Source organism: Budorcas taxicolor, chromosome 14 (genome assembly GCF_023091745.1).
Source record: "Budorcas taxicolor isolate Tak-1 chromosome 14, Takin1.1, whole genome shotgun sequence".
Classification (NCBI taxonomy): Eukaryota; Metazoa; Chordata; class Mammalia; order Artiodactyla; family Bovidae; genus Budorcas; species Budorcas taxicolor.
The window spans coordinates 93,689,627-93,761,715 of record NC_068923.1 but is presented as its reverse complement, the minus strand read 5'-3'; the positions used below and the strand labels follow the sequence as shown (position 1 = coordinate 93,761,715).

Sequence of the window (72,089 nt, the reverse complement as noted above, 5' to 3'; positions counted from 1 at the left end):
CACATGTCACTTTGCTTGCTGGCCTCACACAGGTCTCTTATGCTCTGTTCATTTCTTTCCCCATTTTTTTTCTTTTCAGACTAGATAATCTTAATTGGTCTGTCTTCAAGTCCACTGATTCCTTCTCTCTGCCTGCTCGTTTGTTGCTGATTTCCTCTAGTGAATTTTCATTTCAGTTATTATATTGTGTTTTTCAACTTCAGAATTTCCATTTAGGTCTTTTTTCATGAAGTCTCTCTCTTCGTTGATATTTCCTATTGGTGAGAAATTATTCTCATGATTTCCTCCAGTGTTTTAGAAATGGTTTGTTTTAGCTGTTTGAAGATATTTTCAATAGCCAGTTTAAACTATCTGTCTAAAAGCCCAGCAGCTGGTTTGTTTGGGGACAGTGTCTACTGACTGCTTCCCCCTTGTGGTTGGAGCGCACTGTCTTATTTGTGTGTCATATTACTTTGCTGTTGTTGGAAACAGGGCATTCTGATATCATACATGTGACTATTATAATCCTTCCCGCAGTGTTTGTTGTTTCTTGAATGTGTTTGCTTGCTTACTTTTCTGAACTCATTTTTTTTGGTCTGTAGTCTCTGCTGTGTGTGTCCAGTGAAGTCTCTGTTCCACTAGTAGTCAGTTAATAATTGAACACAGATTTCCTTAAGTACTTGGAACTAAAATAGGTTGTATAAAACAAAATATCCTGCACAAAGTGGTGTGCAGCGCTCTCTGTGCCTTTTATGAAAGCAGAATCACAGTCCACGTGGTTTGCTAACATTCCAGCAAGATTCCTGTTTCCTTGAGTGAGACATTTGCACAGTCTGCACTGCATGGGAAATAAGGTTCATATTTACCTTATGCATTCCCCAGATTATTCATTTTTTCATATATTCTTGCACCAAAGATTACTTAATTATAGATATTGTGAGTTTAAGCAAGACACAGATCCTGCTCTTAGGTAGGTCACAGTCCAGCTCTGTGACCTTGGGAAAGTTTCTTAACTTCTCTGACGCTGAAATACCTTTTTGATATAATAGGAAGACTATATCCTTGACATCACTGGATTATCATGAGAATTAAATGGGAATATATATGTAAAACTGGTACAGTACCTGGTACAAAATTAATGCTTAATAATTACTTTCTTTCTCCTCTTGCCAATTCTCAAAGCAACAGAGGCAATTTAGGTATCACTTGTCACCATCTGCCATGTGCTAATTCTATGCCAACTGAGTGCAAAAGGTCTTATTCAGTATTTCGCTAGTTTGTAAAACATGACTTTGAATTAGATATTAATTAATTAATATATGTAGTCATTAATAAATCTGAAAGTGGCTCAAAAAGATGAAGCAACTTTCTGAGGTCATACAATTGCTAATTAGGATGAAGAATTTGAAATCAAGTTTCCTTGGTGGCTCAGATGGTAAAGAATCTTCCTGCAATGTAGGAGATGTGGGTTCCATCCGTGGGTCGGGAAGATCCCCTGGAGAAGGGATGGCAACCCACTCCAGCGTTCTTGCCTGGGAAACCTCATGGACAGAGGAGCCTGTCAGGCTGCAGTCCACGGGGCTGCAAAGACGTGGCTACAACTGAGAGACTAACGCTTTCACTTAGTTCAATACCTATATCCTTAACGTCTTCCCTGTATTTCTGCTGATACAAGTGCTTCCTCACAAGATGACAAGGGCATAATATCCTTAAAAAAAAAAAAAAAAGTTCCAGACAAGTAGAACCTAAGAAAAGACCGTTGCTTGTCTTTCCTTGGCTGTAGAGGGCAGCAGAGGTCCAGACTGAGAAAAAAGGTGCAGGCGTCCTCCTAGCATATCTCCCGGAAGGTTATTTTGTCCGCAGAGTGAGGCATGACTTAGCGACTGAACAACAAGAACAAGATTATTTTACTTCGGACAGTGCAAAACAACAAAATTACATAAGCCTAAAACTGTATCAGAAGCTCCTGGGAAACTGGGCCAGATTGGTGCATTTCTAATATTAATTATTTCCTGACAGTTTTTATTTTAATGAACATGTATGCTTTTTGCAGAGAAGGAACGCAAACTTTAGCTGAGAAGACTGAGGCAATAACAGCTCAAACACTGACTCCCCTGAGTCCCTACTGGAAAAGGTAGCCCTTCTGTAGTTCTTGGTCAAGATCGACAAGTTCAAGATCAGGTTTTCCAATGAAGGCTCAAAGGCATGTGAGTTGCTTTCGCCCTCACTTCTTTCCTGAAGATGCCCGTGGGCAGGATCTGGGGCACGGAGCCGTCTCCGCGGCTTCTGACGACTGCAGCGCCTGAAGTCCCTCAGCGCCGGTTACAACGTGCACGACAGGACGCGTGTGAGCGCACGCCCTCCAGGCCCAGGGTCAGCGCTCGGGACTTCTCTTAAAACATTCTGTTCCCAACGCCTTGAAAGATATTTAGTTAATACCATCAATAAGACTTGGATCAGCCTTGTTAATTTAAGCAGGAGAAATGGAATTGCGAAATGTTTGAGTTTCTGAAAACATTGATAAAGAAAACAAAGTCTAACATTAGAGGGTTTGGGTATTGCTTGAAGCAACTAAATTGACCACTCCTGACCTGATCCTACGTCATGAGTTTAGAAGATCATTTGCCTGCCCCCTCGAGGCAGCAGACTTCATTGTGAGGATGCCGGGGGCGAGACCTGTCAACAAATGAGCCTAAGCACCCAAGCCAGAACACAGAGCGAAGGATGACTGACAGATACTTGTTGAGTACCTGTGCTGAGTCCCGGGGATACAGAGGAAAGAAAGGCCTGTTTATCACAGGAGGGGGTGCAGTCCAGGGAACCACAAGCAGAGCGCTGAGGGGGGCCGCTCGTCTGGTCCCCGGGGTCCATCAGCTACTGGCTGCCAGACGCCTCCTGGCGAGGCTCCCTGGGAAGCTGACTCTGAGACAGAAAAGAAAACAGGAAGCTGAACAAGGCCGGCTTTGGCATCAGTGCCCCAGGGAGGGATTAGACAGAGAGCTGAGGGGCAGTGCGGTCTCACCGGAGGCCTTGCTGACTCCACGAGGGCACCAGGAAGCGGCGCCTGAGTGCGGGCGACCCCGTGGTGCTCACTCGGGGTGCGGCTGCCTGCCAGAGGGCGCGGGCCTGGGGTGAGGAGAGCCACAGGCAACGCGGCCAGGAGGCGAGCCCGTCAGTCCTCTGCTGGAGGGGATTCAGAAGTCCCCTTACCGCTTCCACCGCAATGACCTTCCATCATTGAACTTTGTTGATCTTTATTTTCTTCATGTGTCAGGTAAGTATTGAAGATATCTTTACATGGTCAAAATTAGGATTAAATATAACAATACAGGCAACAACATCCATGTTGTGCCCGGCACATGAGACACTGCAAAAATTCTCCATTGTCATCTTGCTCACAGCTTCTCTAGTGGATACAACCACCACTCTGGAGGGCACTAGGTTTTCAGAAACGGGTAAGCACAGTTCCGTGCCCTCAAGAAGTCTGATCAGGGGAGGCTGGCACACCCAAGTCAGTCCTGTATGATGTGTAAGGGTCCCAGTGTTGCTTGGCTGCCTTGGGCGGGCCTTCCGGACCAGCTGTTGCCTGGTTGAGTGCTGAAGGGTCTAGTCTGCGCTGCTGATGGGTAAAGTGAAAGAGAACGCTGGGCTCCAGGGGGTCCGGCACACCAGGAAGGGAAGGTGAGAGACGGCAGGTGGGGAAAGATGAGGCTCCTGGGAGCAAGTGCTGAAGGCCTCAGAAGTCCTAGGGGAGGGTTTGGGTTATGCGGAAGGTACTAGGAAGGCAAGGGAAGATTTTTAAGTGCTGATCAACTTGTGGTTTACAAAGTCCAGTCCAGTCCAGTCCAGTCCAGTTCAGTTCAGTCGCTCAGTCGTGTCCGACTCTTTGCGACCCCATGAATCGCAGCACGCCAGACCTAGTTCACTCAGACTCACGTCCATCGAGTCAGTGATGCCATCCAGCCTCTGTTGACCCCTTCTCCTCCTGCCCCCAATCCCTCCCAGCATCAGAGTCTTTTCCAATGAGTCAACTCTTCTCACGAGGTGGCCAAAGTACTGGAGTTTCAGCTTTAGCATCATTCCTTCCAAAGAAATCCCAGGGTTGATCTCCTTCAGAATAGACTGGTTGGATCTCCTTGCAGGCCAAGGGACTCTCAAGAGTCTTCTCCAACATCACAGTTCAAAAGCATCAATTCTTTGGCGCTCACAAAGTCCAGCCTGTCACAAAAACAGAGACACAACTGGAGAGGGCCAGAGTGACCAGAGGAGACCCACCCGGGGCTTCGTGAACTGAGCACAGGGCAGTGGGGTTTGGAAGCGGAGGGAGGTCAGGAGGGACTGAAGAGTCAGATACGCTCACCTTCCCATTCGAGGGGCTCGGCGGACGCGGGGACCCTTTCCTGGGGGAGAGGGTACCCAGAGGCAGGGGGACCCGGGGGTGGGGCGGAGACCGGTGCGGGCTGGGCCATCCACACCGCGGTTTGGGGCCTGTCGGTGACCTCAGGGCTGCCGAGGGCGATCTGCAGAAGGGTCAGAGCATGGAGCTCGTAACTGCAGCCATGGAGAGAAGGCGGCGGGCTGGGAGAGGACCGGCCACCAGACCGGCGGTGGGAATCCCAGCGGAGGAAGGAATGGGAGCAGGGAAAGTCCAGGAGGCTTTGTAGCTTCTACTGTATTTTGACAGTGTGGAAAAACGTCCTATTTCCATGCAGTCAGGAAGCAGCTTTCCGTCTTTTAATTATTTGAGCAAAGCCACTTCGTTCTGAATGTCAACTTCTCCTTCAAAAGGAAGAAATGGAGTAAAGAGGAAGAATTTCATAAAGTGACAAAAGTTGTCAAGCATACAATGTTTAGAATACTAGCTGAGTAAAAAAGGAGCTAAAGCCCAAGAAAAGTTTTGAAAATAGAATAAAGAGAACGTGAGAAAATGAAAAAGCTAATATAGGGAGTAGAATTATGAAAAACTTTTAGCAACAGACAACTTTCAAGCTTGTGTAGCTGGCATCCTAAGTGAAAAACAGGTAAAATAATACAGACGGATACTCTGAAGTCTGCTACAATGAAAACGTGGTTGATAATGACTTTTGAAATTTCAAATATAAAAGTAAGGCAAAAGTCAGTTTTCTGTTCCTACCTTGTGAAGGTAACAATTCACCAAAAATTCTGCAGTAAATGAAATACCTTCCTCTCTTGCTCTTGGAGGTCTGGATGGGATGGTAGCCCAGTTTTCTCAGATGAGACAGTCACTCAAGAGAAGCTTTCTGGACTTCGCCTCCTTTTGGTGAGACAGACCCTGGAACAGCAGCCCGGCCCAGACCGCGGACCTAAGTTCGAGGCCTCCATCGCGTAGCCATGATGCTACCCGGGGCCGCGGGAGCCCCTCCCGCCGGCGCCCCTCGCACCGGCGCCCCGCCCACCAGGCGCCCCGCCCACCGGCGCCCCGCCCACCGGCGCCCCGCCCACCAGGCGCCCCGCCCACCGGCGCCCCGCCCACCGGCGCCCCTCGCCCCGGCGCCCCGCCCACCAGGCCTCCCTCGCCCCGGCGCCCCGCCCACCGGCGCCCCGCCCACCAGGCGCCCCTCCCGCCGGCGCCCCGCCCACCAGGCGCCCCGCCCACCGGCGCCCCGCCCACCAGGCGCCCCTCGCACCGGCGCCCCGCCCACCAGGCGCCCCTCCCGCCGGCGCCCCTCGCACCGGCGTCCCGCCCACCAGGCGCTCCGCCCACCAGGCGCCCCGCCCACCAGGCGCCCCTCGCCCCGGCGCCCCGCCCACCAGGCGCCCCTCGCCCCGGCGCCCCGCCCACCAGGCGCCCCTCGCCCCGGCGCCCCGCCCACCAGGCGCCCCTCGCCCCGGCGCCCCGCCCACCAGGCGCCCCTCGCCCCGGCGCCCCGCCCACCAGGCGCCCCCTCCCGCCAGCGGCCCTCCCACCTCAGCCCCTCCCACCCCCGCCTCCACCCGCTGTCCCTCCCACCGCCCCCTCACCGGCGCCCCGCCCACCAGGCGGCCCTCCTAGCTCATCGCCAAGGCCAAGAGGAGCGGCTCGCTAAACTTGGCCAGAAGCTGCTCGTTTCCTGAAAAAATGCTGTTTGAATTTTAGTCATCGAAACTTTAGAACGGATACCTGCTTCTTTATAACCTAGGCAACAAGGCTGGCCGTATGGTTTAACCGAGCCTGAAAGTCGGCCGTCTTTGGGACCCTCTTTTCTTCGTCTCACGCTCCCTCTTGTGCACCAGCGAGGCGAGGCGGCCGGTGACCACCCCAAGTTTGCTGTGAGAGCGCTGGAGGCTCCTCCCCAGCACAGGGGTCTGCGACTGCGCTCCCTGGGGGTCGCCTGGGCTGACTGCTTCTCAAGGAACTGATAGGAGCCAACGTGCTTGCTCCGCCATGCGAGAAGCACCAGTAACTTCTCCAGCAGGCGGCTCCCAGGGGCGGGGCTTTCACGGCTCAGGGGCAGAGAGGAATCAGGACGGCATGATTGCAGCAGCAGTTGAGGGCTCAACATTTCAGTAAATTCAGGGCCGCAGCGCTGCTTAGCTGCGAGCTTCCAGCGTCGGATTGGGCAGCGATTCTCAAAGCCATCAGGAAGGAGGATAGAATGCATGCATCCAGGCTCAGGAGGGAAGCTATTGACCCTGCTTACGGATACTGAGCTCCCCAGGGGGCGCTAGTGGTGAAGAACCCGCCTCCCGAGGCAGGAGACGTTGAGACGCAGGTTCCATTCCTGAGTCCGCAAGATTCGCTGGAGGACGGCATGGCGCCCCACTCCAATGTTCTTGCCTGGAGGATCCCATGGACAGAGGAGCCTGGTGGGCTACAGTCCCTGGGGTCGCAAAGGGCCGGACAGGACTGGAACAGCTTAGCACGCACACACTCACACTTACTGGTATTAAAATGTGACGCGTGAAACCCAAGAAGAGGGAATATATGTATACATGTGGCTGATTGACTTTTCTGCACAGCAGAAACTAACACAACATTGTAAAGCAACTACACTCCAATTAAAAAGCATAAAATGTGCTGCATGAAATACAAGGAAGAGGGCATATATATACATACATATATAGTCTATCCCATATATATACGTATATGTGTGGCTGATTCGCTTTGCTGTGCAGCAGAAACTGAGACAACATTGTAAAGCAACTACACTCCAACTAAATAAGCAAGTACTTAAAATATGTTGCAAGACCTTTCTTCACCAACCTCTTCCATCGATGTAAGCCTAAAAGGTTGAACTGGAGTCTGGATTCAAGGACAAAATTGAGAACCTCTCTCCAGTGGCTGTGAAAAAGTTAACACACAGATAGTGGCTATGATCCAATATCCATGCCATCTTTATGGATATAACCAAACACAACAGCACCGGGCTGGGAACCAAAGAGACCTGTTTTCCACAGCCTTCTACTGCTTGATCAGTATTCAGGTAATCTTCCTGGTGTGAGGTTTTACCTGTAAGATGAGGGGTTTGGAGCAGAAGACTTACTTGATGGGCTCCATCAGGCATGAACGTTCTAGGATTCGGAGCTAATGAAGTAGCCTGTCTGCACACTTGCACCCCTCAACCGCTGTGGAAAAGCTTTTTGAATCACAGTAGCTTCTGGGGGAAAGGCAGATTTGTTACCTACGGGATTCGCGCTAAGGGTCAGTTTAAACCAGCCAATTCTCAAAGTACTTTTAGTTATACCACACCCTCTGAGTCCATATTAATCACAAGGCATGTCTGAGGGCTAAGAGGTTCAAATTCCTTATTTTTCACCTATTTTTAGTTTCCAAGATTAATCCATCCATTCATATGAAACACGTATCCGTAGAGCCTCTGGCGTGCGTATGCTTAGCGTCTGCATGGGGAATGACCTTAAACAAGTACAACCCAAAGCAGTAAGTGCCCTACTAGAGGCATGCACTCGGCGCTAGGGGCCCACCTTCCGGGTGTCCTGGTGGAGATTCGCCATGCAGAGCTGGAAGATAGCATGTCTGGAGTCGAGGGCTCTCAGAGGCGCCTGCGGAAGTGGCTGGGTCAGGAAGGGCCTTGTTCATTGCACACATGTCAAGCACAGGCCCTACACTGAGGTGGGCAAACAGACCACAAAATGCTGGGTAATTGAGAGCAAAGTCTAAAATGTTCCTATGATATTTCTGTAGACAGAATCCAATGCCAGCATAGATTGTGTTTTTGTTGCCATCATTTTTCCAGAAACGCTATAGACATGGGCAAGACTTTCATGATTAAATTGGTTAAATTTAAGGAAATTCTTAGAGCGTCCCAGGTGGGATGTGGTAAAGAACCCGCCTGCCAATGCAGGAGACATAAGAGATGTGGATTTTTCCCTGGGTCGGGAAGATCTCCTGGAGGAGGAAATGGCAATCCATTCCAGGATCTTTGCCTAGAGAATCCCATGGACAGAGGAGCCTGGCAGGCTATGGTCCATGGGGTCACAAAGAGTCAGACACGACTGACTCAGCATGTACACTGTACACAAGGAAATTCTTATTTACGTATCTCAAAATACAAATTTCTTAGATGATGTCACTTCTTAGCAGAAGCTTGTGAACAAAGAATGGAATAACATTACTCAAATAATATTTGCTTTCAAACATTTCAGAATTAAAAGCTCTCTATGCAGTTGAGTGAGGCACCAACCAAGGCGCAAGGCATATTGTCCATCTGGTCACGGTGGCCGTTCTGTGCCTGGAAAGTAAATTTAGGAAGTGACTTCTGTATCGGCTTCTTATGCCTTGACAGCACACCGAATCAACAGTATTCCTCTGACATATTTGAAAGGTGAGATTAAACCAAAAGAAAAATGCTTCCAAGAATGTTTGAAGGAATTTGATATCTGACAACAAATCAGCTTCTCTCATTTCCCTATTTCTTTGTGTCCTTAAGCAATATGCCTATTTGCTTTATGTATTTACATTTACATTTTAAATTTCAGTGTTTATAGAACAGTTTGTAAGCATCACTCATAAAATAAGACTTATTGGGCAGACTGCAGAAGCAGGAAGTTGAGGTTTCCGTAGGTTTTGGCTTTATTCTTCTATTGAAAGAAAATGTAGCGATAATGTTGTCCTGGAAGGTTTGGGGTAGGCAAGTAGAACATTCCAGGTGCTTAAAAGGCTAGTATGACTAAGAAGTGAGCAGAGTGAGAGGCGACCTTGAGGAGGTGACCTCAGATTAATTGTCAACTAGGGTGCCTTAAACGTGCATGTCCGTGAACATATTCAAACAGAGATCCCACCATCACCAAAGAACACTGTGAAAAAAAAAGAGACAACTGTGAGTGGTAGGAATATGGACAGTTCAGCATTTCAGGGAGCTTTCTCTCCTCCTAACTCTCCCGCTGTGGCTGAACTGCGACCTCTCGGGGACACAGCTTGGTGGGCACTGCATGAGGCGCCTATGCAAGCCCCCCGCTGCCCTGGGCTCCGCTGGTTCCAGGCCGCGGGTGGTGCCAGGTCCACAGCTGCGTGCTCGACATACCCTCCCACGTGTCCTCCTTTCAACAAAGTGAGCTGGTGAGCTCTCCCATTATCTCTATTTCAAAGGAGTGCTGAGGCTCAGGGAGCCGAGGTGGTTTGCTTTACTTGGTAAGAAGCAAGAACCCAAGCTTAGGTCTGTTTAATTTTAAAGTATATTGTTAACTAACTTCGGATTAAGAGATAAGTGAACTTGGAAGGTTCTGGGGTTCTAAGAACTGGAGAAAATAAGGAAACATTTTGTAGATATGACATATTCAGAAAAGTAACCCCCACAGATTTTTACAAACTATTTTGAGGATGGCATTATGAATATATCCATGTAAACTATATCAGGGGCTTCCCTGGGGGCTCAGATGGTAAAGAATCTGCCTACAGTGCAGGAGATTTGGGTTCAATCCCTGGGTTGGGAAGATCCCCTGGAGAAGGACATGGCAACCTTCTCCAGTGTTCTTGCCTGGAGAATTCCATGGACAGAGGAGCCTGGTGGGCTACAGTCCATTGGGTTGCAAGGGCTCAGACACGACTGAGTGACTAACACACACACACACACACACACACACACACACACAAGCTGTATCAACCACAAAGGTTCCTCCATAAAGGAGAAATTAATGTATTGCCTAGCTAAAAACTGAAAGACATTTCTAAACATATTTCTATCTTTCAACAGATACAGTAAAATCTTACTTTAAACATAAAGCCATTCATGTACTATAAAACCAGTGCCTCCAAGATCCTGTAAATAAATTACTGATGGAGTGGCTCAAGGATTGCGGTCTGAAACTGAATTATCAGCCTCCCACACTGAGCGCCCTCCTGTTTTCGTCTGTTCCACTCTTCTCCACCATGTTTTTCTGCTCATCTTTCCTTCATTTCTGGGGCATGAGCCCGTATGCTGTTGTGAGTTGCTCTTCCTTATTATGCATGCTTTCATTACTTCACCTCAGGCCATCTTTCACTTCCTCCTCTGTCTTCCAATTCCTGTCCATTTATCATAAGTAAAGCATTATTAATCCGTTTTAGGCAAAAGCACAGCCCTTACTTTGATTAATGAGTATAAAATTAGAGCTGGTGATTGATAGTCTTTTGTGAAACATGAATGCATGAAGACATTAAAAAACAGAACGAACTGTCAGGTAATGGTGTCGCGGCAAGGGGTTCCCTTGTATGGCGGTAGGTGGGCTGACTTGGCTCCGCCTCAGCTGGTGGACGGAACACAGGGAGGGACCTGGCGGCTTCTCCGCTTCCGTGACTTTGTGCAGTTGTTGCCTCGAGTGTGCTGCCTGAGTCACCTGGCTGGAGGCTGGCTTGGAAGCGGTCTGTATCCTTCTGGCAAACCGTTTGCACTGCTTGTGGGCCCATGTAGTTGAGGTGGCCTGATGTGTCATTTTGAGGAGACTCCAAATCTGTATCATCTCTTTGTGCTGGGCCTGGCTCACTTGGAAATCTCCCATTCGATTCTTTACAAAAGTCTCTACTTAACTTTCATCTCTAACTTATCTGCTTTCCTGAAGCCCTGTGCATGCATGCTAAATCGCTTCTGTCCTGTCCAACTCTTTGCGACCCCATGGACTATAGCCCGCCAGGCTCCTCTGTCCATGGGATTCTCCAGGCAAGAATACTGGAGTGGATTGCCATCCCCTCCTCCAGGGGATCTTCCCAACCCAGGAATCGAACCTGAGTCTCTTATGTCTCCTGTGTTGACAAATGGGTTCTTTACCACTAGCACCACCTGGGGAGCCCCCTGAAGCCCTGTTTGTCCACACAAATATTTGCTTTAAATTTTTCTTGCTTAATCACCAGTTCAAACTTTATAAATTGTCCCGTTGCAATCATTATGCAGATTTCTATTACCTTATATATTGAAAGGCTTTTTAAGATTAATCTGAAAGAGCACCGTCTACCCATGGTGGCGCTAGTGAGTGTCCACCTGCCAGCGCGGGAGACAGAGCAGAGGTGGGTTCGATCCCTGGATGGGGAAGATCCCCTGGAGGAGGGCATGGCAACCCGCCCACTCCCATGGACAGAGGAGCCTGGAGGGCTACAGTCCATGGGGTCGCACAGAGTTGGACACGACTGAGGAGGGCCTTAACATGCAGTCTCAACAGATTAAGTCACGGGGAAGTGTGGTTAGAACAAAAACCATTTGTAAACTGGAGAGAGCCTACTCAAGCTTTCAAAATGTAAAATATAGGGTAAATGATGGAATGACTAGGTTAGTTAACGAACGACTCTCAGTCCGTCCACCAACGTCAGTTTAATGAAGGCTTCCCAGTGTTTCTCCTGTTCACAGGTAGACTCCTGAAGGGCCAAGGTGACGCTATTCGGCGCAGGGGGTCATTTGTCAGAGTCTGTTCCTTTACGAGTGCCTGCTATGGGAGAGGCTGAGCTGAGGGTTTTCACACTCCATTTGGACCACCACAGGGCCACAGTGCGGATGGCACTGTCTTCCTTTGATAGGAGTGAAGTAGATGAAGGAACTGGCCTTGAGGCAAACACACTGTAGATGATAGGGTGATGCACATACTAATTACTATTAGTTAGAAAATAATTTAAAAATTACGAAGACTTTTTTCAGTACATGCTTATTATAGAAAAGAGAGAGAATACAGATTCATGATAGGAAGGAAATAAGATTGCTTCATAATTCCATCAAGTAGATAACCATGACTATGATTTTATTTTTTCTGTATACAATGCATAAATGTTGAATACATTTTTACTTCTAAAAGTGAGATAGTACTATCTTGAAGTATGCTTATTTTAATTATACCATGAATATCTTTAAATCTTCTGTAACATCGCTTTATTGGGTACAATACAGTCTACTTTTTATCTATCATAAAATATTTGACAAAATCTCCTCAGCACTGGAAACTGGCTGACATGTTCAAGATAAATGTGATGTATATCCTTTAAGCAAAATTTTTAAACATCATATACATTTCTTCATTGCTCCAACTCTAGTGAAAATACATAAAAAAAGCAACTATATCTGATTACTAGTGAGGTTGAAGTATTTACATTTTACTGTATATTTGAATTTTTCTTAACCTTTACTTTAAATGCTAAATATTAAAATTAGCCCAAACAAGACAAAACTGTGATATGGTGCTCTTATTGTATCCCCTCTAAAGGAAGAAGAGAAACATGGTTCTCTCTGATTATAAATTACTTTTGGAATGAAAAACAAATTATCTGGATGAGACAGCTGGGCCCATGAAGTGTATTTCTGATGCTTGTCACAGTAGTACACCTGGGATCATGCGTTTCTGGTGTTCATTTTAGCACTGCTAACATACGAGGCCCTGACAGGGTTTAGATCAATGTAGACTAGGCAGCGGGTGTGAAGAACAGTTAATCCTTATGAATCTGACTTGAGTTCTGCAAGGCAGACCGCTCCTCTGAATTTTGGATGCCTGCTTGAGAGCTCCACTTGGATGACCTATCGTATTTCAAATCCAGTGTGTCCCAAGCTGAATCGAGCCCCTAAACCCCCCTCTTCCTGCATTATTCTCTTCCTCAGTTGGCAGCACAACCCACAGGAAGTATCAATCCCCAAGACTTACATTTTTCTTTCAAATACCTCTATTTTCTCTACTATTATCCTAACTTAGGTTATTCAATAAATATTTTGAGCATCTGCCATTTCTTTCTAAGCTTGGTAGTTGTGGGGCAGGCAGGGATTAGAGGAAAATAGGCAAAGCCTTGCCTTTTGGGGCAAGCTTTGGGGAGGCGGGCAAGTGGAACAGGAAATAAGAAAATAAGAAAATTGACATGGAAATGACTGTTTTGAGGACCATTTTAAGTTGCCTGAAGAGGAAACATTTAACCTGAGACTTGGAGGAGAGGAGCCAGGTAGGACTTGGGGTATGGCTCTCTAGACAGGGGTTATGGGAAGGTGGCCTGTAGCGGGCGTTAGGGAGAGGGGTGGCACAGTGGAGCCATGTTTGGAGACCTCAGAGAGAGGTTTGGGCATTATAATATTAAAAGTGATGAGGAATCTTTGAAAATGTTTAGGTAGAGAAAAAAACATGGTATGATTAATGTTTTTCAAAAAGAACAGCAAGGCTGCTCTGGGAGACTGGATTAAAGTGGGGCAAAGGTGGAAGCTGACAGACCCTCCCAGTGCTGTATTTCATGAGGGGTTTTTGTGGTTCTGGTCAGGGCGATGGCAGTGGAGACGAAGAGAACTGGATAGATTCAAGGCATAAGACAAGCGATCTGCTGTCACCTCCAAGCTCAGAATACAGACATAATTTACCCACTCAAGTTTCCCATGTTCTCTATAGAACGGGCTCACCAACGTCTGTGATAAGCTGAATGTTCACGGCTGGCTGCTTAGAACACCTGCACTCGTGTGTGACTGATTACCAAACTATCAGTTTTGTTTTCAAAATTGTATCAGCCATACTTAAACTAAGTTTAAATATATTTATTAATAGTATATAAAGCAGTGAAATATGAGATAAATAATTATTTCTGGGAAAAACCAGGTCAGATGACACTTGGTAAAATAAAGGCAAAATAACTGTACAGGACTGAAGAAAACAGTAAGAAAATATGTTTCACGTCACAGGATCCAAACCAAAGCTAAGATTCAGACAAAAGTGCTAGGGGTGTGGCTTATCAAGAGAGAGAACCAGGAACTCTCATCCTAGTGAAGCTATACCAAGTAAAAGTTTGAACCGCTGTCAGAACATTAGTAAATGAAGATACAGTATGTGCCCTACATTAAAACGCCTACCGGGTGTATCGCAGTATGTGTCTCTGATCTATTACATCAGGGAGGTGGACTTTTGCATTTTGTAGCTGTTTCTAAGGCATGGGAAGAGGGAGGGAGAATTAGGGCTAATACTTGCGTCTTGTGCAGGCTGGAGCTGACACTTGGCTTGGTGTGCCCTTGCGTTCCACCTGAAAAAGCAGCTAAAGCACTGGGCTTCTGCTGCTTGTCTCATTTGCCCCCTTCCAGTCCTCTCATTCCCGCAGTTCATCACAAATATCTCTATTTTCACGTTTACCTCATGCTGCTATAGATAATAAAAAAACCCACTCACTCTAAACTCCTGGAAGGGATCACATACTTCTCAACCATTTTTATAACCCAGAGAAGATACACAGTAGATATTCAGTGTTGTTGAATGAACAAATGAAAGAATAGGCTGGGTTTTTTTTTTTTTTAAGTCTATCTCCTTTTATCTTTTGAACTGAGAAAAATCTTTGTAGACATGTAATGATGTCATATTCATTCCATACTGTTCGGAACTGAATGTTCACGTTCTTCCCAAATTCATATATTGAAGTCCTACCGCCCGAGTGTTGCCTGTGTTTGTAAATGGAGCCTCTGGCTTCTGAAGTGGCTCAGTAGCAAAGAATCCATCTGCAATGCAGAAGCCGTGGGTCCGATCCCTGGATTGAGAAGATCCCCTGGAGCAGAAAGCGGCAACGCACTCCAGAATTCTTGCCTGGGAAATCCCATGGACAGAGGAGCCTGCTGGGTTATAGTCCAGGGGTTTGCAAGGAGTCAGACACGACTGAGCACACACACGCACACGCACGCATACTCACAGGGGAGTAATGAAGTTTAAACGAGGTCGCAAGGGTAGGCCCTGATCCAACAGGACTACTGTACTTATGAGAGACACCCTGAGGGCGGGCCACGTGAAGCCACAATGAGAAGGCAGCTGACTGCAACCCCAGGGACAGTCTTCATCGGACACCAACCCTGCCGGCCCCTAGATCTTGGTGCCCAGCCTCCACTGTACATTCATTGCTTCAGGCATCCAGTCTGTGGTGGTGTTTTAGTTACCTGACCAGACTAATATCTATACATAGAATAATAGATCTTTTCATTCCTATTTGTCAAAAGGAGCCTCAAATGTAAAGCGACCTTTGATATGTCTAATAGATTTCATATCTTCCCTCTAGCTTTCAAAGCTTTTTTCTCCTTTTTTTCTTTGGTGATATACAGTATCATCACAGGAAGGGTTTTTATCTTCTCCTGAAGCTTACAACCTACAATCCAAATTTAAGATAACTTTTATCTTGGCATAATTAACAAAAAGCTACAACTCAGGGTGGTTTGACAAGTAGCTGGAGTCTCTGTGATTCTCTTCCTCTTCCCCCATGCTTGTCACACACCTCATTTGCAATGTGGTTTTCGTGATACCCCTGGATAGCACCTGAGGTCAAAACGGGAGGAAGCTGGAGAGGCTAGGTCAGTGACATGTTTACCTTCTTACAAGAAAAGCGAGCCGTCTCCCAGAAGCTACCAGCGAACGCCCATGTGTGTCACTGACTGTATGTGTCACAGGCTCAAACCGAGCTGCAAGGGGAGCTGAGACAAGTTTCTTCAGTTCTTATTTTGGAGGTGGCGAAGAGGAGGAACGGGAAATACCTGTTGGGTTAGTCATTGCATATTTGTTATATAGGGAACTGGAAAACTAGACTGGCGGATCAGGTCATTCTTGACTTCTCTGCTCATGAGCTTCATCTCCCCAGGATGGGCTTTGTATTTCACACTGCAGCAAAGGAGTTCAGGTACTGACACTAGTGACCCTTTGAGTATAATTAGCTGGTTGCAAACATTTCACTAGGACATTTCAAGTCTGTATCTAGTCTTCCCTGCATCTAAAATGCTCCCTTTCATCTACTGAGTATACATTGGCTGTATTTTTAATTATTTATCTGGAGATAACACAACACTGTTCTATTGGGTTGGCCAAAAATTTCATTCAGGTTTTTCTGTAATATCTTATGGAAAAGATCACTTTTGTCACTTTCTGATATTTATCACTTTTCTGTCAGTGAGAAATATCAAAATGGTAAGTAGCACCTGCTCTAATTTGAGGCAACAGTTAAAACCGTAACTTGAGTTTATTAATATTGTGCTCTGGCCAAGAAGCTACCAATAGCTACCAACAGACAGCATGTCTAAATTTGCACTCACGTTTATTGATTTTACTCAAAGGCACCTTTTAAAGTAATTTGTATAGTTACTGGTATCACTTAAGGGTGCAAGAATTGTTTCAGTGCAGGCTATGGCAAGTTCTTATCTAACGGAGTCTAAAATATTCAGGCCTGAGACTTTACTGGAACAAAAATACATCTGCTCTAATTGAATAAGTTAAATAGTGAAGAAAATTGGAGTTAAGAGAAAATGAGAGAAAAATAAAGTCATATTCACTACACAAAAGCACAACTCATAAGCTTCTAACAGTAGCTATGGGTGAACCACAATTTGGCTTACAGCTGCCCAGAAAACAAAACAAGATAGTACTATAGTCTTTAAGATAAAAACAAATCACTTGTTTAGGAGAAGCACAGGTTTTACTGGAACTGAGACCTAAGAGAATTCTCTCCCATGAGTTCTCATAACAGGTACACAATGTGACAGAGAAGACATCAGTTTTAAACACACATGTATTGAAAATACAAGTTTTGGTGACTGTTTCTGCCAGTACAAGCCAATAGCATCTAAACAAACAGCAACGGAACAAAGCTACTTCTACGAAGAACCAAAATGTGGACCAAATATGTAGCTCTTTGAAAATCTGCCAGAAAATTTAGATTCCTTTCTTTACTATTTGGGAATACAAACTTGTTTTAACATCACTGGAAGTAATAAAAACCCATTTCAAAAACAGACTAATTATTCTTGGACCTAAGGCCACTGTTTCCTTCGTTCACAGACATGTGCAGTAAACTACATGGTTTATCTCAGGACAGTGTTTCCTTCCTTTAAAGAAACATTTGTTGATTTAAAAAAAAATAGCTGTTGCTGATTTGGCTGTGCTGCGTCTCAGTTGTGGCAGGCGGAGTCTTTAGTTGTGGCACGTAGGTTCTTCGTGGTGGCGTGTGGGAGTAGCTCCCTCACCAGAGACTGAACCTAGGACCCAGCACTGGAGTGCAGAGTCATGGCCACTGGGGATGTCCCCGACCATGGTTTTCTAAATGAATGTGCTTTAAATGGCTAATCTAAGTTTAGTAGATAGAACACATTCTAAATGCTGAATTTTATGGTTGTGTTTCTTATACATGGACTTAATTTTCAAAAGGTTAAAAAACTATTCACAGAATGTTTTCTGTTTCAGTTATGTTCAAATTTTTTATTGATATTGGTTACATTTGAAGTGCACTGCACCTATTCAGAGAGCCTTAAAGTGATCAGTAATATAAAGCATAAACTTAACAGGAAAATCACAGACTCAGTCCCCATCTGTGCAACACAGCAGACGCAGCTGCCAGCAAATGTCCCCGTGTGCCACTGATGATATATGCCGCAGTCTCAAGCCCGGCTGCAAGGGGAGCCGAGAAAACAAGCTTCCCCAGCTCTCATTTTGGAGCTGGCGAAGAAGAGGAATGCAAATACCTGTTGGGTTAGTCACTACAGTCCACTACAGTTCAATTTACAGTAATTGCAGGGACAATAAGAACACAGAAACTAGAGGGGAAAAATGGCATTCATGATCTGACGAGACAGCTACTATTTCCTGAAAAAATAATTTACTAAATGAATATAATACTGGAAATAAAATGCATTATAAAAGTAAAAAAAATTAAATTCTAAATACATATAAATAATAGTGATTCCCCTAATTAACAAGAGTTTTTCTTCAACCATTTAAGTTTTAAATACAATCTTCTGAAAGGCCAGATTTTGAAAGTGTATGGTTCACTTTAAAACAGACATATATGTAGCACTATAATACCTGAAATTTATTATCATGTTTTATTAGACTAAAAATGGTATTAATTTAAATGATTGTTCTCTTTAAGTCTTTTTAAACATTTTGAAATGAACAAGGAGGCCATTTTATTATACTCTTTCTGTTTCCCAGGATAGGAAACATATTTCTAATACAATTTGTCGAAAATATTCTGAGATAAAGCATACCTGTCCATTTTGATGAAAACTTTAAAAAAGTTTTGGTACTTTGGTAAAAAGCAGTCTCCTTTTTAGGTCAAAGACTAACAATAGCCATTGTATCTGTTTATCTATGTCAGTAGAATTTTAAACAACTGCACCTTAATATGCTGTATGTCAAGACACTGATAAATTGTAGAGGAGGGAAAAAATGGAGATTGTTATTCTAATTCCCCAATAAGTTTCCTTCAGTTTTTAGAAAGCATATGCAGTTCAATATACCAACTGGAATTTCAAAATGCTAGAATGATTTATTAACGGCAATATGCAAAACAGTAGAAATATAAAATAAAATGAGTAACTTCATACTATAAAACGAAACAAGGCACTTTGGACAACTATATGCAAAGCTGAAATAAACATCTTTTTCATAAAGCAGACTCAAAGGACTATAGACTTTTGTAAAAGGTGAAATAGTGAAGGCACTATATAATTCTTTTTCCTAACTCCACTTACTAAAGAAATTCACCAATTAAACTTGGCACAAAGGAGTTTAATTATCATAAAGTGCATCACTTAGCTAAATATATTAAGAAGAAAATCAGCATCAAGACATTATAGCAACATGTTTACATGTACAGAAATAAAAAGGCAATGCCAGGAGCTGACACAGGAACTCTGCAGGGTATATGGCTTTTTCTCTTATTTTTTGTATTTTTTTGTATGACTGCCTATTTGCTTAGAATCTGTATTTTCAAAGGAGTATGCCCTGATTAGCTAAAAGAGGTAGTGTTCTGAAAAAGGCAAACCCATTGATTCTATAGGTAGAGATTTAAGATAAAGATTACATGGAAAATAAATAAGTGTAACATGTAATACACTGGTACACTTATTATAGTATTTGGATATTAATGAATTTGCTTTTCAAATCAAAGCTATTTTATCACTTTAGCTATGTTATTATAGCTCTTTCAGAGTTTTGCTTTGGTACTAGAAAGTTTTCTTCTTCTTGTAAATACTAACATTCCAAATAAGCAACTTTCATTTAGAGATGATAAACATGTCAATATTTAAAACTCATCTTTACCACTCATTTAAACCATTAATAAAAATATATCAGGTCAGAGACACAAGGAAGTATATATTCAACAGACAGCAACATGCAATTTATGCCCACTGAACTAATACAAGTGGCGATTTAAACACATACACACACAGTGTGCTCACCCATGTTAGTCTGGATCAATATATTGGCAAAATACCAAAATAATTTATGTGCAGTATTTAAGGATGTGGGCCTTGATGACAGAACTCTTAACTAGATTTTTTTTCAGTGTATTAAATACAAAGTTTGTCTAAAAGACAATTTAAAGCAACAGTGAATATATTTCCTACACCAATAAATTAAATTTTCCTTTATGTAAACTTTATACATGTGCAATCTAGCTGTTTAATGTGGACGCTTCAGTCTCTTTTTTCTTTTTAAATATTTGTCACTCTCTTCTAAATTCACAGGGACATGAAAATGGAAGGAGCCACTGGAGCTGCATCAGTCCTCTGCATGATATGCCACTTCTGCTACTTCTATGTCTGAGGTGGAACTTCTCGGTTCACTAAAGCTTGAGTGTCGCTTATTATCAGCCCTGCAATAAAAGAGAAACGCAATGAAGAGACCAGATGCACACTACTTCACCTATTACCTTATAATTTTTTTTTTACCTCCTGTAAAGAATATTAAATGGAAAAATACTCAATAAAAAAGAATATCTAAATATTCAATCAGAAATTTAATAAAGTTATCATTGCCAGATAACACCTTTGGGGATTTATTTTTAACTCTTTCAGCTTTCTGACCTACTATTTTTCAATAAAAATCTAGTTTGTAATGACCTTTACCAACATAAAATTTGTTCTCATGGTTATAAGCTTAACGACTATCACTGAAGTATTAATGATGACCTGGATTTATACACAATACACATTCTCTGTGTGTTCAAATATACTATCTATTCATGACTCCTATTATGTAGACAGGGTGGATGTTATGACAGTGCCCCACGCTGGCACGGAAAAGCCTGACACTGAGAGAGATTAAAGGGACTTGTCAAGGTTACAAAATCAACGAATTAACCGAGTCACACCCCTGTTAATTCAGACATATCTTCAAAATGAGTAATAAACTGTACAGCCTGGATAACACAGGCCCACTTTTAGGGGCAGCCTAGACTATGTCGTCTCCCTGTGTTTGCTCATCAGAGCCATGGTACAATGATCCTGAATTCACAAAAACAGGTCCCACAGAGCATGACTATTTCCCGCCAACTACTCAGATGATTAGGCTACAGTAAGCCAAACCTTATATACCTAGATTCTTCATCCAGGGCACCCTGATCAACCTCAAGCGCAGAGGGCTCCACCTTCAGGGTCTGTCTGCCGTCTGTTCCTGATGTAAGCAGCGACTCTTCAGGTTTCAGAGATAATGTCCTAGAGGTAAAGTACAGTGACAAGTTGTTTTCTATGAATAAAATAAGTATATATTTATTGTTGTTGATGCACGTAGCTTTAGCAGCTTTTAGCTGCTCTAAGTGGAGTCATATACTTAATAAACTGCTGACTCTAAGTGTCAACAGTGAAATCAGTACTTATGATTAATTTAAAATGATTTTAACATCAATTTGATATATGCTGACAAGAAGGGAAACTAGAAGTTTCAATATGTGAAAAGTTGGTATAAATGACTAGAAACAAACATATAATTTAAATAGGTTAAAATAAATAATGTTTGCCTTGGTGAACAGCTAGCTTTATTTTCCTGGTATTTCCTATCCTTCAAATTTTCAGCCTTCTAAATAAATAATCAGACAATAATTTTCCCCATCTATGAGGATGTACACCATGAGTCTAAGACTTCTGGAGTCAGAAATTTCCTAAATGGACAAAAGGTATTTAGTCCAGAGTACTGAGCTGAACTTGTTGGACTGAAAATGCAGTCCACAGCACATACCTGATTCTGTTTTCTAGAGTGTCTATAAGAAGTTGCTTCTCACTGAGCAGTTTCTTCAGTGATTCCAACTCTTTTTGTTTTTCAAGTAGTTCTTTTTGAAAACGGTAGTTTGTCTCTTCTAAAGTTTCACAGAAAGCCTTAAAAACAAACAGCAAATAGAAACCACATGCAAAAAGCGAATAACATGAACTACTTCTGCAGTACACTGCTGAAGAGTGTACCTGAAGAGTTCAAGAACACAGGTAATCAAGATAATATGGATACAACCCAGGTGCTTTGCTCTCTACTCTCACCTTTTTAGGTCTCTGCTACCTTGGCTCCCACTTACTGGGGAAATCATAGATAAATACAAGTCCCTTTTCCTGAGAACTATTAAATAGTAAGTCAGGGTGCCAGAAATGAACACGTGATATGTCTCCAGTGTACAACTTGGAGAAAATTACCAATAACCACTGTTTTAGTTTCTATTCTCCTCATTCTGCTTTTGCCCACTCTGAGATGATTAAACTTAAAAAACAAAATGGAAACAAACTGTGATTATTGATTCCATTTGTGTTAGCTCAGAAGACATATCTGATAATCAGAATTTCCATTATAGTACCTTCAATATTATTTCCCCTTACTTCTCCTGTCATTATATTCATGCTAGGACATTTTATCCTTTTTAATAGGAAGCTAAACTACTGAAATAAAAATTAAAATCATACTGACATGAACAATGATGTCATGAAAAAATCTGGGTCACTTACACACTGAGGTTTTCTTTTCAGTATTGCTGATCAATTCTTTGAATGATCTCTTGTTATCTATCATTCCCTGTCTCCTGTGTGACTGTTTGAATCCTTCATTCCTGCAAACTCCCTACAGTATGTTACTCCTGGTTATCCCAAGCCCAGCAGATGATCTTTATTCCCATCCCAGAAAAAAAATGCTACCCTCCCAGAATCCTTTGGATGAAATTTTTTATCATCAAAATTTACCCCCTCCCTCCCATCCCTACCTATGGCCAAATTAGTCACTAAGAGTCTTACTCTCTTTTCTATACTAACTGTGCCAAGGCAAATGCTAATAATGACTTCTAATTGTCAAATCCAAAATGCTGGTTTTCTCAACTACACAGCATCTCACTATACTTAAAAAGTAAAAAAAAAAAAACAGTGAGATTTCTACTCGTTCTTTGCATGTGGGCATTCGCAGTTTTGTCCTTGATTATATATTCTCTTGCTCTATATGACATCCTTGGGCAATGACTGTTAGCACTTCAACTATAACCTATGCTATTTGCTATCAACTTCCTTTTTTTTCCCCCTGCTAATCTCCAGCCCAGACCTTTCCTGAGTACATAGTTGTCATTCATATGCCTATTGGTCCTCTTCAATTGGATGGACCAACAGTAGGTTAGAATGCACTCCCAAGGGAACATCTGCTCTACCTCCTAATCCCGAATCACCAAATCCACCAGGCAGGCCTCTTAGATCATGGCATTTTGCTGCTTTCTACGACCCAGGCAGCCCAGTCTTTTCCACTCCCCTCTTCTCCTCCTCTTCCGCTGACTCATTAACATCTTGTATGTGTTTGTCATTTACTCATTTCTACTCTGCAGTACTGGCAGCATAAGGATAATTAATGAGGTCAATGAAAGAAGATAGTCCAGACGTGAACCCTGTTCTTTCACATTCACCTGGACTTTTGATAAAGGTGCCAATATAACTCAACACAGGGCACTGACGATTAAATATTTATAGAAACTCAGGATCATTATTTCACACCTTATACAAAATTAGCTCAGGATGGATGTAAGAGTTAAAACTATAAAGCTTCTAGAAAAAAAATAGGAGAAAATACTTGTGGTCATATGTTAGGCACAGTTCTTGTGATACAATACCAAAAGCATAAGCCAAAATAGAAAAGTGATAAAATGAATATCTTAATAATTAAAAACATTAGTACTTCAAAATATACCATTGAGAAGATAAAAAGACACATACAGACTATGAGAAAATATATGCAAAAAATGTATTCGATAAAGGACTTGTATCTAAAGAATTCTCACAACTCAGTAAGACAAACAATCCAACTAAAAAAATAAGCAAAAAGCTTCATCAAGGAAAACATACAAATGGCATAAAAAGCACATGAAAAAGCAATTAACATGAAAATCATTACAGAAATAAAATTCAAAGTTTAATGAAAGACCATGACATATCTACAAGAAAGGCTATAATCCAAAAGACAGATAACACCTAATGCCTGTGAGGATCTGGAGAAACTGGAACTCTCATACACGGCAAGTGGGAACGTAAAATGGTACAGCCACTTGAGAAAATTCTGCTTCTTAAAAAAAGTTAACATAAATGTTTGGTTATATGGCAAATTATGTTTGCCATATAACCAGACATTCTACTCTCAGGAACCAACCTAAGAGAAAAGAAGACATCTGTCCACATAAAGTCTTCTTGAAATTGTTCATAGCTGCATTATTCATAATAGTACAAAGCTGGAAATAATCCAAATATCCCTCAGCTGGTGACTGGATAAACAAAATGTGGTACATGTATCCAGTGGAAAACCATTCAATAATAAAAAGTAATGAAACACTGAGAGACTGTAACATGGATGGGCTTCCCAGGTGACACTCCCCAGGGGTAAAGAATTTGCCTGCCAGTGCAGGAGATGCAAGAGACCTGGGTTCAAGCCCTGGGTTGGGAAGCTCCCTGGAGTAGAAAATGGCAACCCACTCCAGTATTTCTGCCTGAAAAATTTCACGGACAGACGAGCCTGGTGGGCCACAGTCCATGGGGTCACAGAGTCTGACGTGACTGAGAGACTGGGCACATCATTAGCACACATAACACGGATGGTGCTCAGAAGCATTATGTTAAATTATGCATATTGTACATATGGTATTATGTATTTATATAGACACATATACATTTACATGCACGTGAGTTGGTGATGGACAGGGAAGCCTGGCGTGCTGCAGTCCATGGGGTCGCAAAGAGTCGGACACGACTGAGTGACTGAACTGAACTGATACATATTTATATACACACATGTGTGTAAGTTGTTTTAGTAGTGTTCAATTCTTTACAACCCTGTGGACTGTGGCTGCCAGGCTCCTCTGTCCACGGGATTCTCCAAGCAAGAATACTGGAATGGGTTGCTATGCCCTCCTCCAGGGGATCTTCCCCATTCAGGGATGAAACCGGTGTCTCCTGCATCGCAAGCAGACTCTTTACTGCTGAGCCGCTGGGGAAGCACTGTATATACACGGTATGGTTCTATCTGCATGAAATAACCAGAAAAGAGATTCGCAGAGACTGAGAGCAGGACAGTAGTCATCTGAGGCTGGCACTGCAAGATGGCTTGTAGAATTTTTTTTGAGGTCGTGGAAATTTCTAAAACTGTAGTATGTTAATGAAGGCACAACTCTACAAATTTACTAAAAGTTATTAAGTTGTACATTTACAATGAAATAGCAAATAATAAATTCTATGGATGAAAATTTTACTTCAATAAAGCTGTTTTTTAAAAAAGCTATGGCATTCTTCTAACACAAAAAACTGACTCAGTTTAACTGAAAACATTAACAATTAAATCTGTTACACTTAAAAGTCATTAAACACTTAGGGAAAAACTTGCATAAAATCCTAGCTAATTTATTATTATCAAATCTGTGAATCTAGCCAATTTCTTCAAGAAATAGGCCACTCTAAACGTCAATTAGCGTAATTTGAGTAGCATCAAGCTTGAGCTGAACTGATAACAAGATAGTAACTTCAACTTCTAGAGATTAGTTTTTTGGATTTGATTTTAAATGTAGTTTCCTTACTTTGATACTTGGATGGAAGAAAATTCAACATACATATATTGCTTTTGAATGTAAAATAAATTTCCAAGTTGTTTTTTTTTTGTTTTCTGAAATGGTAAAAACACAGAAAATAAATGTAGGATTTAATTTTAGAGCTTCACTGACTATATGACATGTACAAAATTTTACTTTTTTTACCCGAATTAGGTCCATATACTTCAATGAAAGAAAGCTTTGACTCAAACATTAAAAGCCTTCTGTGCAAAACTACCAGCCTGAAATTGTAATTTTGCTGTTTGCTGTTCCATTCAAGAAACAATGCAGCTACTGTGTGGTATTATTTGCTCCTCTTTTCACGTGATATATGATACGGCACTTACCCTGCTTTCTTCTAAGCTATCAAATGGACCCGGTGGATCATCCAGACAAAGAAAGTCTCTCACTGCAAGGCTTTCAAAGGAAAAAAAAAAAAAAGCTGGGGTACAAATACGTTTACAAAAGACAGCAGAAAGTAAAAGTTATTCCGAAGTTATGGTGTTTTAAGTACGTTGGTTCTTCTGATAAGCAAGAAAATAAGCAAGATGGCTTATGTGTTTTCACACAGGTAACAAAATACAAATATAAAATCTATCGAAGATACAAAGATTTTAGGTTATTTCTAAGATCCTATGAACATAAACAGAGATTCTGAATTTGTTACATAGTTTATATGACATAAAACATAAATCTGAATAACAGTACAAGAGAGCAACTTAAATGGTGAACAGGCATAGCATTACGTTCAGAGAAATGTTAATTTGAACTAGTTTAAAAAAGTCATGACCTTGTTATGAAGAAATACAATTTCTAATTTATACATCATTGTTTCTTCTTCAGGAGATGATTCTAAAGTAATTACAAATTAAAGGTTTTTCTTGCAATTATGTTTATTATATTAATTTACTTAAATATTTTCTCTAGAGAGTTCAAGACAAAGATTTCTGACCATCCCATTTATGAAGTACCAAAAATTTCAAAATAATGAAATAGTATGGATAGTTATATGTACACTTTTCAACGATCAGAAACAGGTTAAGAAGGTAAAAACTGAACTTCCTTGTTATATGACATTCCTCTTTCTAAAAAGTAATTTGGGATTGAGAGACAGCTCTATGTGTGTGTTAAAAATGCAGATACTTAGTATGACTGGGCTTCCTCAGTGGCTCAGCAATAAAGAACTCAGCTGCAATACAGGAGATGGTCAGGAAGATCCCCCGGAGAAGGAAATGACAATCCACTCCAATATTCTTGCCTGGGAAACCCCCTGGGCAGAGGAGCCTGGTGGGCTATAGTCCATGGGGTTGCAAACAGTTGGACACAACTTAGCAACTAAACAAGAGTTCTACTCAAATGAAGTCCAACGGATTCTCTAATTTTTTTTTTCCACTATAATTCTAAGGTTATAGTCTATGTCCCACTTTGTTTAATCTGTGGCATAAGAATGAAATTTAAAACTGGCATCACAACTGTAATTTACAAAACACTTTTTTAACGGGCTCAATACATTTCTTCTGTTTCAATAGGACTCAGCTGATGGAGGGAGAGAGTTAATACTCTCAAGCTTTTTTTCTTATCCAAGAAAAGGGGCAGACAAGAATGTCTGATAGAGAGAAGTGTTTGAGAAAACAACTGCTTTATCAAAAATTCTGATCCTTTTTTCCTGCCTAGAAAATCAAGCTCTTCTCCCTTCTTGAGAATCATTGACTAGAGAACTTTACTTAGATTTGATAAACATTTGATTATGTGCCATGGCCTGCTCAGTGATTTTTTATATATCATCAATGTATGATTTACAAATAAATCAAGTAAATTCAAATAAAGTATAAGTACCAAAGAGTCTATATTATTAAATGACCTATGGATTAAATAAAAGTCAATTCTTTTAAAAAAGTTTTACTTGTTCACTGATAAGTTCAATATAACCCCTAATCTCTCTTCTGTATTCAATGCTTAATACTTTTCATTTGACCATGATAATAAAGGTAATATCAGGATAGGAGAGAAATCTATCTAGGAGAAAAGCCAATAATCTGGAATTGAAAGGTAAGAAAAGACCACCTTTCTGCTCTCTTTAGTACCTAAATTTTTAGAGTGGTTGGGAAATCCCTATTTTAAAATTGTGATCAATTGTTAACTTAATGTGACCAAAGATAAGGAAAGCAGAGATGGTATCCTTCAGCATTGTTTTTATCAGAGCAAATTTGCCCTGTAACTTAGACTCTTCCTTTGAGTCTCCTGAAAGTTTCCTTTAGAAGAGTTTCACTGTAGTTTTCAAATTTCTTAAAAAACTATTTCACTCAGTGAATCTTCACCTTCTATTTCATAATGTATTTTTTTTTCTTTCATGGGTATGTATTTGTTTTACATCCCAGTTTCCTAACAGACAAGTAATTTAAAGCTAAATGTGCTCTTTATCTCAAAATTTATATTAAAAAAAGCTAAAAATAATGCCTACAACTCATTAAAAGGTCAATAAAGTGCTAAGTAAAAAACATACTAAAATACTAGATACGAATTCTGTCAAAACCAAATTAAGCACAAAAAGTCGCTGCATGAAAAAATTAATGAGGGATTTCAGAAATGTTTTATCAGTTACTACTTCTCTTCAGTATTCTCAACTAGTAAAAAGAAAATAACAAAATGTGACATTGACTATAGCCCAGAGGACAGGGACTCTCAAGGCTGGTGGCAGTGAGGGGTCGTCGTGCAGGAGCTGGGCTGGTGGGTGTGAGGCTGAAGGGCTCATGCTTCTGTTCCTGTGGCGGATGTGTGGGCCTGGTTTACACCTTGATTATGGCTCACCTGGTTACTTTCAGCTCATTTGTGTCCCGACCTTCAGTTTTATTCCTTCTAACACGAAATGCTTCCAGAACAAATGTTTTATGTCTAACCCACCTTAAAACCCATCTGTGCGTCCTCTAACAAGAAAGAACAAAGCTGAGGTCTTGGTGTTGGCATAAAGTACCTGCGCACATTCAAACTTTAACCGCCTTCCTTATTTGACACTTCAGAAATGGTGTTGTCTCACGCCTGCCGCTATCATCCTGGTCCAGCCTCTCCTCTACATGCTACCAGGCTCAGTGCTCTTATACGCATTACGACACCACCTTGAAGACATCCCTTTCACGGGACTTCCACATGGTCTTATTAGTATTATCTGTTTAACTAAGCAGTCTTCTCTTCATCAAAAAGTAGATGACAAGTTTCAGGACTGTACAGAATCTGAACCAATTAATTAGCACAGCACAGAGTTAGTGTTCAAAAATAATGAATTTATTTGTGAGAACTATGCAATTAGGGAAAAAAAAAGGAATGAAACTCCTAAGAGCATCAGAACAAACTTCTATTCACTCTGTAGATAAATAATACAGCAGAACTCTCAGATTTGAGATGGATTTTAGTTTTCAACAGATATTCCTACTTTCATGAGAAAGTAAGCTTAGACAGCAAAATGTAAGACCAGAAGTCTTAAGAGTTAAAAGAAGGTTAGAATTTGGTTGCTTCTGATGGTATCACTTCAAGATTTATAAAGAAGCACAGCAAAAAGAATAAGAAACTTAGAGCTAAAAGGGGATATTTTTAGAGACCATTTAGTCTAATTACTTCATTTTCTAATTGGAGACATTGATTAAAATCAGTTAAGTAATTGCTTAAAATTATTTCACTACCAAGCTCAGGAAACTGAACTTTGCATAACATCTTTGAGACCCAATTAGGTAAGAGTTTACATGTATCTGAATACAACATATTTAGCTTTACTGCATTAAAAAGAAAACTATCCATAATTAAATGTCTACCGAACTAATGTTTTGCGTAAAAATCGCCCAACCAACCTTAGCAATAATGTGTTCATTCTCATGACCTGGCATTATATAAGCTATTGCTTATATCTAAGTTATTGCTTACATAACTGAGTTCCTTCATTCTCTAAAAATACTAAGGTTAACTCAGCCTCTCATGATAGTCTCTTTATATATAAAAACAACTTATACACATGAGAAGATATGAACATGTATAAAAAAGTTACTTTAGATATTCTTGCTCAAAATTTATAATTTACTGACTTTTACAACTAGAAGAGACCCCTAAGAAGTCATTAATTCAATATATCCCATGTAATAATTCCCTCTTTAATACCACTGCTAGTTACCTAGCCTAGTCTCTTCTAATACTTAAGGTAAACTCACTTACTCAAAAGGCAGAACACATTTCTATACCAGATAGCTTGAAAGGATATGTAACTTTTTTATCTGAGTTTAGGGGGGCTTCCTCTAACTTCTCATTTATTCTGAGTTTTACATGTTAGTCTTGCTGTTCAAAATGAGGTCCTAGGCCAGCGGCATCGGCATCACTGAGAAACCAGTTAGAAACGCCGCATCTCCACTCCAGACCTTGCTAATTCAGAACCTGCGTTTGAACATGATGTGCCCGACTGGAGAAGCCTGCCTTTAGAGCTAACTATCATCTGACTAACTCTTTTCTGGGTGTTCATGCATTCACTCATCTCGTCCACGCTTGGTCTTCACTGCTGCATGGTATTTAGCTGTGGAGAGCAGGGGCTACTCTGGGTGCGGGGGTCTCTCTTGTGGAGCATTCTGGGGCAGGTGGGCTTCAGCGGCTGCAGTTCCCAGACTCCAGGGCACAGGCTCACCAGCTGCAGCGCCTGGACTCAGTTGCCCCGAGGCGTGTGGGGACTTCCCGCATCAGGAATGAAACCTGTGTCTCCTGCACTGGCAGGAGGATTCTTTACCACTGAGCCACCAGGAAAGCCCTCATTTGACTAATTCTTTTCCCCATCACAAGCCTTTCAAACACCTGAATATGGTTATCATGTCTCTCCAAGTAAGTTTTCTTTTCAAGGGGTAAAGATTCTCATTTCTTTCAACTGATTCCTCATGTAAAATGTTTGGAAAGTATTTTTTTTAAATAGTGAGCTTCCGTTAATCCAGATATACCTGGACTTTTTTTCTTTTAAAATAGATGTAGAATTTAAAACACTGAATTCTGGCATTGAACCCCTTATAGATGAATGGTAATATAAGGAAAATATATATAATTTTAACTCTTGCATTTTAAAGCATTAAGAAGAAAAATCTGGTAAATCAGGATATATGTGTAGTAACTCTGAAAACATGGAGTAGTAAGATATTTGCTGTGCTGATTAAATGATGCAATTATTTCAAAATAGCAGGAGCCAGGATAAAACAACAGCTATATTTTAACTATACAGCTATGAGAGACCTTCCCCATCCATCCATCTTTACACATTTGACAAGCTAAGTTAGATGCTGTTTCGGGTACAGGACTGTGCCTGCTTGCTTCTGCATTTTGATGTAATATTCCTTCTCATTTGGAAAGTCCTTCTTTACTTTCTCTCTGTCAGTTCAAATATCAGTAATTCTTTAAAACCCAACTTAAATACCACCGTCTAGGAAGCCTCCTCTAACTCCTCCAGTTAAAAGTTTTCTCTTTTCTTCCCCTTCTGAAAAAGACAGATATCCAACTTTTAGTTTTTTGGTGTCTTCTTCCTATTTAGTTTTCTTAAATAAAGGATTAGCATCGAATGAACCTTTCTTTGTGTAGCTGCAATACCTTATCTACCATAAAAGACCTAAATAAACATTTATTGAACAAACAAAACCATTAAGAAATTTTATCATGAAAATATTAACATTTTTGTTTTATTCTGTATTCTCTAAATGTATCTGAAAATATTATTCTCTTAAAACACTTAAATCAACAATTCTTAAATCCCTCAGATCTCAACTGCGATGTGAGGTGCTAAGGAATCAAAAAGCAAAGTGAAAGAACTGCGTAAAGAATTAATATCATATCAAACAATTATTTGGCTGTATAGAGACAGTAACTTTCTATGCTGCCATTCCAACTGTGACAGGATGCTAACAGGCATACCAACAGGTAATGTAAACTAACTGACACTTTAAATAGTGATTCTTAAATATGCAATTTCATGTTTTTATAAAGAGCTGGGATTCTGTCTTTCCCCTTTCCTCCCTTGGAAGAGATTCACAGATGGACCCGTAATCTTAATTTGTCATTCATGGTCCTCAAACCCCACTCCCTACTTGCAGTGTTGTTTGGCTCACTGCAAACAGGACTGATCTTCCCCTTCTCTGAACTCCTTTTACTTTTACCATCTGTATCATGTCAAGTAGAAGTTTATAATCTCCCTTATTTTGTTAGAAGAGAAGCCGAATGTCTTCAAAGGAATTAAGATTAGTAAATAGATCCTCAATTTCTATTATACCCTTCTTAGTATGAAAAGGGACAAATTCTTAAGATATAGATTAATAACTCTTCCCTCTGCTGTCATGTTTTAAATACTAAGTAAGAAACTGCTCAAAATATGAAATAAAAAATGCTACTCATCACTCATGAAAGAGACAGTACCCTAGAGCAAACAAGGTTTCCATGCTCATCTTACTTCCATGGGGCGGCAGAGTTGGACGTGAATTAACGACTGAACAACAGCAACACATACACGATTCAGAGTCTATTTAAGTCATCTCACTGAACTCCTTCAGTATGAGACGTATGACAAAAACACACAGGCAGGCAAGCGTGAGGCACACGACAGGTTTTTGTGCAAGACTTTAGAACCTTTAATATTCTAGGAATGTCAAATGAAACCTTTCCGCAACTTACTTGACCAAGAAATCTTTCTTTTCCTGAAAACACCTATCTGTGAACTGAACAAGACCACTATCACTGTTCTAAGGACTGTTTTAGAAACAGCATCTTGAATGTGTACTCTACAGAGATCTAGTACCAATAATTAAAAAAAGATACAGGTCAACTAAGACACATTTTTAATGTTTAAAAAAAATCAATAAATCATGAGTTTATCAATGTGGTTCATACTATATAATATTTCATTAAATAAAAAGACGATGTAGTCATAGAATAAATTCAATTTTAATTTGCCATATTTTCAATACAAATATATAAAGGTTTACTGAATAAGGAGTAAGAGAAAAGGGGTAGGATTTGTTGATTTCTTGGAGATAAAAGTATTTTATGGTATGGTATAAAATATATTTTCTTCAAGGTTTTCTCTATGACTTTAGAGTTTGTTGGCTTTTATTCCTGCTTTGTATATCTGAATTAACACTAATTTTTTTTTTCCCCTTTGGAGAGATATTAAAAAAAAAATACAGAAAAGTAGGGAGCATACATCTGCCCACCACCTAGACAAGAACACACAATTGCTAATTTTGATCATATTTGTTTCACCCTCTTTTTCTTATAAACAGTATAATAACAACTATCAACAGCTCTGCCACTCATTCAGCAAGGACTTTTCGACATGGACGGCTGCATTATGCTAACAGGCCCTGCACACTGAATGGTGGGTCAAAGGGCCAATGACCTACTCTGTGTGTGTACATTTCAGACTGGTGGGAGAACACAGTCAAATAATCACAGAAATAGTTACAAACTGAAAGGCTACTAAAGTAAAGTTCCAACCAGCCTTTTTTGGCTGGGACCCCACATAGGATTAAATCCTATTGCCAATGATATGAGTGACTATTTTCTCAGTTCTCTTAAGACTGGTGGTATATGGCTAGTATCATTCTAGAGAGAAGTTAGTTACATGCAACAGGTGTCTTAAGGCATTAGGAACTAACTTTCAGAACCAGCAGAGAAGATACAATGAGAAAGACTTGACCTAATTTTTCGTGGTGGTGATGGATGAGGGGTTGGTCAGGAGACCAACCTAAGGAAGTGAAGTCTGCTTGAAGCCTGAAGGAGTCATCTAGGCTGGGGCTGGGGGAGCAAGGGCAGTAGTGTGAAATGCCTTTCTAGGAACAGCTTATTAAAAAAGGGACAGGTGACTCTAAAAAAGTACAAGACCAATTATGTCTGATGTAGAGAATGGGAGCAGGGAGGAATAATGAAACATAAGGTGGGAAAGACAGACATGTAGTCAGGGCCCAGAAAGGAGGACTTAAATTGCATTACAAAAGGTCATTGTGGCTCCAGTGGGCTTCAGAAATAGGAGTGGCTGAGGAAGACAGTGGTGGAAAGGAGCAATTTAAGCGAGAGGCAACCTCTTAGGCTAGAGTGGCAGTGGCAGGATGGAGAAAAGCTGACAGATTTGAGTAGTATTTAAACTATAAAGGCAGGGATGTGTCCAGATGACTGGGTTTTGGGTAGACAAAGGGCTGAATATTGGGGGAAAGGGAGAGAATGCGCTGTGACATCTGCTCTAGGTCTGAGGTCACACTGAGACGTCTGAGGGAGACAGCAGGGAGGCAACCTCAGCAGTGGGTCTGGGAACGGGAGGAGGGGTCTGGCCTGCAGCTGCCTTATTAGAGGAGAGGGAGGAGGGCGGCAGAGGCCTCATGCAGTCACTGAGCTTAGTGCACATTAGGAAGCCAGGTGTGTCCGTATAGTGCGTGTGTCGTGCAACGTAAGGTGATATAAATAAAAGAGACACTAAGGAAAAAGGGTAAAAACTGCTGAAGATCGTGACAAAAGTGCGCCTACACAACATGCTGTTGCGGCACTGTAAATGCTCTCTGCTGCTGTTTGGTCACGAAGGCGTGTCTGAGTCTTTCGTGACCCCATGGACTGCAGCCCGTCAGGCTTCATGGGATTCTTCATGGGAAGAATCCATGGGATTCTTCAGGCAAGAACACTGGAGTGGGTTGCCATTTCCTCCTCTAGGGGATCTTCCTGACCCAGGGATCCAACCCCTGTCTCATATACTGGCAGGTGGATTCTTTACCACCGAGGCACCTGGGAAGCTATAAATGGTCTCTAATTTTTTTCAAAACGGTTCTAATTTATCTGATAATGTAAGTTCCAAGATTAGATACCCAGATGCAATCAGATCATTTAGCAGTTTTCTTGTAAATATGTTCAGATACAAAAAATAAAGAAAGGATATAGATCCTTTCTTTCTCTTGCTAATAGTTTCTGGTATTTCTACTTCATTCTCTGTATAAATTAACCTGATTTCACGATTTTTGTATTACTTTGGAGAACTGAAAATACTGTCAAAATTATATGGTGTCATATTTACCAAAAATCTACCAATATGTTAGCTACTGTTTTAAGTTATTACTAAAATACTGAAATTAAGTTTACAGCTTGGTGGATGGTTTGACTATATGGCACACAAAGGCTAACTTTGCTACACTTTTTGGAAGTGTTAATAAAAATCAAACACCAAAAAACTCCTTACTGAAAAAAGGCCAAGAAAATCACAGTTACTGCTCTTAGACAGGATAAGTAATTATACTCCTTCCTTATATTTTTTGTGCTTGAATAAATATGGCCCTAGATTTATTCTCTAGTTTAAACCAGTTACTGGAATGCATTTATAACTCTTATTCAATTTGTTACATACCAGTTAGCAATGTCCTTGTGAGCTACTAAATTCTGAAGAAACGCTTGTAATCCTAATTGCCTATCTTCTAAAAAGTCCGCATTGTAATTATCTCTAAACCAGCGTTTTGGTGGAAGGGCTAATCGAAAGCCTGGAAACATCTCTTTTAACTGAAAAAGAAGAAAAAAGAAAATACAATGTTCAACTAAATCACTTGAATTCTACAAAATCTAACCTGTTGACTCTATGAAACTACTCACAAAACAGGCTTACAATAAAAGATTTAAATTCAGATATGCTTTTTATGCCTTGACTGTTTTGATTTCTACCAGTTGCATATGCACAGGAGTTACAGTTGCTCCTTGTCCTTGCCAACACTTGGTATTGTCCATCTTTTTAATGTTAGCCATCTTACTAGGTGTGTAGCAGTGTTTCATTGCAGCTTTAATTTGCATATCTCTGTTGACAAATGGTGTTAAGTATCTTCTCATGTGCTTGGATTTATTCAGATCTTCTGAACCCTCTGCTTTTCAAAAAACTGGGTACTTGTCTTTGGATTAAGTTGTCAGAGTTCTTTATATAGCCTAGATACAAGGCCTTTGTCAGGTATATGTATGATGAACATATTCTCCCAAACTGTTTTGACTTTTCATGTTATTCTTAACAGAGCACATTTAAAAATCTTTTTTCCTAACTCATCCTTTTTTTTTTCCTTTTCTGGTTTATGCTGTTTTAGATACTATCTAAGAAACCTTTGCTCATTCTAGGGCTGTAAAAATTTTCTTCCATGTTTTTTCCTAGATGTTTATAGTTTTAACATTTACATTTTGGCTTATAATCCATTTTGCATATTTGGCTTACATTTTACTTTCTTAGGGAAGGCTTTTCCACCTTCTTAGCTGGGTGAGATTTCCCTTTATACACTCTGATTAACGGAATATATTAATATAACTGGATAACAAGGTACCTCAAAATTCAGTGGTGTAAAATAATCATTTATTAGGCCATGGACTCTGTGGGCTGGCAATTCCTACAGGGGCAGGGTGAGGATGGATTATTTGTTTCATAATGAATTAGAACTTCAGCTGGACACCTGAGGTTGAGAAGCATCTGAAGTTCACTCCCACGTATTTATACGGGAATAGGCTGTTTGCTGGCTGAGACCTTAGCTGGGGCTGTCAATCACAAGCCTGACATGGACTCTCCATGTTTTGTGGACTTTCTCACGGCATCAAGACTGGGTTTCAAAGAGTGAGCATCCCAAGAGAGAAAGCCAGGATGAAGCTGTTTACTTCTTACGATCTAGGCTCATTCACACAGCATCAGTTCCACTGTCCTCTATTAGTTAGATCAGTCATAAGCTCACCCATGTTTGAGGTGGAGAGGAAACAAGATTCTACCCCTTGATGGTAAGTGGCAAGATTCCGGGAGAGCATATGGGACTGAGAATGCTGCTGCAGACATTTTTGGAACACACAATCTGCCACACATTGTCAAATCCTTCACTTATTTTTTGAATGATATTTATCATGAGGCAAATTAAGTACTGTTTATTTAATTTTGGACTCTCTTACCAGACCAGTCATTCCAAATGTTGGCTGCATATTGGAATCACCCAAGGAACTTTTGAGTAGGAACTCACAGAGATTCTGAGAGGGCTCCACTGTTGAACAGCTCCCTTTTGTCTGAAGATGATTAATCATGATTTATATTAATGACTGTGTCCTACCTCTGACATATTTGGATTTTCACTGCTTGGGATATGGCCTGGGCATCGTAATTTTAAAAAGCTTTCCAGGGAAGTGCAAAGTACAGCTAAGATTGAGAACCATTTTACATACAGTTGCACCCCCAATGCCTAACATAATGCCTGCTACATTACAAGTAGTCAATAATCTATGCTCAATAAATGATGAATGAAATGGAACCATGTACATTCACATTTCTCTACTTAAATACAAGACAAAATATTACAATGTAAGGAAAACTGGCAAAGGAGAAGAATTCACAGGGTAAAAAGCTAAATAAAAATATAAAACATTCTGTTAACATTTCTATACTGAAAATTCTGATTTGATTTCAAGATGTAAATATTTTTGGCCTTGGAGTGTGAGTGTTTACTGTGTAAAAGTAATAAAAGCCATAGGGATGAAATAAAAATAGTCATTAAAAAAAATTAATTTTAAGCTTTAAAATTTAAACATAATGTATGTCCACATGTATGGTTAGATTTTTTTTCCCCTTAAAAAATAATCTTCAGAAAAGAGTGAGTTGTTCCATAATTAGGCCTTCACAAAGAGTTCATAAGTGCTTATTCAATAACTTTTTTTTGAACAAAGGATAATTTGGGAACTATACATTAGCTTGAAATAGCCAATAAATGGTAGCTGTTATATTTCATTAAACTTTACTAGATATCCTGTGAAATGACATCAAAATAGGCATTTGATACTTCTATAAAAAAGCCTTTAGAAAATGACACACATGCTGTGGCATTAAGATGGGGAACTGAGCACACTCATCTGATTCTGTCTTTCTGAGTCCTGCTAAAGTCATGGTGAAGAGGAAAGAAGCTTAACGCAACATACTGGAAACTGAAAAGCACCGAGGAGAGCAGCAATTGACTCCAGAGAGCCAGACACCTGAGGTGTGCAGAAGCTACTCCAGGCTTTTAGCTGCCTCAGACTGTTCACAAACTGGCAGCACAAGGTAGGAGATTGGAAAACACCTCCAAGGAGAGGTGGAGAGTCTGATCAACTCAACAGGAATGACTTTAAGATCCTGAAATCAGAAGTTCTCCAGTAAAAGCCCACCTTTCTCATTATACAGTGAATCTTGAAGTCAACACAAGACTCTCCCACGAAGTAAGAGATTCCAATCAGCTATTAGTACCCAACTTTTAATCATGAGCAGACAACCAAGAATTACTACACACTAATGCTTAACATGGAAGACAAAGACATATCACAAGGAAAGAAACAAAGATAACACAAAGAGGAAAAAGTATGAATAAAAATACAATCACTAATACAGTCAATGGATTAAGATACTACATTAAGAAATAAGAATAAGATGCCCAAAAGAGAGGGCACTCAGAGGAAAGATGGTCTTAGAGAGAGAAAAGGAAAACTGCCTTCAAAATAGCAGCAACAACAACAACAAAAAATAGCAAATGGGGAGGAAAAGATCCAGAATCATAGAGAATCAGCCCAAAGGTCTGTTTTACAAGAGAGGTGACAGAACACAGGAGGGAGGAATTCATTAAAAAGGCAATTCAAAAACACTTCTCTGAACTGAAAGACATGGACTGCCCACAGAGTGTCTAAGTTAATACAAGAGAAGAACCTACAAAAAGTCCTCCTGTGTTCCCTTCCTCTTGAACCTCCCTCCCACCTCCCTCCCCACCCCACCCTACAGGTTGTTAGAGAGCCATGGTTTGAGTACCCTGAGTCATACAGCAAATTCCTATTGGCTACTCATGTTGATGTTTGGCAGAAACCAACACAATTCTGTAAAGCAATCTTACTTCAATTAAAAAATAAATTTAGAAGGTGGAAAAAAAAGGTCACTGTGAAATTTTAGATTAATTACACAGGGAAGATTCAAAAGACTTCTAAAGAAGAAAAAAACAGGTGACATGCAAGTGATAAGGAGCAAGAACAGCTTTGGACTTCTCAAGGGCAATACACAACACTAAGAACAAGATAAAATAGCATAATGTCTTCAAAATTCTGGAAGAACATTTTCCAACTTAGAATTCTATACCCAGCCCACATTTCAACCAAGTGTGAAAATGGAGTGAGCATCAACTACGTATGAAAACGGAGTGAGCATTTTAGACGTGCAGGGTCTGAAGGACACCACTTCCCATGTGGTCTTCCTCAAGAAGCCACTGAAGGGTTAGTTCTGCCAAGAGGAGACCATGATCCAAGAAAGAAGACACAACACAGAGGAAACAAAACCCGACAACGGAAAAAGGGAAAAAAACCCAGAAAGAGTGAAAGGCAGCTTTATAACCGCCTGATGTCAGTCAGCTTGGGGCAGTGTAGGACAGTGTGACCCAAGAGACAGACATGTTGAAGATTACCATGGATTTCTTTTTAATGGAAGGACTAAATGCTTGGTTGAGCTTAGCCCAGATTTTCATATGAGCTCTGCTTGTCTTGACAGTGGGCTGATAATGGTTCTGCTTCCTCTCTATGCTCTGCTGGGTGGAACCAATTGAGAATAATCATTTTACCTCAGAGAATTACTCAGTTTTAAACTACTTCTGCAAACCGGAAGTAGAAAATAGTGAGCTTTCTAGTAGAAAATAAAGAAAACCCCACTCTCATGCCACATTGCTGCGAACTATTCATCACCAGCCTGCTCCACGCCTCTGCCAGATGCTGCAACTCTGGGGAGCTGTGTTCCAGACCTTGCTCATGACTTTGCCCTCTGACTTTCTCAGAAGAGGCTCTTAGAAACTCCTAGAGAAGCTGAAGTCAGATTATAAACCAGGAAGTTAAAAACAGAGGAAGGAAACATTTCTCTTTCTCAACAGTGTTATTTTAACTAAAATGATTTTCACATTGTCAACGATTTTTTTCCTCGTTACTATAGAAAAATGGAAAATGTAAACTCCTCAAAGTTAGAATCAGATCTATATAGTTTCCATATGATACCAAATTCCTAGCACAGTGATGAACTCAAAAATTTCATGATTGGTTTTACAAAATGAAAGATGCTAAGATTTTACTGTAACAATTATAAAAATAATAACTACCATTTAAACTGTGTGGCTGCTGCTGTCTGACACACATTTTTGACTCTTGCCAGTAAAATCAGGTGATGAGTGGAGCTCTTTCTGGTACCTAGAAGACTGACATATACACTGATTAATTTTAAGTGCCCAACTTAAGAGTATCAAGGAGATATTTACAAGACTTAAATTAAGCTTCCATTAACATCTTTTTTCAAAAGCTTAAGAGCAATCTAAATCCCAGCTTGCCTAAGGCAAGAAACATTTTGGCAATAAAGATGAATCCAGAGAGATAAAAGGAAGCAAACACTAAATAACAGTTGAGTCCTGAGGAGAACAAAAGTCATAAAGGATGAAATAGCTCTGAACTGAAACTGTTAGAAATGAGTCTGTATGAACAAAAATCATAACAATTTCATAAGAAAGGTAAGAATTCCACTTAAGTATGTTAACTTAATGAATCACTTTGGTCTTCTCGTGTGTTTTAACCATTTAAAAAGATGAACAGAAGTAAAGAATTACAGGTTTTTAAATCAACCATGTAAAGTAAGAACTCAGGAACAGAAAATAAAATTTATATATGATATAAATCTTAGAAATAATATTAAGTATTTTGACATGTTGCAATAAGTCATCTTAACAATACCTTAATTAAGGTAAAACAGTTTAGCATTTTATATTTTACCTTTTCATTGAAACTGAGGTTTAAGAATGGTGGAAGCTTTTTTGGCATCCTGGCAGTTGCAAAGTCACAGAAATGGAATTTCCCATCACCAAACGTTTTAAGAACATACCAACTTGAGAAGTTCTGAGAGTCAAGAAAGCGATAGGGAAGATGGCAGGTGGGAAAGTAGGACCCATAAAATTTCCTCTACTCAACATCTATCAAAATTAGGGAGTAATCCGTGGTCCAAGGTCATCTTACTTGGCCTCTCTGAAGCATCATAAACTGCTTGCTTCTTTTGGAAAAATGCTTTTTCTCTTGGTTTCTTAAATACCAATTACCCCTACCTGTCCTACTTGATTTTCCTCCAGCTCTGTGAACACTTCAGCTGCTGTTTCTCTACTGAAGTCTTACTGCAATTTACTCAATCAGTTCCCTAGTGTTAGAAATTTAGCTTGGTTCTAAAATTTTTAACTATTTAAAACAAAATGAAAAAAGAGAACAACAATACATAAAACATGATATCATGAGAAGTATCCTTAGGGCTACATCCTGCCCATATCAATAATTTATTATATAGGATAAATCCCAGAAATGTAATTATCATGTAAAATTATGCATAGCTTTAGGATGTCCTCTAGGAAGACTTATGTTTCTAACAATAGACATACCACTTAAAGGCTGTCAACCTGATAGGTGAAAATTAAAATAGTTTTTCTTCCTTTTCTTTAACTGTAATTGTATTTATTTATTGGTGGTGCGGGGTCTTCATGGCTGTGCAGACTTTCCTCTAATGGCAGAGCGGGGGCCACTCTCCAGTGGCAGTATGCGAACCTCTTCCTGGGGCGGCCTCTCCTGTTGCGGAGCACAGGCTCCAGGGCACACTGCCTTCAGCAGCTGCAGCACGTGGCCTCAGCAGTGGTGGCTCCCGGGCTATGGAGCACAGGCTCAGCAGTGGTGGCTCCCGGGCTATGGAGCACAGGCTCGGCAGGTGTGGTGCACGGGTTATGGAGCACAGGCTCAGCAGTGGTGGCTCCCGGGCTATGAAGCACAGGCTCGGCAGGTGTGCTGCACAGGTTTCAGTCGCTCTGTGGCGTATGGGAAACCCTCCAGACCAGGGCCTGAACCCATGTCTGCTGCAATGGCAGGCGGATTCTTTACCACTGAGCCACCAGGGAAGCCCAACAGGTGAAAAATAGTGCCTTAATTTTCTTTTCTTGGGGTACTTGTGATAGTAAATGGTTTCCAAATTTATTGGTCATTTATATTTCTTCTGTGGATTACACTGTTCATATCACTTGCTGAATTTTCCATTTTGGGGTGTTTCTTGTTACTTATTTTTAAGGGTACTTAATGTACTACTGTTTATTATTATCTTCTTTGTGTGAATTCTAGATGGCCCCATGACCTTTGCCCCTGGTGTAGCCTCTGTGTTTCCTTGTTACACAGTAAAAAAGATTTCGTACATGCAATTAGGGTTACTATTGAGTTGACCTTAAGACAGGAAAACTATTTACATGAGCCTAATCTTATCAGTCAAGCTCTATAAAGGTAAAGCTTCTTCCTGGCTGGTGACAAAAGAGAAAGCCAGAGATATTCTAGCACAAGAAAAACTTGACCAACTCTTGCTGACTTTAAAGATGGAAGGGTCATGTGCAAGAGCTGAAGAATAGTATCTATGGGCCAAGAACAACCTTTGGCTGACAACCAGCAAGGAAACAGGGACCTTGTCTCACAATCACAAGAAACCAAACTCTGCCAACAACAATGATACTGAAAGCTGATTCTTTCCCAGAGCCTCCAGATAAAAGGCCAGTCAAGTCAATATTTTGATTTTGACCTTGTTTGACCCTAAGCAGCAAACCCAGCTGAGCACTCCAAATCTCTAAATAACGAAGAGGTGTGTTTTAAGCCACAAAGTTTGTGATAATTTGTAATACAGCAAAGGAAACTAATCATAATATGCTAAATTTTTTTTTTTCATTCTTCTACTACAGTTGTATGATTTTGGGGGTCTCATACACATACATCTTTTCAAAGTTATAAGATTATGTAATTAATCATATTTCTGTTGCCAATTTTAAGGTTTTCACATTTTTAATATTAAAAATAATTTTTTGTTTCCAACAAAAGGAAGTTATATGTAGAGATGGGAGTTCAGACTCTTAAAATTAAATGAAACAGTTGTCAGGAAATAGCAAAGATTCAACTTCACTTAAATAATCAACAAAGGAAAAAAAACAAGTAACAACAGTAGAACTCCAGGAACAGATAATAATTCCAAACTGAAAAGTCAGTTTTAGATTTATTAAAGTACTTACTTTATCATTAAGCCTAGAGAAGTCAGTGTATCTTCTAAAAACTACCCAGCTTTCTTCTGGGGTCTTCTTTACTAATATTTTATATACCTATGGAGAGAGTGAGAGACAGAGAGTTAATTTGAGGCAAAATGCTTTTCTGAAGCACACTAATAATAAATAAACTCATCAACCTCTAAAATATATTTTATGCTGCTGCTGGGGCTGCTGCTAAGTCACTTCGGTCATGTCCAACTCTGTGCGACTCCATAAACGGCAGCCCACCAGGCTCCCCTGTCCCCTGTCCCTGTCTTGCCTGGGATTCTCCAGGTAAGAGTACTGGAGTGGGTTGCCATTGCCTTCTCTGATATTTTATGCTAATATATTCTAAAATTAATATGAAAAATAGCCACTATTGTCTTATGCAGTCAATTTAATTTTTAAACTCAATAACTGCCAAGCAAAGTTTTCTAATAAATTAGATGTTTTAATCTTCAAGGATGAAATACAAGGTAGAAAATATTCGTATTAGATGAAAGATTACATTTCTATAATTAAGTACAATTTTCTAGGCTACTGACTAGAAAAATTTGCTTGAAGCATGTCAATATTTTAAAAGGTACTTAAGAAGATTCTATATTTCCTAAGGATAATTTTAGAATTTATTGTGAGGAAATACTGTTTACAACAGAATCTCAGAGAAACATCTGGTAGTTTCTGGTACAGTGTTTTGAGCTAAGCTAAATACACGACACACAAAATGTACTCAATAACTATCTACTGAATGAGTGAAACTCTCTTAAAAAGAGTAACTTTTTTCCTTCAAGTTAAGGTGTGGAATAACTTTCAATTGTAGTTCTAGAGCTGCACTCTAGCTGCAAACAGCTATAGAATACTTGAAATGTGACTTTAACACATGCTGTGAGTGTAATATAGACCAGATTTCAAAGACTTAGTATGAAAAAAGATGTAAAAATACTTCATTAAAAAGATTATATATTGGTTACATGTTGAAATGATCATATTTTAAATATATTAAACAAAATGCATTACTAAATAATTTCATCAGTTTCTTTTTACTTTTTTTAACACTAAAAATTAGGAATTTTTAAAATTATAAGTATGACTCATAACTCTAGTGGATGATCAAGAGACAATTTATTAGTTAGGGATTGTTGATCATCCTTACCATTTGATTCTTCTCCCTTACAGACTTCTTTTTCAGCTTTGAAGGGAGAAAATCAGCAAAGGTTAGATTGGATTCTTTAGTTTTCAAGTAAAAAGTAAATAATTTATCTTTGCAACATATAGAGGTGAGGATGAAGATTATTTGGATACCCTGTAAAGTCTCCAGAAAGTCCTGATGTAAAATAGTCATGCAGGGGATAAAAAGTAAATATTCTTTTTAGAAAATGAGCCCTTTTCTAACTGCTACCCTTCAGAGTAGTCTCTAAACACTCCTTTTTTCTCTGGGAAAAATACAGGATAAATTTTTGGTTTATTTTTTCTAGAAAGCTCTCCTATCTACTTAAGTAGTACTTTCAATGAAAACTATGTACAATACTGATTATTGCTTCCTCTAAATTCTAATAGCAGTTACTATCTCTACTCTTTATTTGAAACTTAGTGTATACTACACTTTGTACTCTTGTTTTATGTATGTAGTCTATGCTTTAAGTAAACAAATGTAGACACATACACTGATCATAAAATACATACAGAAAAGCACAAAAACTTCAGTATACCACTTAACGGATTTTCGCAGAGTAAACACACCATGTACCGAGTAGCAAGAGGAAGAAACAAAACATTACCAAAGAAGTCCACCCCATGACTCTTTCCAGAACCTGCTCACCACCCCTCCCATTTACTTTTTGTTTTTAATCACTTTTCAAAGACATGACACTCTCTCTATGTATAAGACCTCGCCAGTTTTCCCTAAACTTTCTTCAGTTAAGAGATCAACTCAAAGAAATATACCAAGGTGAAATTATTTGACAAACCTAAGACTCTCAAGCTTGTAACTCTAGCTTAGACCTCTCCCCTAAACTGAACATTGAATATATATATATATGTGTGTGTATATATATAGAGAGATAAAATACATATGCATGTGTACACCCTCATATATACATACACATAACTGACATCTCCACTTGATGTCTAGCAAACGTTTCAAACCTAGCACGTGCAAAAACAAATTCTGGTCTTTTCCTCAAAATCTGCCATTTCATTCAATGGCAACTCTACTTTTCACATTGTTTAGGTGAGAAGTGTTGGGATCATCTTTGCTTTCTCCATCTCCCCCATCCAAAGGCTCTCTCTTCAAGACATCTCCAGAATCTGGGAATTTCTCAGGCCCCCTTCCCCTACCTGGTGCACACCACCACGTCTCCCATGGATTACTGCAAGAACCTAACCGTCTCCTGCCTTCCTTTTTCTCCCACAAAATCTAGTCTCAATTCAGCAGCCAGAATGAGCCTTTAAAAAGCTTAAGTCAGATCATCTAATTTTCCCTTTTAAAATCTTTTTGAGATTCCCAGCTCACAATGGGGGAAACTCTAAAGGCCTTATAAAGGCTTCTGTGCTCTATTTGAACTGAGGGTCACACTCCCTTGCTTTTACCTCAGTTCCTACATTTCTCCCCATTGATTATCCTGCTGTCAGCCATGAGGGTCTCGGCAGTTACACCACCTGTCTGGGAAGCCCCCTCCCTCCCCACTCAATGTCCTGGGTATTGTCATGGCTCATTTTCTCTTCAGTTCAGTGGCTCAGTCATGTCCGACTCTTTGTGACCCCATGGACTGCAGCATACCAGGCCTCTCTGTCTGTCCCTGTCACTTTCTCTCAGTGCTACATCTTTCCTGTGAGGCCATGACTGGCATTGCCACTTAAATTGCAACTCTGGTTTCAAGAAACTATTTCTTTCCTCCTTTTGATTCTTCTCTATAGCACTTATCACCATGTGACAAACTAACATTAAGAATAAAATTGCTCATCTATATTTCATACGTTGAGCTCTTGTACCACTATTACCTGGAAGAGGGCTTGGCACATAACAGGTACTCCAAAAACACTAAATTATATTTAAGTGAATATGATTGATTCTATATGTGCCATTTATTTCTTCCTCTGTATTGTCTTGAAAGAATTTATATACAAACTTTTCACACACATTACTTCAGTGAATGCTTATTCTTGCATAGAGAAGGTAGGTCACCATACAGAAATGAGCTACCAATTTATTATAATTTCCAAAAATCACTCACAAAAGTCAGATCCACGCAGATTTGCCACCCATATCATGTCTTACAATATTTTAACTCTAAAAACTGCCTCTTTATAATTTCAATATTCTTTTTCCTAGAAGATCCTTCCATACTGTTATTAACTATATAACACGAAATGTTGAAGTAAATATGAAATCATTACTTCCAGAAAATCCAAGAGAAAGAACAGTTTCAAAGAACAAGCTTATAAGTGGATTTAACAAGGTCATTGGATATATAAATATGTAATATATAACGAGGACAAAATAGATTAAACTAGCAATGAACAAACAGAAAACATGAAAAGATGTAGAGAATATCAAACAATATCCATACTTAGTAATAAATCTTAGCAAAAGAGGTTAAGACTTCTGCCATGAAAACTATTACTTAAAATATTATTAAATATTATTTAATAACTTATTTAAACATTATTTAAAATTAATTAAAATATTATTTAAATAAGTTGAAGACTTAAGGACATGGTTTAGGTTCGTAGATTCAAAGACTCGGTACTATAAATATGTCAGTTCTCCCTAGATAGATTTAATACAATCTCAATGCAAAGGGCCAAGACAACCCTGAAGAGGACCACCAAAGCTATAGTACTTAGCTACCAGATGTCAATACTACCATCAGGCCTTAGTAATTAAAGACAGGGTGAAACCAATAAAGAAGGGAGAAATGGAACACAGAATCAGACCCATACATTTATGGTCACCTGATTGTGACATATGCAACAAAGCAAATGCAAAGGAGATAGAGCTGTTTTTTCAATAAAAACCTGATTTTAGGGAGAAAAAAATGTGTCTTGACTCTTACTTCATACCATGGACAAAAATCAATTCCAGACAGTTTATAGCTCTACCTATGAAAAGTCGAACAATAAAGCTCTTAGAAGAAAACATAGGACAACATACTTGTAATCTGGGAGGAGGCAGATTTTAAAAAGGGCTAACTATAAACAAGTCAGGAAGCAACAGTTAGAACTGGACATGGAACAACAGACTGGTTCCAAATAGGAAAAGGAATACGTCAAGGCTGTATATTGTCACCTTGCTGATTTAACTTATATGCAGAGTACATCATGAGAAATGCTGTGCTGGAAGAAGCACAAGCTGGAATCAAGATTGCTGGGAGAAATATCAATAACCTCAGATATGCAGATGACACCACCCTTATGGCAGAAAGTGAAGAGGAACTAAAAAGCCTCTTGATGAAAGTGAAAGAGGAGAGTGAAAAACTTGGCCTAAAGCTCAACATTCAGAAAACGAAGATTATGGCATCCGGTCCCATCACTTCATGGGAAATAGATGGGGAAACAGTGGAAACAGTGTCAGACTTTATTTTTTTGGGCTCCAGAATCACTGCAGATGGTGACTGCAGCCATGAAATTAAAAGACACCTGCTCCTTGGAAGAAAAGTTATGACCAACCTAGATAGAATATTGAAAAGCAGAGACATTACTTTGCCAACTACTGTCTGTCTAGTCGAGGCTATGGTTTTTCCTGTGGTCATGTATGGATGTGAGAGTTGGACTGTGAAGAAAGCTGAATGCCGAAGAATTGATGCTGCAAGAAGATCCAACCAGTCCATTCTGAAGGAGATCAGCCCTGGGATTTCTTTGGAAGGAATGATGCTAAAGCTGAAACTCCAGTACTTTGGCCACCTCATGTGAAGAGTTGACTCACTGGGAGGGATTAGGGGCAGGAGGAGAAGGGGACGACAGAGGATGAGATGGCTGGATGGCATCACTAACTCGATGGACGTGGGTCTGAGTGAACTCCAGGAGTTGGTGATGGACAGGGAGGCCTGGCATGCCGCAATTCATGGGGTGACAAAGAGTCGGACACGACTGAGCGACTGAACTGAACTGTAAAAAAAAAAATGTGCTGGACTATATTAAAACTAAGAACTCTTGATTATCGAATGAACCATTAAGGAAGGCAAATCAGAGAGAGAGAGATGACAGTCACAACACATGTTCTGAAAAAGGACTTATGTTCAAAATGCACAGGACACTATAAATCAAAGTAGAAAAGACCTCCCAAAAGAAAAATGAACAAAAGTCTTGAACAGACATTTCGGGAAAGAGAATACTCAAATGGCCCAAAATAAAAAAAGTCTTAAAGGCAAATTAAAACCACAATGTATCATTCTACTCACTAGAAAAGCTAAAATGAAAAAAAAAATACTACATGTTGGGAAGGTGTGGAATAACTAGAATTCTGAAGGTGGGAGGAGAAAGGGATGACAGAAGATGAGATAGCTGGATGGCATCGCAGACTCAACGGACATCAGTCTGAGTAAGCTCCAAGAGTCGGTGATGGAGGGAAGCTTGGCGTGCTGCAGTCCATGCGGTTGCAGAGTTGGACATGACTGAGTGACTGAACTGAACTGGGAAGGTGTGGAATAACTAGAATTCTCATACACTGCTTAAAGAAATATAACTTAGTATGGCCGCTCTAGTACATTGTTCATCAGTATCTTCTAAAGCTGGGCAGATGATCTAGAAACTTTATTCTTAGGACTTTATATCAAACAGAAGTGAGTATATGTGTTTACTGAGGGACAGGTACTAACAGGTTTGCAGCAGTATCTGTAAAAGTCCCAAACTGGAAATGATTAAAAGGCCATTCAGCAGTAGAATGGATAAGCTGTAGTATATTCACATAATGGAGTAACATCAGTAATGAAAGTGAACTGCCTACAATTACATGCAAGATCAAGGATGAATCTTTCAAACATATGCTGAAGAGACCATACCCAAGAGTAGATACTCCATAATTCCACTAACATGAAGTACAGAAACAGGCAAAATTAACCTAGGCCATCAGGAGAGTGGGTATTGACTGACAGAGCATGAGGGGAGGCTTTAAGGATGTTGTAATGGTCTATTCTTGATTTGTGTGCTGGTTTCACTGCTCTGTCTGGTTTGCAAAAATTCATTCAAGTAAAGCAAAAGTACACCAACAGCATGACAACTTAAGGGGTATAAACCAATTGACTCCTACGTACAATAAATTACAAGTATAGCCTAACATCATTCAACAGAAGTTTCCAGCACAGGTTAATAAATCTTTCATCTAATGATGGATAGCAGAAGTCAATACTCACAGTAAATTTAGCTCTTTCTTCCATCACCTCATAACCTAGGATAATAGGTGTAGAAGGTCTATCTTCCAAAGTTACTGTTTCAGGACTTTGTTCTTCACTTTCTCTTGGTCTAGCAGAATACTCAATGGAAGAATCTGCACCTGTAAATTTAGTCCTAATGAGGGGACTGCTACAGACAGATGAAGTGCTTTCCATTTGGTCAGATACACTGGTCTGTTTAAAATTACCCATATTTGAGTCTTCTAACTGGCCTTTGGAAGAATTTGAGCTTGTTGAGATACTCCCAAAAGAAGAACTTCTTTGGTTTCTGGTGGTTGCAAAACTGGAAGCAGAGTTCCCTAGGGGCATAGGAACTGGAACGTAAGGAGTTGCCATCTTCTTTTGGCTTTTGTAACAAACTTGCACACTTCTGAGTCCGAACAATTAGAGAACAAGTAGTAAGCAATGCATTATTTTCTTCTTAAGGAATACACTCTCTAAAAATGAGAGGAACACATGAAAAATTAGTCTTTGATCAGGAGCATTATCCAAAAGAAAACAAAATACTCATATCCATTTCTTTTAATATTGTGACACTATTATTTTGTTTAGAAAGAAAACACACCCCAAACTTCTTTCTTTAATCCAAAAATATCACCTCTAAGAACTCCTGTTTGCAAGATGAGGAGAGCAGAAGTATTCTACACCCTTTTTCTCGATCCTAATATTATATGTTATCCTTTTTCCCTCACTTTCTTTCTTTGTGATGGATTGCTTTAAGGGTCATTGTAACCTGACGTCATGGACATGAAGGAGTTGAAAAGCGGAAAAGTGATAAAGATGGTCCTGAAACTTTATTTTCTTTATTATGATCCTGACACTACTAAATATCGTACAGGCAGTGGAGGGATAAGGGAAGGAAAGAAAGGGAGAGAAATTATTTATATTTCCTTCCGATTTAACTAGGGAAACTAAAAAATTACCCAGAGTAATGACAGTCAACCAGAAGCTTTGACAGCTTGTAAGGTAAATAACAGACAGTTCTTAAAGTCACAGTTTATTAAAACCAGGATCAAACGGACTTGGGGGTGGGGGGGAACTTGGTCAAATTAATCAAATAAACCGCAATGAACGTTAAACATATCGAACAAGATTAAATGATTAAAAGTTTAAACGTTCTTCTTGTTTCCAGACCATCCCTAATTCTGCTACACCATAAACTGCAAGTACTGAACAAATGTTCAAAACCCATACTCCATAAGCTCTGGTGTCAAAAGGAGTTTATCTTGTCTCATAATTTCACAATGATACAGGAAAAAAGGTTTCCCACTAGGCTGTTAATAAACTACGAAATGGCAGTAAAGTACAGATCGGGGAAATGGCACACAAGAACCGGTCTACCTATCCAACTACGTCCACGCAACTCTACTGGTGAGAAAGGTAAAGAGACAAGCCGCTCAGAGTCCGAGAGACGCGGAGACAACATTTCTAACCCAGCACGTGGCTCTGGGCACCCTTCCCCATCATCGGGAACTCGGGAAGCCCGAGCTGCTGATTCACCGCTCCTCGGTTCCACCCGACGGCTTCCCCGCAAAGAAGTAAATAAAAGCCTGAACTCAGCCTCCTGACGGCCGGCGGGGTCGCCCCGCCCTTGGCCACTCGACCACCTGAGGCCTCAGGGCCGGGGGAGCACCGGACCGGAACAGCCTCTGAGCTCGCGAGGCCCTCAGCGCTGCCCGGCGGGAAGACAGCAAGCGGGGCTCGCGCCGCGGCCTCGACCTGCTCTGAGAAGAACCTCTCGGTCCTCTGGAGGACCACGGGCAGATGAGGTGGCCCGAGCCCGAGCAGCTCGGCGAGCGAGACAGGTCGCGGCGTGCGGGCAGCGCAGAGCCGGGACTACCCAGGACGGTCTGCGCAGGCCAGGGCTCCTCGGCTCGGGGGCCGGCGAGCCCCCGCTCCCGGGGGCCCCAAGACGCCCCCGCCTCCGCCCCGGCGTGCGGCAGAGCGGGTGGCCGCCCGGGCTCTGTCGCACTCCCGGCCCTCCGTGGGAGTTCCCCCCGCCCGCCACCGGGGCCCAAGTGTCAGCCGCCGCGCGCTCCCCACCTACCTCGGCGCTACCTCAGCGCGCCCCCATCTATCTCAGCGCGCCCCCCACCTACCTCAGCGCGCCCCCCACGTCAGCGCGCCCCCCACCTACCTCAGCGCGCCCCCCACCTACCTCAGCGCGCCCCCCACCTACCTCAGCGCGCCCCCCACGTCAGCGCGCTCCCCACCTCAGCGCACCCCCCACCTCAGTGCGCCCACCTCAGCGCGCCCCCCACCTCAGTGCGCCCCCCACCTACCTCAGCGCGCCCCCCACCTACCTCAGCGCGCCCCCCACGTCAGCGCGCTCCCCACCTCAGCGCACCCCCCACCTACCTCAGCGCGCCCACCTCAGCGCGCCCCCCACCTACCTCAGCGCGCCCCCCACCTCAGTGCGCCCCCCACCTCAGTGCGCCCCCCACCTACCTCAGCGCGCCCCCCACCTACCTCAGCGCGCCCCCCACCTACCTCAGCGCGCTCCCCACCTCAGCGCACCCCCCACCTCAGCGCAACCCCCACCTACCTCAGCGCGCCCCCACGTACCTCAGCGCGCCCCCACCTCAGCGCGCCCCTCACCTCAGCGCGCCCCCACCTCAGCGCACCCCCCACCTCAGCGCGCCCCCACCTACCTCAGCGCGCCCCCACCTCAGCGCGCCCCCCACCTCAGCGCACCCCCCACCTACCTCAGCGCGCCCCCCACCTACCTCAGCGCGCCCCCACCTACCTCAGCGCGCCCCTCACCTCAGCGCGCCCCCACCTCAGCGCACCCCCCACCTCAGCGCGCCCCCACCTACCTCAGCGCGCCCCCACCTACCTCAGCGCGCCCCCACCTCAGCGCGCCCCCACCTCAGCGCACCCCCCACCTACCTCAGCGCGCCCCCCACCTACCTCAGCGCGCTCCCCACCTCAGCGCACCCCCCACCTCAGCGCAACCCCCACCTACCTCAGCGCGCCCCCACCTCAGCGCACCCCCCACCTCAGCGCGCCCCCACCTACCTCAGCGCGCCCCCCACCTCAGCGCGCCCCCCACCTACCTCAGCGCGCTCCGTACCTACCTCAGCGCGCTCCCCTCCCCAGCCCGCTCCCTACCTGAGCCCACTCGGGCGCGCTGCCCCGGGAGGGTTAACTCCGACCCTGCCTCACCGCAGCTTTCCGTCTCCACCCACAGCACCCGGAGAACTCACGTGACCCCCTTCCCGAAAACAGCGGCTCCCGCCCGCCTCCGCGCGGGCCGCGGGCCCAGAGTCCCTGCCAGGAGGAGGGAGGGGCTGGGCCGCCGCCGCTCCCGGAAGTGGCGTCACGTCGAGGGCGCCCGCCTCAGGGGCGTGAGTCGTGGTCTCAGGGGTCCTCGGCGCCTGGCTCGAACCTAGTTTGTGGTAAGAATTTTACCTTCTTTCCCATAGCTTTATTTTTATCAGTTAACTTTTGAGACATGGAGGCTACGGTCCCTAGTTTGAACGACAGTTGATGAGAAGACTACAATTCCCGGGAGCAACTGCGGCCAATGTGGGCCGGGGCTCGCTTTGCGTCATGGGACTCGTAGTCATCCCCTGCGGGGCTGGTTCTACCGGGTTAGAGACTGGTTTCCAGAAGGAGCCGCGTTTCAGAGGACAGCTGATTCTAAAAGGGGGACGCAGGCCTCCAATGAGGAGGAATAATTCCTCCAATGAGAAGGAGTCATTTCAGAGAACTGAAGTTGTTCAGTGTGGCGTTTTTTTTTATCTCGAGAGAAATTTTGATTCAAATAAATATTAGGCCTGTTAGGGGCTTCCAGTGGGGAGACCTTGGTTCCATCCCTGGGTCCCGTGGAGGAGGCCATGACAACCCACTCCAGTATTCTTGCCTGGAGAATCCCATGAACAGAGGAGCTTGGTGGGCTACAGTCCATGGGGTCGCAAAGACTCGGCAGGACTGAAACAACTTAGCGCACAGGCTTGTTAGACGTACATGTCTAAAGACCTGAAGATGATCAGAAAAATGGTTCTTTGATAGGCAAATACTAAAATTCAGACCCGTCTGCAGGCCTGTTTATTATTAGAATTGAGCAATTTGATACAAAAATCATTCCATGAGTTCTAAGGCGTTGGAATAGTCCCAAGACTGGGAAAACACGATACCTGTAATTTCACAGTGAACATAGGAAGATAATCTGGCTTGTGGCATAGTGATGGTGTTTGATTGATAATATTGCTCTTTCAGTGTGAATGAGACATAAAAAGAGAATTCTAGTGACTTCTCTGGCAGTGGAGTAGTTAAGACTCTGTGCTTCCAGTGCAGAAGACAAAGTTTCCATCCCTGGTGGAGAAACTAAGATCCCACATGCTTCCTCCTACAGTGGAATAAACAGATAAAATTGGAAAATGAAGAATTCTGAGGAGATGGTAGACTAAAACATGAGGTAGCTTTCAGGGTAGACTAGGCAGCCTCGGCTGAGAGGTGGCGGATACAGCCTTGAATTCTGTAAGTCACTACAGGTGTAGAAAAGAAAAAGGAGCTTTGGAACGTTTCCCTCACTTGTCAGGACTGCAGCAAAAGATAAGTTTGAAAATGGAAAATCGTATAATCTAATATCCAGGAAGCAAAGGAATATTAAACTTTCAAGAAGCAAAGTATACACATACCTCAGTTAGGGATAGAAAAAAGATTTAGAAAAGATCGTTGGAATTGTCCAAGAAGAACTTCCTTCACAAATTATTTAAAGGAGCATCCAGGACCTGCATACTATATGTATTCTTTGTCTTCCAGAATATCTGGCATAGATGAATGTCTAGATTTTACTTTTAGAAAATGAAACGAACACTTCTTAAAAATATTTTAATGAGATTCCAATTAACAGTAAATTATACTAGTTTCAAGTATGCAACATAATGACTTAATATTTGTACTCATTGTGAAGTGATCACTATAGTAAGTCTAGAGAATTCCAGAAAAATATCTACTTTTGCTTCATTGACTATGTTAAACTCTTCGACTGTGTGGATCACAACAAACTGTGGAAAATTCTTAAAGAGATGGGAGTACCAGACCACCTTGCTTGTCTTCTGAGAAACCTGTATGTGGGTCAAGGAGCAACAGTTAGGACTGGACATGGAATAACTGACTGGTTCCAGATTGGGAAAGGAGTATGTCAGGGTTGTATATTGTCACCCTACTGATTTAACTTCTTTGCAGAGTACATGTGAAATTCTGGGCTGGATGAATCACAAGCTGGAATCAGTGTTGCCAGAAGAAATATCAACAGCCTCAGATATGCAGATAATACTACTCTAATGGCAGAAAGTGAAGAGGAGCTAAAGAGCTTCTTGATGAAAGTGAAAGAGGAGAGTGAAAAAGCTAGGTTAAAACTCAATGTGAAAAAAACTTAGATCATGGCATTCAATCCCATCAATTCATGGCAAATAGAAGGAGAAAAAGTGGAAGCAGTGACAGGTTTTTTTCTTAGGCTCCAAAACCACTGTGGACAGTGACTGCAGCCATGAAATTAAAAGATGCTTCAAACTTGAATGGAAAGGTATGGCAAACCTAGATAGCATATTAAAAAGCAGAGACATCACTTTGCTGATAAAGGTCCATATCGTCAAAGCTATGATTTTTCCAGTAGTCATGTAGGTGTAAGAGTTAGACCATAAAGAAGGCTGAGCACTGAAGAACTGATGTTTTTGAATTGTGCTGGGGAAGACTCTTGAGAGTCCCTTGGACTGCAGGAGATCAAACCAGTCAACTCTAAAGGAAATCAACCCTGAATATTCATTGGAAGGACTGATGCTGAAGCTGAAGCTTTAATTCTCTGGCCACCTGATGTGAAGAGCTGACGCATTGGAAAAGACCCTGATGCTGGGAAAGACTAAAGGCAAATGGAAAAGGGGTGACCGAGGAGTCCATGGTTAGATAGCATCACTGATTCAATGGATTTGAGTGAACTCTGGGAGATACTGGAGACAGAGGAGCCTGATGTACTACAGTCCATGGGGTCGCAAAGAGCTGGACATGACTTAGTGACTGAAAAACAACAATAACAATATTCTTGGCTCCTTAGTTGTAAATGAATTGGCCGTATGCATAGGGTTTACTTCTGAGCTCCGGGACATCCTTAACAATCAAGAAAGAATATCTGTGATTGTCAAAATAAAAGTTATATTAACACAGATAGCATCTAATGGCTAGTCTCTGTGTATGGAATATTTTATTTGAGCTATGATGCCTTTATACAGTGCACACAATCAAATTGAATTGCATTCATTTTAATTTTTAAAGTAACAGAAGACCATTTTTCTCTCCTTTCATCATTGTAATTTTGTATAAAACATATACACATAGCAGGACATATGGAGCCTGCTCAAGGTATGATTTTATACAATGATATGTAGATATTGGCACATAGAGGTAGAGGGTTTAAGGGGGAGGAAGAATGAAGGTAAGAAAAAACACAGCAGAATAAAGTATGTGCAATAGGCAGACATCTCTTGAGGTAGCTTTTTAGATCCCAACATTTCCCCCTTCTGTAAAGTTTGTCCCTCTTCTACAAGGATGGGTCCTTGTGGTCATGTTCATAATATGTTACTCTTTTACAAAAGTTTTTTTGTCATAGTTGATTGTGTCTGAACAGGACTTTTGACCCAGTTATGTCCAAATGATACTCTCTTCTACTGTCTTGTAGGAAGGTGAGCATACAGACTGGAAGCCACAGGAGTTAAAGTCAGATAAAGGAAATTTTGTGTGAAGGTCCATAAAGTCCCATGGCTGAGGTCACTGGAGTTGGTCTGGTTCTTCCCCATTATCCACTTTTTTTGGAGTTCATGAGTACCTTAATGTTCTTCCAGTAGATTTGCTTTTTACTTAAATCTAGCCAGAGCTGGTTATTTTGCTTATAACTGAGAGTACAACTAATATGGCACATTGAAATGAGACAAACTGAATGCGCAAAGTGAAAGTTGATAAAATACAAACAATCCCTTATCAATGATTTGAAATAACTGAAATAACATAAAATGACTCTTTTCCAATTATTGTTGTTGTTGTTTAGTCGCCCAGTTGTGTCCGACTCCTTGCGACTTCTTAGACTGCAGCACACCAGGCCTCCCTGTCCCTCACCATCTCCTGGAGTTTGCCCAAGTTCATGTTCATTGTAGTGATGCTGTCCAGCTATCGCATCCTCTGACACCCCCTTCTTCTGCCCTCAATCTTTCCCAGAATCAGGGACTTTTCCAGTGAGTCGTCTGTTCGCATCAGATGACCAAAATCCTGGAGCTTTAGCTTCAGCATCAGTCCTTCAGTGAATATTCAGGGTTGAGCTCCCTTAAGATTGACTGGCTTGATCTCCTTGCTGTTCAAGGGACTTTCAGGAGCCTTCTCCAGCATCGCAGTTTGAAGGCATCAATTCTTTGGTTTTCTGCCTTCCTTACGGTCCAGCTCTCAACCATATGTGACCACTGGGGCTACCACATCCTTGGCTATATGGACCTTTGTTGGCAGAGTGATGTCTCTGCTTTTCTACACACAGTCTAGGTTTGTCATCACTTTCCTGCCAAGAAGCAATTGTCTTGTGGTTTCATGGCTGCAGTCATTACTTTGGTATAATTTCACGGATTCCTTGTTTTCCATAGGCAGTGTTTCTATAATCTTAATAGTCAGGATCTGAACTCCACCTGCCCTCTGTTTTCTCCCTGTCATGAAATTTTAAAAGTTCAGAAAAAGAACTATAGGTAGTCTGTTCTTAGAGTGACAGGAGGTGACCAAAGTAGCAATGGAGCAACATGATAGCCAACTTTATTACAGTGAGTGTGTGACCTGTGGAGGCCCTAAATCCAGGGTGGGAATTACATGGCATTTATAATGGCACAGAGAAGAGCCTTTCATACTACTAGCATGGATTTGTAATTTTCTACTCCTATTACATAAGAAAGACTGAAAGCATGTGTGGAAATTCTACTGGAAATATAACAAAGAGACCAAATTTCTTCACAAAATCACAGTCTTCGAACTGAAAGAGACCATAATGATCTTGAAGATAAGTCTCCATTTTAGAGTCTAAAATGACTCTAAAATGACCCTTTCATTTCCTCAAAAACAGAAAGGAAAACAGAAGCTAAAGGATCTGTTTGTAATCAGTTCCATTGCCCATGAACTCTTGGTTCTCAAACTGGTAAGCTTCTTACTTGGGATAGTAAGATGCCCTTTTCTGAGCACGTTTGCACTTGGGTCCTAAATGTCTGTCATCCTTCCAATAGTGTCTTGCCCCTGCTACATTCTCAGTTAACATTTGATGCCTGGGAAGTCTTCATAGATTTTGTGCATGAGGAGGACCTACATTGGGCTTAAAGTGTTGCTAGGAATTGAATAAGTGAAGGATGCAGGCAGGGCAAAAAGTGAAAATGAAAGTGAAGTCACTCAGTTGTGTCCTACTCTGTGACCCCATGGACTGTAACCTGCCAGGCTCCTCCATTCATGGGATTCTCCAGGCAAGAGTACTGGGGTGGGTTGCCATTTGCTTCTCCAGGGGATCGTGTTGATCCAGGGATTGAACCTGGATCTCCTGCTTTATGGGCAGACTCTTTATGGTCTGAGCCACCAGGCAGAGCACACTGGGCAAAGTAAAAAACTCGAGAAAGGGCATAACTGTGTGGAGTGTTGTGAAACTCTGAGTAGACCAGCCTGATTGAATTGAAGGGCCTTTGAATGTAGCTGGAAATAGAGATATGAGCTCCTACTCATCCCTCAAGTCCATCTCAGATATAACTTCATTAGTAATACCTTCCTGCTCTCTTCAGATGGAATTAAGTGAGCGCTTACACAAGCCTCTGTGAGCGCCTTGTATTTGGTACACGAGCGGAGGCAGTCATTGCATTATTTGTGAGGACTTCCTCGGTGGCTCAGACAGTAAAGAATCCTCCTGCAATTCAGGAGACTCGGGTTTGATCCCTGGGTGGAGAAGATCCCCTGGAGAAGGGAACAGCAGCCCACTCCAGTATTCTTGCCTGGAGAATCCCATGGACAGAGAAGTCTGGTGAGCTTCAGTCCATGGGGCTGCAAAGAGTCGGAAATGACTGAACAACTAACACTTTCACTTTCATGAAATGTACAGCATAAGGGCTAGGACTGTGTATTGGACATCCACGTACTGACCTTATATGGTACCCGAATAAGGCAGGTACTTTGGGTATAGTCTCCATAATAAGTACTTTTTAAAATACCTGCCTCGTCCTACTGGTGCACATTTCCTATAATATTCTTCTAGATTTACATGTTTTCCACTCCTGGTTTAGAGAATAAAATCTAAATTTTTGAGTAGGTCCATGAGTCCCTTCATGTAATGACTTTTATCTCTTTTATGGTCTGTTTCCTCTAGATGAATTAATTCGTTAATTAATTTACCAGCCATTTATTAAGTACCTATCATATGCAATGAATAGTAGTTAACTATGAGCAGAGATCTGCACTATTTATTTTATGTACATTAACTTATTTAACCCTCAAAATAATCCCATGAGTCAGATAGTGTTGTTATGATTGATTCTTTCCACACTGAGTCTCTAAGAGGCCAAATAGCAGCTCTTTATATATGAAAAGTTATTCTCTGAGAAGTTACCTGGTTTGGAGGAGAAAGAAATAGCAACCCATTCCAGTATTCTTGCCTGGGAAGTCCCATGGACAGAGGAGCCTGGTGGGCTACAGTCCATGGGTTGCAAACAGTCAGACAAGACTCAGTGACTAAGCCACAAGAATAGCCTTGTTTGGAAAGGTTAAATGACTCAAGCCCGGTTCTGTCTGTCTCAGAAGCCCATGCTCAGATTTCTCCCACCATCCCTCTCTCTTTCATCTTATGGGATGAAACATCGCCCCTCAGAAGGCCATCCTTGGCAAGACAGAGATTGAAAATGAAGTCTTTAGACTTAGTTCCAGAAACGTGTGGGGTCTCACTTTATTTAACGCTATGGGAGCTGGCCCGAGTGACTTCATTTCTTTTATCCTTCTCTTTGACTCTTGCCCAGCTGTAGTATAATTCATGCATCCTGGGTTTGGCTCCTAAAATGGTCTGTCTTGGTAGATGTTCTCTTGTGCCTCTCCTGTCCTCAGAGGCTCTCCTGCTGTTCTCGTTTGATGTTTATGTTGATTCTGAGCCCTGGCTTCTCTCATCTTCCTTGTTGAAAGATTGGATGGACCAGAAGGATTGGGAAGGAATTAAGCAGGTAGAGTATGTGCCTGGATAGGAATTGGAAGTGGGGGTGCAGTTGGGAAGAGGAGTATCCTAGGCAGAAAAGGTGTAGAGGATTTTATATAGAAATTTTTTAATAATGAGAGACAAAGTTGTTTGAACTGAAATAAAGACAGACCTGCAGTTTCAATGTTTGTGTGATACTAAATAGCCTTCACTCTGAGGAGCCCGCCCTTCTCTTCATTTGACAGGGCTTTGTTGCCCGCCTACCATATGCTCCAGTTATTGTTCTAAGCCTCTAGGAATTTATCAGGAGCAACATACGCAAAACCACTCTTCTCACGGCGTCCGTGTTTGGTAAATGTTTACGTGGGGATGGCCAATAAACGTAACAAGAAATAAGTGTTAAGAGTTTATCTAGGTTTATATTCTTTGAAAACAATAGGATGAGTCACATGATCAGAGTCGGTGGGGCAGGGGAAGGTGAAGCAGTTAGCCACTGGGGCGTCAGAGCAGACCCCTCTGAACATGTGTCTTGATTGCTGAGATTTGGACATCTAGAAGAAAACAATTTTGCAAACCTGAGGATGTAGGCAGAGCATTCTAGGAAGGCTGCCTCACATGCTCTGTAGGAGGAAAAAGGAAACCACTTAGCCAGAGCGCTCTTTCTTCCTTTTCCTAAGAGCTCTGGTCCCAGGAAGTAAGACGCCAGATGTTTCTGCAGTTGCATATGTGATCCATTTGTTTCTGACACGTTGAATTTTAACACTAATATCCCAGTCTTGCTAGTTTCAAGCTCCCACTTCATTTTAAGGAATTCTAGTGTTGTGTCAATTTTCCCTTTTCTGCTCATCCTTAAACTCCCCAAGAGTCGTCTTCTGTGCGCCAGGGACTCTGTTTCGGTTATTACTCCCTTCACGGCTGGGTGAGCCGCTGCCCCTGCTTTGCCACCGGCAGGATCCTGCTCGTATCAACAGCTCCACAGTCGCCTTCCCATGACCAGAGGTGAGACACTCAGTGCCCCTTGAGCCAAGCTCTCACACAGAGGCCAGCTGGAGGACTTCCTGCAGGGCTCGCTGCCCCGCTGAACGGGAGGCCTGCCGGGCGGCAGTCTGCTGCCACTGAAACGGAGAATGTGCACTTTTGCCTGAATCCCCAAGTGTTGCAGACTGTCAGGCACCCCCTTTGAGCTTTGCTCACGTAGTCCTCTTTTCCCCAGGGAGCGCCATCCATATGGGTGGCTGAGTTGGTTGAAGCTCCTGTAACAGTTCTGCAGTGGACTTCATCGGATGCCAACTCTCTGAGTGTCTTTCTACGTCTAGGGAATTCCCACCCTGTGAATCTTGGTGAGAGGTCAGAGCCCACTTCTCACTCTCAAATTCTAGATTGCTGTATCCTTGCTTTCTGAACCTCATTCCAGCTAGGGTACAGGACATGCCTCAGCATTACCAATCAGAGGACTCTTCCCATGCCTGCTGTGTTGTGTGAAGTACAGGGTCTAATGCTCAGAGGTAGTGGCTTGCTTACAAGACTCATTATATGGTTTGGTTTTGGGCTTTCTGAGTGGCACAGTGGCAAAGACTCCTCCCGCCAGTGCAGGAGACACAGGAGATGTGAGTTTGATCCCTGGGTCAGAAGGCTTGCCTGCAGTAGGAAATGGGAACCCACTCCAATATTCTCACCTGGAGAATCCCATGGACGGAGGAGCCTGGTGAGCTACAGTCCATGGGGTCGGGTATGACTGAGTGCCCAAGCAGGGTATGTTCCTGCAACCCACTCTGGTGTTCTTGCCTGGAGAATCCCAAGGACCGAGGAGCCTGGTGGGCTATGGTCCATAGGGTTGCAAAGAGTTGGATACAGCTGAGCAACTTAGCATCAGTTCAGTTCATTTCAGTTCAGTCACTCAGTCATGTCCGACTCTTTGCGACCCCATGAATCACAGCACGCCAGGCCTCCCTGTCCATCACCATCTCCCGGAGTTCACTCAGACTCACGTCCATCGAGTCCATGATGCCATCCAGCCATCTCATCCTCTGTCCCCTTCTCCTCCTGCCCCCAATCCCTCCCAGCATCAGAGTCTTTTCCAATGAGTCAACTCTTCCCATGAGGTGGCCAAAGTACTGGAGTTTCAGCTTTAGCATCATTCCTTCCAAAGAAATCCCAGGGTTGATCTCCTTCAGAATGGACTGGTTGGATCTCCTTGCAGTCCAAGGGACCCTCAAGAGTCTTCTCCAACACCACAGTTCAAAAGCATGAATTCTTCAGCGCTCAGCCTTCTTCACAGTCCAACTCTCACATCCATACATGACCACTGCAAAAACCATAGCCTTGACTAGACAGACCTTAGTTGGCAAAGTAATGTCTCTGCTTTTGAATATGCTATCTAGGTTGGTCATAACTTTTCTTCCAAGGAGTAAGCGTCTTTTAATTTCATGGCTGCAGTCACCATCTGCAGTGATTCTGGAGCCCCCCAAAATAAAGTCTGACACTGTTTCCACTGTTTCCCCATCTATTTCCCATGAAGTGATGGGGCTGGATGCCATGGTGATCTTTGTTTTCTGAATGTTGAGCTTTAAGCCAACTTTTTCACTCTCCTCTTTCACTTTCATCAAGAGGCTTTTTAGCTCCTCTTCACTTTCTGCCATAAGAGTGGTGTCATCTGCATATCTGAGGTTGTTGAGATTTCTCCCGGCAATCTTGATTCCAGCTTGTGTTTCTTCCAGTCCGGCGTTTCTCATGATGTACTCTGCATAGAAGTTAAATCAGCAGGGTGACAATGTGCAGCCTTGACGTACTCCTTTTCCTGTTTGGAACCAGTCTGTTGTTCCATGTCCAGTTCTAACTGTTGCTTCCTGACCTGCATATAGGTTTCTCAAGAGGCAGGTCAGGTGGTCTGGTATTCCCATCTCTCTCAGAATTTTCCACAGTTTATTATGATCCACACAGTCAAAGGCTTTGGCATAGTCCATAAAGCAGAAATAGATGTTTTTCTGGAACTCTCTTGCTTTTTCCATGATCCAGTGGATGTTGGCAATTTGATCTCTGGTTCCTCTGCCTTTTCTAAAACCAGCTTGAACATCAGGAAGTTCACGGTTCACATATTGTTGAAGCCTGGCTTGGAGAATTTTGAGCATTACTTTACTAGCGTGTGAAATGAGTGCAATTGTGCGGTAGTTTGAACACTCTTTGGCATTGCCTTTCTTTGGGATTGGAATGAAAACTGATCTTTTCCAGTCCTGTGGCCACTGCTGAGTTTTCCAAATTTGCTGGAATATTGAGTGGAGCACTTTCACAGCATCATCTTTCAGGATTTGAACTTAGCATACATGCACGCAATGTCCCCAGGGATTTCAGAGTTCTGTAAGCTAGTCAGTATCCTTAAAGTTTTTCTTTTTTCTTACCAACTTATTGACCATAGGCATGTTAGTACATCTTTTGTTACCCAAATATTATTGACTGGAATGTTTCAATATTTGCCTGCATAACAAATCTCCAGCCACAGGTGTTAGTTTCTTCAAAAATCCCCGAGTCAGTAATGTGTTAAATTTGACAGAGCCACTTTTGAGCTGCTTGCTACATAAGGAAGAGAAGGGTGAAGAGAAAGGCCAAGAAAAAGGAATGATTTAAATTGAGGGGAATTGATGCCTTTGAACTGTGGTGCTAGAGAAGACTCTTGAGAGTCCCTTGGACAGCAAGGAGATCAAACCAGTCAATCCTAAAAGAAATCAGCCCTATTTCTTTTTAAATAAATTAATTTATTTTAATTGGAGGCTAATTACTTTACAGTATTGTAGTGGTTTTTGCTGTGCATAGACATGAATCAGCCATGGGTATACATGTGTCCCCCATCCTGAAACCCCCTCCCACCTCCCTCCCCATCCCATCCCTCAGGGTCATCCCAGTTCACTGGCTTTAAGTGCCCAGTTTCATGCATTGAACTTGGACTGGTGATCTGTTTCACAGTATGGTAATGTACCTGTTCCAGTGCTGTTCTCTCAAATCACCCCACCCCTTGCCTTCTCCCACAGAGTCCAAAAGTCTGTTCTTTGTGTCTCTTCGCTGTCTCACATATAAGGTCCTCATTACCGTCTTTCTAAATTCCACGTATATGCGTTAATATACTGTGTTGGTGTTTTTCTTTCTGACTTACTTCACTCTGTATAATAGGTTCCAGTTTCATCCACCTCAGTAGAACTGATTCAAATGCATTCTTTTGAATAGCTGAGTAGTATTCCATTGTGTATATGTACCACAGCTTTCTTATCCATTCGTCTGCTGATGGACATCTAGGTTGCTTCCATGTCCTGGCTATTGTAAACAGTGCTGCGATGAACACTGGGGTACACGTGTCTCTTTTAATTCTGAGGAATTGATGTTTTTGAATTGTGCTGGGGAAGACTCTTAAGAGTCCCTTGGACTGCAAGGAGATCCAACCAGTCCATCCTAAAGGAAATCAGTCCTGAATATACATTGGAAGGACTGATGCTGAAGCTGAAGCTCCAATACTTCAGCCACCTGATGGGAAGAACTGACTCATTAGAAAAGACCCTGATGCTGGGAAGGATTGAAGGCAGGAGGAGAAGGGGACGACAGAGGGTGAGATGGCTGGATGGCATCACCGACTCAATGGACGTGAGTTTGAGCCAACTCCGGGAGATGGTGGAGGACGGGGAGGCCTGGCGTGCTGCAGTCCATGGGGTCACAAAGGAGTCGGACACGACTGAGCGACTGAACAACAGCAACAACAACTTGAGGGGAAGTATTCTCTTCTCTGCAGCTGGCTACGAGCAAGGAAGGCAGAGTCCTGACTGCCGTTGCCTGTCATCTTGCAACCGCAAGGGGGTCTCTTCGGGATGGAGCAGTGTGGGGATGGCAGAGCAGTGAAGCAGGGTGAGCGTCCTGATGATGTCATGGCGCCTTTGAACTCACTGCTCCTGGAGTCCGCACTGCTTCTGGTCTTTAAGTGGTCTGAGATAATAAATTTCCTTATCGATTAAGCAAGATTAATTGGGATTAATTAAGCAAGGTTCATTATGTCTGCTGAGTGATGAGAAGTGTTTGCCTGTTGTTAACAGTCCAGTTGGAAAAAATGGTAAAGCTAACCCTCACCCCCAGGTTTTTATTTTCTAGAAGTGAACAAAAAAGGGAAGAACATTCCCCTTGGGCTTAGTCCTTGAAGATGGTTGAGCTTCTACTTGAATGTTCCATCATCACTTTAAGACCAGTATCCCCCTCCTCTCTACTTCCGTTGGTGACAGTATTTTTACCAGCCAGATAACTTGAAGCAAAAACTTAAGAATTATCCCAGATTTTCATTTCTCCATTCCTTCCACCCTGTCAGAAGTAGTCTGTTAGTTGTTTCTAAAAATATCTTTCAGAACTGTTTTCTCTTCACTTATCACTACAAATACCTTCCTCTGGGCATCCGTATATATGGCCTGGACTGAGACAACTGACTCCACACTGGTATGTTTGACACCAGACTTTCATTCTCCTCTTTTGCTACTAGAGTTAGAATTTTGGAACATAGCTCTATATGCATCCTACCTCACCTGTTCAGATTCTTTCATTATCACTCATTGTTTAAGAGAAACTGCAAAACTCTTTTGCTTGACAACTGGCACTGAACAAAGAGTTTGTGGTCTGGCTGCTGCCTGCCTCTCTAGCCTCCTCCTTCCTGATTTTCTCTCTTTTTAGCCCATGTATTGGGTGACGTGCTTGCTGCAGATATGACTTGTCTCCCTTCCTTGGTCTGGCTGCTGCTTCTCTCTCTTTGAAAGATCTTGTTCATAAAGCTCACGTTTTAGGTCCTTCGTATGTTTTTCCGTAAGTTGCCCACTCTTGGTTGGCATTTCCTCCTCCGTGCTTCCGTGTGTCCCTTGTGTAAATTTCGGCCTTGATCACATGTTGCTGAAATTGTCTTCATATTTGTCTCCCGCTTCGTTCAGTCAGCCCACGTTTCCAGAGCACTTTGTGTGTGTGAAGCACAGTGCTGAGTGCTAGCTCTTTACAAATAAACACTTAATATTTACCAGCTTGGTTGAGCAGTTAAATAGAGATAGGCACTTGAATAAATAACTATGAGTGTGTTCTGGATGGCAGGATGGGTCTCTCCACAGGGTACCCGGTCAGCATAAGGATGAAAGCGGTCCACAGGGTACCCGGTCAGCGTAAGGATGAAAGCGGTTCTGCTGCCCGGAGTTGGGGCTTATGTGCTGGGTCATCGATAGTGACAGTCAAGTGACATGTGCTGCCCCAGTTACTCTTCTTCACCAACAGACATTTAATGAACACTTACGGTTACCGTGCTCTGGACCAAGAGATACAGTGGTAATCCAATCAGAATTAGTTACTGCCCTCATGGCGTTTACAGTAGAGTTCAAAGGTGGCAGACCAAACAGGCTATTACAATACAGCGTAGCAAGCACTGTAGCTGGGTAGAGGGTTCATACAGAGGAGGTGGGCCAACCCGGGCTGCAGGTGGGCCGTCAGTGAGGACTTCCTGGAGGAAACAGCACCTGTTAGTAAGGTCAGAGCTGAAGGATTATGAAAAGTCAGGCAGGAGAAGCGAGTGGGGATTGGAAGTGAGGGAGGAAGACATTCTAGGCAGGACAGTACTTTCTAAGGTCGGGTAGTGAAGAACAGCGTGGTAGAGTCAAATGTCTTAGGGGCAAAGCATTGTGAGTATATGAATTTGTACAATTTTCTGTGCACCCTAGACCTTAGAGGAGTCAATCTTGCTGCTTAGGTCTTTCATGCAATATGGAAATAGCCTGATTTTTCAAAAATAATTACAGCAACAAAGAGGGTAGTTGTGACTGCCGTTCCCAGGAAGCCTCATGTGTGCTTCCTCTCTGAGGATGCAAGAGAATTCTAGGGGGCTGAACTGCTGGCTTGTCTGGCTGTCCTAGGCCATCCTAGGATGGATTACCTCAGCTAGTGGGCTTGAGTGGAAGAATGGGGACCAGGAGTGCTACATGGTGGGGGTGGGATGGAATGGAGGGAGAGCTACCTGACTGTAAGGGAGCCACATGGGGGAAAAGATCTTTGCCAGCTTCAGAGGCCATGGAAAACCTTTAGGGGAAACAAAGCTGCATAAAGGCAATGCCTAGGTAGCATTCTGAGAAATTCTGTGTGAAAGTCCTGGGTCCCCTCTCTAAGAACGTCACAGTTAAGATCTACCCTCTCTAAGAACGTCACAGTTAAGGTCTACCCTCTCTAAGAACGTCACAGTTAAGATCTGCCCTCTCTAAGAACTTCACAGTTAAGGTCTATGCTGTCCCTCCGACTTCTGGACTCAAGGCTCACGTTTCTGTGGCTGGGACACCGCACAGAGACTGGACTGGTAATTCTGTGGATTTTGGAAGGAAATGCAAGAAGAGAACTTTCAGAGAACAAGTATCTCAAAGCATAGAGTCAGGGAAGGTTCACGATGAGGCCAGGAAGGTGGAGGACCAGGTCACAGAGGGCCCTGAAAGCAAAGCTGAGAAACAGAGAAGTTTCCTCTCGGGAGTGGGCAGCGGGAAGACAGAGAGAAGGTCCCAGGATCACATTTGCATTTCAGACCGATTCCTCTGTCTTTGGCATCTGGAAGAAATAGAGAGGTAAGACTCAAGGCGGGGAGGTGATTTGCTAGGGTTAGAGCAATCCTTTGAAGGCAAGGGTTATTATTTACCTTGATTTTCCAGGTGAAGAAGCAGAGCTCAGGGAGGTGTTTGGCACTAAACGGGATTAAGACTCTGGACTATCAGACTCCAAAGTCCACACCTTTTCTTAGGAGGTCACGCTGTCCTTGTGTACTCACTATACTCCTCTTTGAAGGAAGAAGCTGTGTCTTCTTATTAGAAGCTGTGCCTGTCCTGGTTATCTATTAGTGACTGATTAAACATGCAGATATAGTGGCTTAAAGCGATAGCATTTAGTTTGCTCATGCCTCTGCAAAGGAAGCAGGCATGGCTTGGGAAAGACAAGTTGGCTCTGTTCTACTGAGCAGCGCCTCGGGCGGCTCGAAGGTGGGACTGGGGTCACCTGTGGGCTCCTTCACGCACGCCTGCCAGCTGATGCTCAGGGTTGCCTGGAACCTTAGTTGGGGCTCTTGCCCAGGACCCCTCCCCCTGGACTTTCCTTGTGTTTTGTTCCTTGTTTCCTGACAATATGGCATCTGGCTTCCAAGGGTGAGCAACCTAAGAAAGAGTGGACCATGCTGAGGTTGTATTGCTTTTTTAAACTAACCTGCATTTCTGCTTGTTGGGAACACCTTATTAAGGCTTGCTCATACCTAAAGTGGAGAAGGCAATGGCACCCCACTCCAGTACTCTTGCCTGGAGAATCCCATGGACGGAGGAGCCTGGCAGGCTGCAGTCCATGGGGGTCACGAAGAGCTGGACATGACTGAGCGACTTTACTTTCACTTTTCACTTTCATGCATTGGAGAAGGAAATGGCAACCCACTCCAGTGTTCTTGCCTGGAGAATCCCAGGGACAGGGGAGCCTGGTGGGCTGCCGTCTATGGGGTCACACAGAGTCGGACACGACTGAAGCAACTTAGCAGCAGCAGCAGCATACCTAAAGAAAAGAAAATAAGAATTTTGATGGGAGGAGTATCAAGGAATTTGCTGATGTGATTTAAATTAACTACAGTACCTAATTTTATAGCTAATACTTAAGTACTTAAACTTAGAAAGTGCTCGTCTATACTTTTTACTTATGTTGAGTATTTGATTCTCATGATAACCTTGTATTGGCGAGTGGTGGTTTAGTAGCTAAGTCGTGTCTGACTCTTGCAACCCCATGGGTTGTAGCCTGCCAGGCTCCTCTGTCCATAGGATTCTCCAGGCAGGAATACTGGAGGGGTTTGCTATTTCCTTCTCCAGAGGATCTTTCCAACTCAAGGATCAAATCTGGGTGGGTCTCCTGCACTGCTCGCAGATTCTTTACTGACTGAGCTACATGGGAAGCTTATATAGCTTGTATTACTGGGCCCATTTCATATGTGAGTAAATATAGGTACAATAAGTTAAGTATTTCTAAGACACAGACAGTAAGGTGGGGGAGACTTCTAGTGGAACCTAGACAGTTTGGTTCCAGGGTCTGTGTTCTGAACCATTCTGTTATGTTGACTATTGCAGTCTGGAATGTAGTCAGAACCAATATATAATTGTTGAATGGATGAATGTTTTGTATTGATAATTTGGGCTTCTCTCAAATGTTCGTTAAGACATTCCTTAAGTAATTATTTCATATCTGACATTTCGTATCCTATACCCAGCACTGAATTGGAAATATAGTCTTGGAAATATACAAGTGAAAAAGGTTAAAGCATGGATTTTCAAGTCAGTCGCCCTCTCTCCTCCACCATGAACACACCAAAATCATTGAAAGAGTATGAAGTTGTATATATTATATTTTTCTCCTTTCCCAGACTGGCTTTATTTCAATAGTATTCATTTTAAAAGAACATAGAAGAAATAATATATTCTCTATGGAAACTGTCTTTTCAGTGCTACTTACATGATACAGTTAATTTAGAATATAAGAAGAGCCACCTTGTGGTAATATTTAGCATTTCACAGTTATATATACTGAATAAAAAATTATAAGCAGCTTTAAAAGGAATCACTGGATAGCAAAACAAAAGGTATTTGAATACTTATTAATATATGTTATATGCAAGTCACTTGATATGGTTTCTGATATATACAGTTTGCTTTTAACATTAGAAAATTTTATCCAAAAGTATTTATTGGGAATTCAAAAAGCCTAGGGTAATTTATTAGTATATTGCATACAACACTAATGGATTTATACGTAAAATGCTCGTTTCAAGGTTTGAGCTGCTTCCTAGTATGCTCAGTTTCAACACTGATTTGGACCTTAAAAATGAAACTTTATTATATATTTTAATATATTTATAGAACAGTAGTTGTATACTAAATTTCCTTTGTGGTTCAATTATTATGTTGACACCTTTGCAGTTTTTCCTAAGTTTCTTTCTTACATCCCAGCAACTCACTGAGTCCTTCAGCTGATTCTCACATGTTGATGTCTTCCATAAAAATCTTCCCCATTTGACTGACTGTGGTGGTTTGCAGTTCTCAGTGAGTGTTCACGACGTACTGACGTAGGAGTCACCACACCATTTCCCTAGAGTGTCCTCGCTTTCTCCTTCACTGACACTTTGAGAATTTATTGGAAGTTAGGGTTAGGGTTAGGCTTAGGGTTAGGCTTAGGGTTAGGGTTAGGGTTAGAGGTTACTTTGGCATCTCACTCTCTGTCTGTTTCTCGTTTCCTTCATCCCTGTTCCCAGATTTCACTGGACAGTCTGACTCCTGTCTGGTGGTGGTGGACTCGAGTGGGTGGTGATGGCCTGGAAGTGTAGCAGGGGGATCTGAAGCGTAAGCTACCCTGGTCTGGGGGGGCGGGGGGGGCGGTGGAGAAGTAGGTGAGCGGGACTGAAAGGAGGAGAAAAGGGAAGCAGCGGCCCAGGCAGCTGTTACTAACGAAACCCTCTCCCCCGACTCTTGCCTCCCCTCTCATTTCCAGGTGTATTTATCCCTCTCAAATCCCCAAAGATGCGTGGCTTCTGTTTGGGCTTTTTGTTTGTGTATGTCTGTTGGCATTTCTGAGTTGCCAGCTCTTCACCTCCAGATCTGGGGTACATGGGCTTAACAGAGAACACAGGTTAACTCATTGCTCTGTGGTTCCTCTGTCATCGTGTACCTAGCTGGTTTGCCTTCTCTCCACTTTCCAGAGTCTTCTTATGTTTGTTTTATGTACAGTTTCCAGGGTTTTCAGTTGTACTTCACGGGAGAAAAAAGGGGAAGAAGATCTCCTTTTTCTTTTTAAAGCAGAAGTTTCAGTTACTTTTTTTTTTGTTTTGTTTTCAAATTAACTTTTTATAAATTACTTTTGTTACTATGTAGAGAACAAATTTGGGGAGGAGGGGCGGAAGGGAGTAGGTTCAAGAAGAGCAGTGTAGGAAGACCCTGAATTCACATGCTTCCATGGAAACATTGAATCTATACTTACTTAATAGAGCCATTTCTCCTGAAGAAGCGCTAAGGACTAGTTGAACGGCTTCTGCACAACAAAGGAGAGAGCGACTGCCTCCAGACCGGTAGGAGACATGGAGGTACCTCCAGGAGGAAGGGATAGCTGGGAGGGGCTGGTGTGCAGACTTGTGTGCGCTGGGGTACCAGGCGAGAGGACTGTGCGTGCAGGAAGTCCACGCATTGGAGCTAACCCTGGAGCGTCGGCCTGTCAGCGGGGATCTTCTGGAGCTCTCCTGGGCAGACCCGCTGGCGAGCAGAGTGCCGTTTTCCTTGTTCCCCTGACATCTTGTTAGCGTAAACAGGAATGTGTTCCGGCAGGTCTGCCAGAGCCCTGTCAGTGTGCCTCCGGGCCCTGGCTCAAACCAGCTCCCACTGTCTCCCAAAGGGGGACCTGGCATGCCATGCTCTGTGGTCTCCCCCTCGTGTGCCCACCGCAGTCATCCTGCCAAGGTGGGCCTCACGTGCCACACCCCGGACCCTTCCCTGCCGTGTCTGCACCTGCCCCAGCTCCAGCCGTCTTGTCAAGGCAACTCTTGGATGCCACCCTCAGCTGGCACCCACTTCATCGCCAGCCAATACATGTGGTCTACATAAGAGGCTCGCCTACACACACACACCATCAAGACTGGGAGAGGTAATTGTTTTGCTTAATTCATAGAAACAGAGAAAGTTAAACAAAATGAGGAGACAGAAAATATGTTCCCTATGGAAGAACAAGATAAAACCCCAGGAAGAAATCCTATGGAAATGGAGATCATTTACCTGATAAAGATTCAAAGTAATAGTCATACACACGCTCCGTGAAATTTGGAGGAGAATGGAGAAACAGAAGGACATGTCAACAGGGACTTGGAAAACAAAAGAAAAAACCAGTCAGAGCTGAAAAATACAAAAATTGAAATAAAAAATATGCTATAGGGAATAAACAGCATAAAAAATGATAAGAATCGATCGGTGATCTAGAAGATAAAGTAGTGCAAAGCACCCAATGAGAACAGCAAAAGAAGAAAGAGCTTAAAAGAAATGGGAGTAGTTTAAGGGACTGCAGGACAACATCAAGCATACTAACATTCGCATCTAGGACTCTCAAAAGGAGAGGAAAGAAAAAGGGGCAAAAAGCGTGTGTGATGAAATAGTGACTTGACAACTTCCCTAACCTGGGCAGGGAAACAAATATTCAGGTCGAAGAATTACACAAAGTCCCAAATCAGATAAAGGCAAAGAGATTCGCATGAATACCTATCATAATTAAGACGGCACAAGGTAAAGAGAACGTTTTAAAAGCAGCAAAGGAAAACAGCTCGTCCCATACAAGGGAAACCCCGTAAGGCTAACAGTTGATTTCTCAGCAGAAAACTGGCAGGCCAGAAGGGAGTGCTGAAAGGGAAAAAAACTGCAACCAAGACTATTCTACCTGCCAAGATTATCATTCAGAATTGAAGGAGAGAGAGAGTTTCTCAGACAGCCAAAGACTAAAGCTGTTCACAACCACTAAACTGACCTTACTAGAAAGTTTAAGAGAGTGTTCTTTAAGCAGGAAAGAAAAAACCATAACTTGGAGAAAGAAACTATATGAAAGAAAAAAAATCTCACTGGTAACAGCAAATATATAGTGAAGGCAGTGGTTCAGCCACCTAAAAAGGTAGTATGAATATTAATAGACAAAAGTCATAAAATCTGCTATAATAAGTATATGAGATAAAAACTAAAAAGACATAAAAAGATATGACATAAAAATGTGGGAAGGTGAAGTAAAAAATTGTAGTGATTTTAGGAAGCATTTTAAGTTACGCAACTATTAGCTTAAAATAAATCACTGTATACAGGTTGATGGAGAAGGCAATGGCACCCCACTCCAGTACTCTTGCCTGGAAAATCCCATGGACGGAGGAGCCTGGTAGGCTGCAGTCCATGGGGTTGCTAAGAGTCAGACACGACTGAGTGACTTCACTTTCACTTTTCACTTTCATGCATTGGAGAAGGCAATGGCAACCCACTCCAGTGGAGTACTCTGTACCCTCCCAGGGACAGAGGAGCCTGGTGGGCTGCCGTCTATGGGGTCGCACAGAGTTGGACACGACTGAAGCAACTTGGCAGCAGCAGCAGCATACAGGTTGATGTATATGAACTGTGTGCTAAACCACAAACCAAAATGTGCGATCGGTTCACAGGGACAAAATAGAAAGGAGCCTAAACAACATG

At 42.1% G+C, this 72,089-nt stretch overlaps 1 protein-coding gene across 2 annotated transcripts; it reads right to left on the bottom strand.

Annotated features, from left to right (window-relative positions):
• Positions 1-19,816: 19,816 nt before the first annotated feature.
• Positions 19,817-51,850, bottom strand: SNX16 (sorting nexin 16). Of its 2 annotated transcripts, XM_052651890.1 has the most exons (9): positions 51,774-51,850; positions 48,851-49,099; positions 48,624-48,763; positions 42,262-42,348; positions 34,557-34,705; positions 25,522-25,591; positions 21,331-21,467; positions 20,691-20,810; positions 19,817-19,969 (listed from the first exon to the last, which is right to left on the bottom strand). In XM_052651890.1, the coding sequence occupies exons 2-9, from the start codon at positions 48,996-48,998 to the stop codon at positions 19,876-19,878; spliced, it is 945 nt and encodes a 314-aa protein (XP_052507850.1). In that variant the 5' UTR covers positions 48,999-49,099; positions 51,774-51,850; the 3' UTR covers positions 19,817-19,875. The 2 variants fall into 2 exon arrangements, with proteins under 2 accessions (XP_052507850.1, XP_052507849.1); XM_052651889.1 differs by having other exon boundaries at positions 48,624-49,099.
• Positions 51,851-72,089: the final 20,239 nt, after the last annotated feature.

Coding starts and splice junctions, on each gene's coding strand:
- SNX16 (XM_052651889.1), bottom strand. CDS start 48,998: ATGGCAACTCCTTACGTTCCAGTTCCTATGCCCCTAGGGAACTCTGCT. Junction 34,706..42,261: donor TCTCTAGGCTTAATGATAAA/GTAAGTACTTTA, acceptor CTTCTTTTTCAG/TTAAAAGAGATGTTTCCAGG. Junction 21,468..25,521: donor ATAGCTTAGAAGAAAGCAGG/GTAAGTGCCGTA, acceptor TTTGTTTTTAAG/GCTTTCTGTGAAACTTTAGA.